Genomic DNA, 63,292 nt, shown 5'->3' on the forward strand with positions numbered 1-63,292 from the left:
CCACACATCGTCCTCCTTGCAGAGGAGCTGAGCTGGAGCCCTTGCCCTGAAGGCCCAGGGCCCAGAGTCCCATCCTGGGGCAGGCAGAGCCCGCAGTAATGAGAGGAGAGCAGGAGAGCGTGGAGCGCTGTGAGCTTTCCATGGGCAGAGCAGGCCCAGTGGTGCAAGGGAGCAGGCGGGGAGGCAGCCTGGCTTTGCTCAGAAAGATCTGGTTTCCCCTGGATGCTTTTTCCATCGTGTCCTGCCAGGAGAGATTAAGATCACAGAGAGTGACACGAAGCTGCTGGAGGAGATTAGTGGGTTCCAGGGTGTTGGTCTCCCAAGAAAGGCGGTTTGTTTGGGATCTGACTCCATGCAGTGGGATGAAGCCGCGCCAGGTCCCATTGGAGCTGCCGTGAGGAGAGAGAAGGCCCTTCAGGCAGGGAGAGGCAGGGAGGCCAAACCTACCAGGACTGGGGTTCCCAGAATCCTGCGAGGACCGTGGAGGGGGCTCTGGGGTCCCACATAGGCCCGGCTCCAGTGCCTCCTGCTGAGGCCAGGCTCTGTTACAGGCAGCCCCCTGGGTTCACCTTCGCCCTGCAGAGCTGGCCTGGGAGGAACCTGGTTTGTTTGCTCCAGAGCAGGAGGGCTGAGCTCCCAAGAGGAGAGGGGGAAGAAGAGCCAGTTAGCATGGAAGCTGGTAGAACTTTTCATAAGGTAAAATGTATAACATGAAATATTACTGAGGTTATCACTATAAGGAGGACAATGAGGCACCTTCTGGTGACCCAAGAACCTTCAGGAAGGTTTCTACTGCTTGTGTGACTTTGGAGTAGACGACCAAGGAGAAAGACCTAGGCCCTGTGTTTGAGTCAAGTCCAGGGAAGAGAGAAGGGAGCAGCTGAAAGGAAAATGAGCTCCCACAGAGGCAGGAGTCTGGAGCCAAAGTGGGTGGTGACAATTTGCAGGAAGTTGCATCTTAGAGGGCTGTGGGTTCCCAGGGGATGAAATAAGGCTTCAGGCAGTCTCCTTCAGGTTTTCAGGGGCTGGGCACTCTGGCTGCCTCGGAGTTACATGTGCTCACCCCAGACACAGTAGAGGGGTTGGGGAAGACAAGGAAATGGATGTGGCGTGTCTCCCGCCCTAAAGGAGCAAGCAATGTAATTCAGCAGAGAAGACAAGCCTGCGGCAAGGTTATGAGAGTAGGAAAGAGCATGTAGGGGGAGACAGAATGACGGAGGAGATGGAGGAAGAGGGAAGGAGAGAGACAGTGCTTTTTTTTTCTAACCTGGAGACAGTAACATAAGGAAGCCCTCTGAAGGAGATAGCATTTAGGCCAAACTGTTGAATCAATAGGAGATGGCCCTGGGGATATGTGGAGAGGGCACTCTAAGTGGGAGAACGCTAAGGCAAGCTGGGGCACAGAGGGACCTGGGTGTCTTCAGAGCTGAGAAGCTGGAGCAAAGGAAGCAGGAAGGGGGAGCCCTGGGTGATCAGTTTGGCCAAAGTGTTGCCCCTCGTCCATGCTGGCCATGCCAGGAGCTTGCTTGAGGCTTGCAGCCTAGAGAAGGAAACATATATTCAATAATCGCACAAATAAATACAATGTTATAAATGATGATAGTGTTACAAAGATACAGTTTAAGGAAGGCACTTTCAGAGCCAATAACAGAGAGCACTAACTTAGTCTGGGCAGTGACGTCTGGGTCCAGATCTAAATGAGCCACTTGTACTGACCCCTCCTGGCACCACTTCAGAGCCCCTCAGTCTCATTTCTTACCCACGCTGGCCCCACATCACTAGTTCCTCACAAGCTTTGCTCGGTTTTGTGAAGGTACAACCTGCCTGAGTCTCACTTGGGTCCTTATCACGCCCCCCTCCTCTCTCCTCCTGCCCCAGGGAGGCAAGAATGCCTGCAGCAACCCCTCGATGCTCATGTGATGAACTCCCCACAGGTAACCCTGGATCAAAGGGGGATGAATAAACGGTATCCCTTCTTCCCGGCAGGCCGTTCTGAAACTCGTTTCATGAGGCTTTACAGAAGGCCCCGAGAGACGGAGCCAAGGCAGCTCCATCTAGCATTCTGTACTGGTTACCCCTTCCCTGCCTCACTCCTGCAGCCTGCACCCTGCTTCCCTGGAGTCCCATTCTTGAAGAAACTCCTCCCATGTAGGCCTCCAACTTGGGCTCTGCTTTAGGGAACCCAGGCTAAGATGCCTCCCCACCAGGATCAACCTGCATTGCCGCCCAGGAAGCAGCTTCCCTGTGACCACAGGCTTGGCTTTCTCTAAAGTGGGGGCTGCCTCAAACTCTCCTCATCTCCAGCAAAATGTGCACAGACAGGGTTTTCAGACGACTGGGCCCCAAGCCCCCAGCCTCTCTGCTCAGCTGCCACAGCCCTGACTTGACCGTGTTCAGACGTCCAGTCTGGTCCCATGCTGAGTTCTGTAAATAGCCAGTCAGCATGTTTACCAAGAATGCACTGACCTTTACTTTCCAACACAGGGACAACATGATACATCACTTACTTGCTGTTTGGAGGTTGCTTGGTCAAAGGCAAAGTGACCGATCCACCAAACCTGTCTGGTGGCCTGTATTTCCACGGGCTGCTCCAATGCCAGCCTGAAGTCCTAGTGCAGAGCACAGGATGCCAGGAGCCTACGCTCCCAGCCAAATTCTGCCATGGGGACTATGTGACCTGAGACAAGTCCTCCGACCCTTTGTCTCTTGCCTGTGAACTGAAGGAGGACAGACATTTTCCAAGGTCCTTTGAGCTCCGACTAGGGGATCACATTCCCTCCAGTGCCCAGAGAAGATCAAGTTCAGGTCTGCCCTGCGGACCACATCCCCAGTTAACATTCTCCCTGTAGATCACTCCTTTATAGAACACACGTGTCTTCAGTACAGGATTTGGGCAGGCATTTATACGGGAGGAAAAAATGTATGTGTATGTCTCCACAATTCAATACAACATTTTTTTAGTGAAACAAAGTACAGGAAAACAATCGAGATACATTCCAAATACAATTAGCCAAAGATCCAAATCAAGTTGTGTTTTGAAAAATATGAAAATAGCGACGAAGTGGATCGTGCCTCTTGGCTGTCGTGGTGCTAAGAGAGGCCAGATTCCTGTGTACAGAGCAATGCTTGTTAATATCCATGTTAATTATGGGGTGACCAGGAAGCAAAGCTTTGAGTGTCTTACAACCTCATATGATCATTTGTTATATACAGAAGCATTTTAATGGATTTTAGTTATCTAGGAAATTGGTTAAGGGAATGGGCTTGGCAAGTAATGATATAATTTTTCTCCTTTAAAAATAATGGAAAGAAAATAAACAAGATGAAAGGAATGGGAAGAGAAGACGTTCCCAGAAGCATTTTCATAGAATAGCTCATTTTCGGGGATAGATTACTGACATTAAGCAGGAGACACTGTCTGATCTTCCCAATTTACACGGTAGTACTATTCCCGGGAAATTCAGCGTATGTTAAAACCTTGCAAATATATTTGATGTCTATTATGGAAAGCAGAGTTCAGTTTTTAGCTCAGATAATCATCTACATCATTGTCCTAAGAGACATTCTGAAATCATGTGGAAAGCAAGACAACTCTTCATTGTCAGATGGCCCCAGGCATGGCAAAATGTCCACCATCCGTCTCCGCACAGGCCCCCCAATGCCAGCAGCACCCCCTCAACATCGTGACCACCAGAAACACCCCACACATTTGAAGTGCCCCTTGGGGCTTTTCCATCTTCATGGAAAAATTACCCTAAAGAACCCAGTCACCACCTGCACTAGGGTGGTGGGGACAGGACATGGGGAGGGGGCATTTATTATCCATCAAAGGTTTCAAGGACCCCACCATTCTTTCCATGGGCTTTTTAAAAAATTGAGATACACTCACATATCATAAAATTCATCCTTTTAAAGTGTACATTTCAGTGGGTTTTAGTATCTTCACGAAGTTGTTCAACCATCACTGCTAATTCCAGAACATTTTCATCACCCCAAAGGGAAACCTTGTACCCATTAGCAGTCACCCCCAACCTCCTCCCCAGCCCCAGCAGCCACTAATCGACTTTTCGTCTTTATGGATCTACCCCTTCTTCACATTTCATATACACAGAACCCTACAACATGTGGCCCTTTGTGTCTGACTTCTTCACTTAAAATAACATTTTAAGGTTCATCTATGTTGTAGAGTGTATAGTACTTCATTCCATTTAATGACTGGATAATATTTCATTACATAGATATGCCACAATTTATGGACTCATCAGTGGATGGAGAGTTGATCAATGGCTATTTTTAGCTATTATGAATTATGCTGCTATAAGCATTTGTATATAAGTTTTTGTGTGGATATATGTTTCCGTTTTCTTGGGCATATACCTAGTTGTTCCCGGATCATATGGTACCTCTAGGCTTACCTTTCTGAGGAACTGCCAAACTGTTTTTCCAAAGTGACTACACTATTTTAACATCCCACCAGCAATGTGTGAGGGTTCCACTTTCTCCACATCCTCACCAGCCCTTGTTATTGTCTGTCTTTTTGATAACAGCATCCTAGTGGGGGTAAGGTGGTCTCTCGTCTGGGTTTTGATTTGCATTTCCCTGATGACTGATGGTGTGCGGCACCCTGTCATGTGCTTCTTGGCCATTTGCATATCTTGTCGGGAGACATCTGTATTCAAGTCTTTTGCTCACTTTTAATTGGGTCATTTGTCTTTTTGTTGTTGAGTTGTAGGAGTTCTTTATATAGTCTGGATACAAGCCCCTTATCACATATATGATGTGCAAATGTTTCTCTCCTTCTCTGCGTTGTCTCTGCATTTTCTTGATGATGACTTTTGAAGCAGAAACATTTTTAATTTTGATGAAATCCAATTTATGTATTTTTCTTTGATTGCTGCGTGCTGTGGACTTTTGAACCAGTTTTCCCAGCAGCCCCATCTCGCAGAGCCAGGCCAGGGGACGGAGGCCACTGCAATTTCAGTGGAGGCAACATCCTTCCACCTTCAGGGCCTCCTGCTGGGATTCCATAAATAGAGTTTAATTTCTCTGGATAAAAACTCTGTCGCTGCCCAAGTTGAAAGGCCCTCAGAACGGGTAGCACCAGCCCTACCAGTCATTCCCACCTTAGGGGAAACTAGCCCACCAGACTCTCCCTCAGAGCAGACCACGCTGGGGGTAGAGAGTACGGGACTCTGAACCCTGGGTGAGCGCCACATGGTACAGAGACACGGGAGGGGCGAGCTGGACAGTGAGGAAGGCCCAGCTCACCTCTTGGTCTTCCCTCTGAGGGAAGTCACCAGAAGCTCTCTCCTCCGTGGGCCTCAGCTGGGAGTCTGCCCATTCCCTCTGTCAGGCCACACTTTGCGGTTTCGCAGCAAAGGGCGTGCTAAAGCATAAATATGTTTGCAGGACGGGGACAGCTTCCTAGATTTCTGATGCTAGACTGAGAGGGACCCCAATACTTATCTCCGGCAGCCCCTCCAGCTGTACATGGAGAAATCGAGGTCCAGAGAGCACAAGAGACTTAGAGCGAGTCCAGAGCAGGGCAGAGACCACACCACCCGCCTCTGACCTGTGCAAGCTGTTGGCCCAAATGGGATTCATAGGCCTCCGTCCACAAGCAGGGACCTTGGGGGTGGGTAGTTTGCTTGGGCAGAAAGAGACACAGACAGGTCAGTGTCTAGAGGGTGAGCCCACTGAAGGGCCATCACAGGTGGGCCAGAGCAGCACAGCACCCTCGACCTTGGAGAGCAGGGGCCTCACCTCTTTGGGACACCACCCTGCAAATCATATATGTCTCATTAGCAATAATCACTGCCATTCACTGGGCGATCACGGGCGCCAGGCATCCTGCTAAGAAAGGGACCTGCATCATCGCGTTCATCCTCCCCACAGTCCTGGAGACAGGTATTAATTTTTTTCAGTGAGGCCACTGAGGCTCCAAGCAGTGAAGTGACTTGCCCAGGATCACTCACGAGAAAGAGCTGAGCAGGCTCTCAAATACAAGTCTGCTGACTCCAGAGTCAGTGCTCCTAACGCCCACACAGCCAGATTTCGGGAGACTCCTCTGGTTCCCAGTCCTCGGGTGAAAGAGCCCTGAGCAGAGAGGCAGGCTCCTGTCCTGCAGCCTGCCAAAGGTCCACTCAGGAGCCCGGGAGCCTGGCTCTGTTCCCGGGGAGGCCTCGGCTCTTGTCTGGTGTCACAGCGCCCCCTGCTGCTCACTCCCACTCTCTTCTGCAAATCTTTTAATGCCAAAGGGCAGCCTGTCAGCCCATCCTCTCACTAACACCCTGTTCTCTTGAAAATCCTCCTGTGGTTTGGGCAAAGCAGCAGAGAAAAATGTAAGAATGTTTATTCTGGGCTTTGAGCTCCTTGCCTACGGGCCCCCAAACCCCACATCTTCCTACCCTCCTGTCACCAAGCAGGCAGAGGAGCTCTGGACTTTGTATCGGACACTGGAGTCAGCAACCCAACTCCAATTTTTCATAGTCCTGCAGACGTGTGGGAACTGAGCCTCGGTTCCCTCATCTGCCAAACAGAGACAAGAGTGGCTCCCTCTCTGCCGGGGCATGTCTAGACTCCCATACGTGGCAAGCACCCTACAGTTGAGCTCCTCTCCTTCCTGAGCCTCAGTTTCCTCATCTGCATGTTGTTTATTGGGCACCTGGCCTTCACCTGCATTACCTCACTCAATTATCACAGAAACACATGAGGTATAATAAGGAAATCCAGGCTCAGAGGAGTCAAGCAAGTTGTCCAAAGTCACACAGCCTGCAAGATGTGCAGCCAGGATTCCAACCTAAGCAGCCTGGCTCCAGGTGCCAGCCTCATAACCACCATACCACAGTGCCTTCCAGTGGCGAGATGCCTTATATACTACGAAATGAGCAGTCTGTGCAGGGCTTAAGACACGGAGGAGGAAGGAATTAGAAAAACTAGTCATTAGGAAAATGAGGCCACAATGGGGAGACTCTTGGAGCTTGCATCCATCTCGGTGGACTTCCTAGAGGAGGTGGGGACTGAGCCGATCTCACCACGTCACAGGATCCAGCGGTCAGAGTGATGGGGGGGCAGGAGCATGGCTGCCCTCATCTGCCCACCTGGAAAGGATGGTGTTTCCCAACCTCGCAGGAACTGAGAGGAAAAAAGGTATAATGGGACTGTTATGATATTGAACACATTTATTGGGTGACTAGACAGACCCGGCACAGTACTGAGTGCTTTACGGGGATTATCTCCTTTCATCCCCCAAGAGCCCTGGGGGATAGGTACCTTCAATATGACCTTTACACTTGAGGAACTGGGCTTTCCAAGAGATTAAGTGGCTTTCCCGAGGGCTCGCAGCCACGAAGAGGAGGAGCCAGGCAACCTGACTCACCCTGCACTACACGCCAAAGCCGCAGGGCTGCCCTTCCCGGGAAGAAAGCACCCAAAGCGATCCTCACTTTCCTGCCATCTCCACGTGGACGGCCCTCCTGGATGTTCTCCCTGATGACTTTGCTCTCAGCTGAGGCAAAACAGGAAGAAGAAGGAGAAAGCTTTCCTTTCTCCCTGGTCCCAGCATCCAGAAGGTGTCCAACAGAGGATGCTTAGAGGATGAAGCAGCCTTGCTTGGGAAGGACTGATTATCTATGTCTCTGTCGCCCCCTCCGGCCCCAAAGGCGAACTTCACAGGAGCGCAGCCGTCAGGAGCACCCCGGTGCAGGCAGGAAGAGGGGGCCAGCAGCAGGGCTTCCCAAGCCATTCAGGAAGAAGGACCAGGTTGCCGTTGTTTTTTCTACTTCCAATGTGTCACGGACCAATACTTTTTGTAAAGGGCAATAAAAATGAAATGCTGTGGCCATGTCAAATTGCTACGAAAGCTCCAAAGCGCTTATTCCCAAGTTCTCAGCAAGTGCCTCCTGTACCTGTCTTCAGGTAACAATAGTTTGTGAGCCAGCACGGGTCCAGGGACCACACTCTGAGCATCACTGGTGCAAACGGCTGGCTGGAGGCCACATGGCTAGTTATGAGGAATCCATCCCCGGGGACGCTGCCTCAGCAGACGGCAAGGACTCCTGTGCTGTTCTGAGACTCAGAGCGCAGCTGCTGGACCTACAGCTGGAGCAAAGGGGAAGCTTAGGCCTGAGAGAGCCCCAGGGACAGTGCCCCGAAGACAGTGCACAGCAGCCAGGCCCTGGGCTCTGCCCGCCCCGTCTATGAGACAGAGAGCAGGAAGGCTGAGCTGTCTGAGCCAAGGAGGCCTCTGGAAATGCAGCTCCTCCCCCTGACAAGCAGGGAGGTGGCGGGTGGAGGGTCCTAACCTGATGTGGGGCAAGGATGGTGGACATCCTGGGTTTGAGTCCAGAACTGGATGGCTACATCCCCTGGCCACCCTGACTTCCTCTTCCACAAACGTGCAAAAGGAGAGGGTCAGACGCTCTTTGCGGTCCCTTCTAAACCTAACACGCTGTGCTTGCCCGGGAACATCTACTGCCTGCCCTCAGGGAGGGGCAGCAAGGCTGATGCACTGCCAAGAAGAGAAACCAGACCGAGCAGAATGGAGATGGGCATCAAGTCGTGCACTGCAGGCTGCCCCCAGGGCTTCTTCAGGGACAAGGAAGATTCAGAGCTGGAGAGACCAGAGAAAGTCTCTGGGAGGGGTGGCACAGGGGGTGCCTCAGAGCGGAGAGGTGCTAGGGACCAGCTGGGCAAAGGCACCAGCTGGAACCAAAGGGGCACTTGAGGGAAGTAAAAACGCTCGCCGCCAGCCCACACAGTCACGCTCGCCTGGCCCCACCCCCACCTCTAAGTAAAGCAAACCCAACCGCTTGAAAGAAAGCAAACAGCTGCGGAGCAAGCAGCCAGCTTCCCACCCGTTCCCAGCCAAGGTGAACAGGCCGCGAGTTTGTTGACAGAGAAGAAAGTCATCAATTTTTCATTACCCAGTGAAGGTAACAGAATATCTCAGGATGTCAACAGTTTCCAGGCAACAAAGACAAACCAAATACAGAGTCCCCTCACCTGGAAAGATGTTTCCTTTACAAGCACCAGCTTGGATGGGGAGCAGAGGAGGCGAGAGGTGGAGCAGGTGAAACCACTTAGCAGCCGCAACGGCTGATTCAGACGTTGAGGGTTTGTGGTTGTCTGCAATGACCCCATTAGCAGATCCTGTCAGACTATGACTCAAGGCCAAGGCTGTCTCTTGGGAGGCTTCAGGCACAGGATGTCAGAGCAAGGCGGGAGAGATGGGCTGGCGTGGCTTATTCACCATTTATTCAACAAACATTGTTGAGTACTCTTAGGACCTGTGCTCGGGCCTAGGGCTCAGTCCAGCTGGGGAGATGAGCATGTGGACCACTTCCCCTCACCTTACAGATGAGAAAACCGAGAGCCAGAGAGGGGAAGTGACTGTCCCAAGATCCCACGGCCACCTAGAGGCGGGGCTGTACTTGAACCCCCAGCCCAAGGTTCTTTGTGGCTGTGCTGCGGTTCCCAGCATGCTGGAGGACTCTGCGCCTGGAAGGAGGTCTGCAAAGTGGCTGGCACAGCTGCCCTCTTGTCCAGAATGAACACAGCAAGCTTTCTAGAGACCTTTTGCAGAAGTGCTCAGATACTGATCCTAGAAACTAAAAGATCATTAGAATCTTTTATGGTGCGTATATGATTGGTATTTTTAACTCTCAAGATGGTTGTAACCAAAACAGAAAGGATGGCCCTTCCTGGAGCATTCTGCCAGGCCTGGAGCTCCCAGGATGTCTCCTCTGTTTGCGTTAATGTTTCCCAGTGAATGTCAATGGAGACTCAAGAATAAGTCAACAAAGGTCCTCACAATAAATGCCAAGGCTTGTTAGCAGAGCAAACCGTGTGCTTAGCCTGTCTTAAAAGAATCTTTGCTGAGTAAACAGACGAAGGCTTTACTGGAGAGTAAACAGAGGAGCCGAGGCGCCGGAGGGCTGAAAGGTGACTCCACCAGCCTAGGCTGCAGAGTCGTCTTCGCAGGGCCCTGGGAGGGAGCTGGACTGGCTACGCAGAAGGCAGAAGTGTCCTTGCAAGCCCTTCATGCTGGGAGGGGTGGGGGGGACCAGAGTGGTCCTGGGGCTTATCTAAGGTCATACAGACAGTTGAAGCTGAACCAGAGCTCTCTCACCCACCAGCCTCTGCTCTCCCAAGGAGCCATTTCTCTTGGTGGGAAGGCAAAAACCCAGACTCTGAAAGGATGTGCAGAAGGGAGAACCTGGGGCTCCACTTATTGGCTCCAAGGTATCAAGGAACTGATACCCTAACCCTCCCAGGACAATTTTTATACTTAAAGACGACTACAAGGAGGCGAGCCCTAACGCAGGCATTCCAGACAGCAGTGGAAAAATATTTTGGGACCAAATAGTCTCCCAACTTTCCATCTCTAAATGTGAATGCTGATGCAATATTATCCTTGGTGGCAGTGGATAAGGAAATGAACCTTAATAGCTTCTGATCTTTTGTCCACACCTCACAACTTCCTTGACGGCCTTATTTGCATGAGCTTCTCATTTTCCCAAGTAAAAGAAAATTATGATTTGAAATCTTTGACCCATAAACTTGTTAGTCTCAAAAATGCAAGTGCAACCACTGACTTAAAATCATCTCAAAAAACTTCTCACCAGAAAAAAAAAAACTTCAAATATTCCACTTTCCACTTCATGGATGGATCCTTTTCCTCTTTCTTGAAAGGATATGAGAGCATAGACCAAAGTACAAATGTGCGGTGAAGTCAACGAAGTCGGTGAAATTACAAGATCCACAAAAAAACATTTTTTTTAAGTCAGTACCAAGAAAAGGAGGCGGAAGCAAATACATGATCCATTTGGGCCTACTTAATTGCTAAGACTGGGCATCACACTCACGCTCTTTCTCAACAGCTGGAGAAGAGAAGCAAGCATCATAAGTCACAGAGCTCACCAGAGGATACAAACTTTCTCCTAGCCCTAAATTTGAAAAGAATTTTTCACACGAGACCTTATTTCGGGAACAGTAAGGACACTGCGGCCTCTCTAAGTTTTATGGCCAAAGCGGAAGTGGTTTTCATGTGCTGTTTCTTCCACCAACGTTGGAGGAAAGCCAAGGGCACACCAGACGGCAGAGCAGCTCAGTAACGTTGTTTTTAGACAAGATGAACTTGAGTGTCTTAAGAGGAAAAGTCAAATGTGCTAAGTAAATTACACAGGAGGCGAGACCACAGTCAAGCGCACTGGGTTTCCTCTTGCCTGGATCACTGGTGGGCACTCAAACATGCCTTTCCTTTCCAAGGTGTGGACTGACCCACTCACCCCTGGGCCCACATCTGGGCCCCCCTGCCTGCCTGCCTCACACACCCTAGCACACAGCGCTCTGGGAAGAAGAGGCCAATTTATCCAAGTAGCCATTCCTAGGATTGGCCACTATGCGGCAGCACTGAGCCAGCACCTGGAAAAAACCTCAATCATTCCCTCTGTAAGCAAAATCATCCAGTGTGTATGCAATTCCACCAATCCACTAATTCCATTAATCCTGAAAATCCAATATTTGGCTGTTTCCACAAATACTTAAAGTGTAAAATAAAACAGCCGTTCCAATAGTAGGAATTATTTCTCAGATTCTTTTTATTTTTTTATTTTTATTTTTTTGCTGAGGAAGATTCACCCTGAGCCAACCTCTGTTGCCAATCTTCCTCTTTTTTTGCTTGAGGAAGATGAGCCCTGAGCTAACATCTGCATCAATCTTCCTCTATTTTGTATGTGGGTCGCCACCACAGCATGGCTGATGAGTGGTATAGGTCCATGTCAGGGATCCAAACCCCCAAACCCAGGCTGCCAAAGCAAAGCGCATGGAACCCAACAACTATGCCACTGGCCCAGTTCCTCTTTTTAATTTTTTGTGTCAATCCATTGTATAAGATAGCAAAGAAATGCTAACATTTTTTGAACAGGAACTGTAGTAAATGTTTTACATGTACCATCTCATTTAATCCTACAAGAATGAGGTAGATGAGGTAGGTGTCATCATTATCCCCACCATGCATATGAAAAAACTGAGGCACAGAGAGGTTAGACAACTCACCTAAGGTCACACAGCCCTATTTAGTGGCAGTGGGATTTGAGTCAAACCAGGTAGTCTGACATCAGAGCACTTGACCCTGCACCCCCAAAGACCTATGGGATCTCACAGCTGGAAGAGCTATCTAGGCCACACTCCTTTCTGAAGCACACATTGTCTTCTCCATGCCAGTCTCAGCCTATGCCCAGCAAAGTTTTTCCTTATTTTTAGCTAAAACTGTCTCAAAATTGGTTAGAGTTCTTCCCTCCACAGCTTCTTGGAATAAGTTGATTTTCTCTTCCATAGAAAAGTCCCCCCCAATTTTTGAACAATTAACAATAGTGTTAATGTTGCTCCCCACCCCTCCAACAGCCCTTCGACAGGAACGGGGCCATTCTTCCTGATTTACAAATGTGCGCCACCCCTTTCCTGCTGGTTAATGAAAGTGCTGGAATCTCCTGACATAGAGGTTTCATGACAGATTAGTTGCCTTGATCCACTAACCAGCACTGGAGACCGCAATGCCATTACTAAACCAGACTTAAAGGCTATTAAAAGTAATGCATGGTCGTGGTTTTTAAAAATCCAAGCAATATGGCAAGGGACAAATTGAAACGTATTATCTCTCTCCCATGCAATCCGACCCCTCCCCTCAGAGGTAATTACTATCAGTTGTTACTTTCGAATCCTTCCAGAAGTTGTCTTTACACATAGAAACATGTGCGTGTGAATCTTTTAGGGTCATATTATGTATACTGGTCTGCAGCTCGCCTTCTTCATCTAGCAAGGTCTTCTGGCTGTCTCCAATAGCAGCCTTCCTGTTACTGGCTACAGGAAAGTCTGTCTCATGCTCTTTTTCTCCCCCTCTTACAAATAATGCTTCGGTGAAATTGTACATATATTTTTGGATGGATTCCTATAGATGAAATTCCCAGGTGGAAGGTAATGGCACTTTCAATTCTGAGAGAGAGAACACAATTTACACTCCTTAAAAAGTTGTAGTAATGTACACTCAAAGCGACAGCCCATTTCCCAAGAGTTGTCAACATGGCTTATCATCCGCTGTGAAACCTCCCTTCGACCTCTGAAGACAGTGACTAATTCAGTCGTTCTTCCCAACCGTGCTGACTGCGCGCCTTCCACTCGTGGGCGCCGCGGGAGGAGCCGGGCTGCCCTACCCCGGGAGGTCCAGCCCTAACCAGACACCGGCCTCTTCCGGAGCGCTTGCTCAAAGGCAGCCGCCCGCCACCTCCCCGCAGGTCCTGGTTCCGTGGCCAGGAAGCTGTGTAGTTGTTGTTTCATTCGGGGTTTTGTTTTTGTTTTGTTAGTTTAACAGCTTCCAAGTGACTCAGCTAGATGGCCGATGAGCAGCCGAAAGCAGAGCAAATCTTCTCACTCCTCTCTCTGGGCAAAAACGCTTTCTGGAAACGAAGGTGCTGGGAACAGTCAGGACCCCGCGCCCGGAGTAAAAGCACAGGGAACGGACGCGATCTGAACCAGTACCGCCCGAACGCCGAGACTACTGTCGCTCCCTCCCCTCAAAACCTGCCCTGCGGCAGGAACGGGTCATCATTCCCAGTTTGCACATAGGCCCCATCCCGTTCCTGCTGGTTAATGAAAATGCCGGAATCTCCCCCACAGAGAGGTTTCGCAACAGACCGTCCGCCTTAATCCACTAACCAGCGCCCGAGACCGCGAAATCGCCGCTAGCCTTAAAAGGCTAGCCACCAGCATTAAAAGCGGGACGGCTGCCAAGGGGCATGAGCAAAAGGCCCCGAGGACCCGCGCGCGCCCCTAGCGGTCGATGGCCTCAGTGCACTTGAGAAGTTCGGCTTCCCTCGGCCACACTCGGCTTCCAGCCCCGCCCCTTCCTCCCAGCGCGGACGTTGATTGGCGAGCGGCGGGCCGTAGGAACTCGAGCGCGGGCGCACGTCTTCCGTGCATCTGCGCCAGTTGAGGAGCTTGGTTCTTCCAGGGCGTGAGAGCGAACAGAGCTGAGAATGCTTCATCCGGTCTCCTAGCATTCCTGCATCTTCTCCCATCCTGGGCGATGTGGGCGTGATGGGAGAGGGGACAGGTCACTGTATCCAGAAGGAAGTTTGCTGGCTCCTGGGCGCCACGCCTTGGTTCTGTTGTCCTGCTAAACGGGACGCCTGCTGAGAATTCCCAGTTCAGTAAGGCCTGGCGCGGGCATCTCCCTAGGGAATCCCTGGACGCCCGTTCATTACCGAGCCAGGTCCTGCGGGTTTAGGATTAGGGAATGTGTAAGACCAGAACTTGGTACCAGCGTCTTGGTCGTCCGTCTTCATCTTAGTGGTTGGGTTCCCATCTCACACCACACTAGTAACTGGCAACCTGGAAAGTGCGTACTAAGTGTGAATGAAATGAATTAATGAGGCTTGTGGTGGGGAGCGGGACAGGTTTCCTGCCCCTGTTAGGACTACTACAGTGGAAAGAGCATTTGCTGGTCCAGAGACTTGGGTTCCAGTTCTGGCTCTGCTAATCATTGCTCCTGAGCAAGGTCCTCCTCCTGTCTGGGCCCTGATTCCCTCAAGTGTAAAAGGAGAGAGTTGGACTCTGATAAATACATATTGAACAACAACAGTGAGCTAGGCATTGTGATAAGCACTGGGGATACAGGTGAGTGAAACAGACAGCCTTGATCCCCAAACTTACCATGTGGAGAGGGAGGAAGATACTGAACAAACTTACATGTAATTACACATCTACTCTTAAAAAGCGGTAGTACAGGGAATTTAGAGCAGAGATTTAATATATCCTGGGGTGAGGGCTTCCTAGTGCCACAAGGAGAAGAATTAACCAGGGTAGGTAGCCAAAGGCCCAGGGAGAGGGAGGATAGCAAGTGCAAAGATCTGGAAGGTGAAAGATACACATTCCTTATTTTAATTGACCGTCATAACCCTCAAAAGTATACAAGTCAGAGGAGTGGAAGCTTCAGCCAGTTAAACTGAGTAGAACTTGGAGGCCTCTCTGGAAGGCCATGACTATTTGAGCAATCCTGCGAAAATAGGTGATGGCCCCTGACCCTGTGTCCTGATAGTAGTGTTCCAGAAGATTGTTGAATCTGACCTGAACAGCCCAGGAACCATGATGCACGCTGTGTGATGTCTGTGATCTGACTTTGGGGGACATCTGCTGGCTGTTTCAGAAGAACTAAAAATATCAATACTCTCTTGAAAGCAGCCCATGTCTCAAGCTGAATTATCAGGCTTGTTGGTGAAGATAAGATGAGGGAGAAGTGGTTTGCAAAGTGACAGAGAAAAAAAATCAAGGGCAGGTCACTGTACCTTACAAAAGCATGTGTGTGGAGGGGACACCATGTCATGATAGAAGAATGCTAGACTGGGACAACTGAGGCAGCAGGCCCAGCTTTGCCCTGCACTAGCTGGGCGAACTTGGGAGGCACTAGCTTTCTGAGCAAATTTCTTGATATGTAAACAGGGCTGAGTTCTCCTGACATGGTCAAATTCAGAATGGGAGAACATTTCTAAACCATAAAATGCTACCCAACCAACCCAATCAATAATCACCTGGCTCACATGGTTCCCTCAGAACTTTACACTCCTTCAAACTGTGGGGGAGAAAGGATTTGACATTTTATTTGAATCTGTGGCAATATACCAAGTTGTTGCATAAATATTTTGAATTCTTTAACTAGTGTTTCTCTTTTCCAAAAGGTGGTTTTAAAATTTCACATGTGGCCCTCTCCATGTCATTTTTAGTTGAGAAGAGAGAAGCAAAAAAAAAAAAAAAACACACACACTAGAGTAAAACATTTGACAGAAGATTCAGATTTTTTACTTATCCCATTGTGCAATACATTTGGTGACAATATGGATTTGCTTTTCAGTTGTTCTTAGATGGCTTGTCAGTTGAGCACGTCTGTTCCTAAAATTCTCCAGAACGAGAGCGATCCCAGCCCTAACACCCGATGCTGGCTTCCTGCTGGTGCAGGATTATTAAAGGGGTGAGCCAGCCAGCTGTGGACCCAAGTATACTTTCAGTGGCCACAGGAGAGATGTGAACAGAATTTTGAGAATAATGGAACTGTTTTAACAAAGTAACAAGTATGCTTGGTGAACAATCAGAAGCGTGAAACCAGTTATGAGAAACCAAAGCTGCTGCCTGATGGGGAATTGGTGGGGAGGTGGTTTGAGGTGCCCAAGGTTTAGGCCTGCTGAACCTGGGCATTCTGGGAACCAGGAATGCACCTGTGTTCCCTGTGCCTTATGCAGGTTAGTAAGCACTGATGGTGGGCATGTTCACTTGCTCTGTTCATTCCCTAATATGAAGTAGATACTATTCCCATTTTGCATTGAGGAAATCAAGGCTCACAACTAAAATGTGGGTGAAACTGGGCACTTTTTAATTCATATCAAACGAATAAAAGGTTAGGCATGTTAACACTTGTCTTTCTATAGTGATCATTTGCAACTGTATTGTTTGGTCCAGATACCTGAATTAGATATTTATAACATCCCAATTTACCACTTAATTTTCAGCCATTTTAGATCTCATACCTTTCGTCAGAGTCCTCTTTAACCCAAAGTATTGGTTCTCACTGTACGCCCCACCCCTTACTCACTCAAGCTCCTTAATCGTTTACAATCCATTCTTTTGATTCTATCAGCTTTATATACCAAATGCATTAATTTTTGAGTTTTATGAAAAGGATAATGTGCTGTATTTACTGGGACTTTATTAGTAAGAATTCCTCTCTATATGCAGTTTGTTTTCACTGCTGATAATTTAGGACCATTTACTTTCTGGTGGATGGACCTTTGAGATTTTTGCTATTTTAAAGTGCTGCTTTGAACATTCCCAGAGATCTTGATGTGCCTATGTAATTTCTCTTGGGTAATACCTAGAAGTGGAATTGCTGCTGGGTTATACGCTGCTCAGTGTTACAAGACACACCAGCCATTTGTCCAAATGGTTGTATTACTTGGGCCCGGCGCATAATAGGTGCTCTCAACATGAGAATCATGTGTTGTAAATCCTAGTCCCAAGTGCCCTGGCATTTTGAAGAGTGAACCAATTGCCAATTCACACCCTTGCTCAGTTATTCCCCGCCCCCACAAAGCTACTTCATCTCTTATGTTTTTGAAGTACACGTGTAAATTCTGGTTTTATCCACTGTGTACACTGTCTGCCTTGTGTAGTATTTCCCCCAAGATGGTGGCCGGGGAAAAACCCAGCACTGCACAGGTGAGGTCATCTTCACCCAGTACATCCCCAAACCATCAGCAAGACTGATGCAGCAAAGAGTTCAGCTTTTTATTCACCATGTTACAAGAGATTTAGTCAAAAAGACCGAAGCCCATGTCATCATCAGACTCCTCAGATTCTTCTTTCTTTGCTTCCACTTTCTTCTCCTCAGCTGAAAAGAAACAGAGTCAATTATATACCTCTCCATAATTTAAACTCCAGGCCCTTCAACTTGCATGGTCAAAAATACCCTAGACTGCCCTTATGAAACTATACCTCTGGCTTTAGGATTTCTACACATCATCTACTCTTAGCAAGTTAAGAGCAATCTTGCCTATAATACTTAGGAATCTCCACTCCTCCCTCCAACACCAAGTTTCGTACCTGGGGCAGCAGCAGTGGAGGGGGCAGGACCTCCAGCTGGGGCAGCACCAGCAGGTGGCGGAGGTCCACCAGCCCCCACATTGCAGATGAGGCTCCCGATGCTGACATTGGCCAGGGCCTGCAACACACATGCACATCCGTAAATGCTCAGCTCTGTCCTTTTGTTACAGCACTCACCCAGGAAAAAAACTACCTGCTTTTTGAACATACACTGATCAATTCCCTACGCTATATATTTCTCTTCCTTCTCCTTCACTGGAGTCTGCCAGTGACATTTTCTCTGCTAGATTCTGACACTCAGATAGGACAGCCCACAGGGCTACATTAAAGAGAGTCACAAAAAACTACTCAAGCTTTAAATCTCATTCTTGCACTGCTGTATTTAAGTAGTCAAATACAACTGACTTCCTTTTTACAGATGAGAAACCTGGCCCCAAAATGCTAGCTTTTAACTTGTTGGTAGAAAATTCAAGCTTCCCTGAACACTCAAACTAGGATTCTTTCCACAGTTCCATGTTTTCTCTTAAGAAATTCAATTTTTCAGACTGCAAAGTAATTCTAGATTTTTTCCAAAGGAATTTATTAAAGATGATATACGTACAATGTTCTCAAAGCTCTCTGAAGGACAAAATGAATAGTCAGAAGCCATCATGAGCTTCACTTGCCAGAGATTAAGTAACCTGTACACTGGGAGGTAGCCAGTGCCTTGTTCCTTGGGTAGGAATCCTGACTTCACTAGCCTCTCATATCCCAACGTAAAGTGGTCAATAAATGCCTACTACCCCCAAGTTCCATTAAACCAGACTGTCATGCTGGAAGCATCTGCTTGGAATAGCATGGATGGTAGTACCTCTGGGTAACCTTTAAGAAGGAATGACCTGGTAATTTGTTTTTACGATGGTTTCAGAACAGAAGGAAAGAGACAAAGACACAACCACCCAAGACCTTAAATTAGCTCCTAGAGACAGAAACGTGAGGAGATGTAGAGGAGGTCCAGCGGAACACGGGGCCTCTGGCACTTCCGGACGTGAAGCATGAACACCTGACTTAGACATCAGCAGGTCTTCCCAAATTTGCTTCTCCATCACTTCGCCACCCCGACCTTACCTTTGCAAACAAGCCTGGCCAGAAAGGTTCGACATTTACACCGGCTGCTTTAATGAGGGCATTGATCTTATCCTCCTAAAACAAGCAAAATGGCAATCCATCAGAAAGCAAAGTGAAGCTTTCGTCAATGTCTCCGAAATACTGCAAATTGGAAGAAAATCACTCAAAACGTGTGTACAAAGCCATGTTTATTCAGTTCAAATATTTTCTCAGTTATTTCATGCATACTTATTTGAAACGACCATTTCCTACGCTCTTTTCGACTATTACGAGCAAAAACAACGCATCAGCGCCAGGAACCTTGGCAGGCGGCGCGCTCATCGCTGCCATGTCGCAGGCTGGGACTCGCCCCAGTCCCGCAGCTATTTTAAGTGAGGGGTCAAGGCGCGGGGTGGAGCCGAGCTCACGTGCTCTCCTCCACTCCACGCAGCCCGGCGGCACAAGGCCTGGGACCAGAGGGGCCCAGGGCAACCTCGCCAACAGACGGCAGTCTCTCTGAACACAGGTTCCCCAAGCCGGAGCGCGCAGCCGCAAGCGCGACCCCGTCCCTCCGGGGCCCGCACGTGGCCCACCCGGGGGCGCCCGCCGGAAGCCGCCGCGCCGGGGTGCGGATGGCCGTGACTCCGGCCGGAAGGGGCTGGCCGGCCGCCGAAGAGGGGCAGGGAGCTGGCCGCCCGCAGGCTACCCCGCCGTCGGCCCAGGACACACTCACCGTGACCGTCACCTCATCGTCGTGCAGGATGAGGGCCGAGTAGATGCAGGCGAGCTCCGAGACCGAGGCCATGGTGCGGGCGAGGGCTGGGCAGCGCTGCCGGGCGCGGTGCTAGTCGCCGGATGAAGTGAGGGCCTCACCCCAACGCGGCCTTAGCTTCCTCGGAAGGACCGAGCACCTTAGCGGCAGCTGAGGAAAGGGGCGCTTGTGCCTGCGCGCAGCCTCTTATACGCCCACGCGGACCAATCGGCGCCCGCGCCCGGCGGAAGAGGCGGGGCGAGAGCCGCGCGCCGGACGCGGCTGCGCCGGAGACGCCTGCACGCGGCTGGTGGCGCTCGTTGCAGAGTTCGGGAGTTGCTGAACGCCCACAGGTGCTGTTTGCCTTGGTATGAGTAAGACTCAGCCTTGCGAACAGTAAAAGTAGTTTTAGGAAAAGCCCGCATCTACTGTAGCGGGGGTGACACTATTTAGACAATCAGTTAGTGACGTCACCCCTGCCCCAGAGCAGGCGGGACCACCTGGAGGGCAGGAGCTGCGTTTCGGGTAAAATGAATGAATATAGGGGGAAAAGAGAAACTTGCAGTGTAAGGATAGCAGTAGCGTTTGAGCGCGTACTGTCCCAGGCACTGAGCCACGCTCTGCAAGGATTCATTTAACCCTCACACAGCGTGAGAGGTAAGTACTGTTCATCTCCATTTTGCAGATGGCAAGACTAAGGTGTACACTGGGTAGCTAGCCCGGGATGCCACGGGTGCCAGTGCGGTGGAGCCTGGGTTTGAAATCCGGAAGGCTCACGTCAGGGCCTCCTGCTTGTGTACGCGGAGAGGGATGGGTTTGGGGATTATGAGTAAATTTTATCTTCTTTCTCTCTTTTTTCCAAAATATAAAAGATATTAGGAATGTAGGGGAACTATCCACTTAAGCTTCGTTTTTTTGTAGCTAAGGCACCAGTGAGTGGGTGGAAGTGCCTTGAAACTGCACTTGAGCTGTTTCAAGACCTCTTGATGTATCTGCTGTCTGGTTAGGTGCTGTATTGCCTCCTTGTGTCCTTTGAAGCTAATAAAACTCATATTGGGTTCATATTGAGAGTATTTCTTTTTCTTTTTTAATTTTTTTAGTTGACGTATAACTGACATATAACGTTATATTAGTTTCAGGTGTACAACATAACAATTTGATGTTTGTACATATTGCGAAATGATCACCACACTAAGTCTGGTTAACATCTGCCACCATACGTAGGTACAAATTTTTTTTTCTTGTGGTGACTTGTAAGGTCTGCTCTCCTGGCAACTTTCAAATGTGCAATACAGTATTATTAACTATAGTCACTACGCTGTACATTACATCCCCATGACTTGTTGGAAGTGTGTACCTTTTGATCTCCTTTACCATTCCCTCCTAGCCACCAATCTGTTCTCTGTATCCATGAGCTTTTGTTAGATTCCACATATAAGTGAGATCATACAGTATTTGTCTTTCTCTGTCTGACTTATTTCGTTAGCATAATGCTTTCAAGGTCCATTCATGTGCAAATGGCAAGATTTTATTCTTTTTATGGCTGAATACTATTCCGTTGTCTATCTCTACCATATTTTCCCTATCCATTCATTCATTGGAGGACAATTAGGTTGTTTCCAAGTCTTGGCTGTTGTAAATAATGCTGCAATGAACATGGGGCTGCATATATCTTTTTCAGTTAGTATTTTCATTTTTTTCAGATAAATACACTGAAGTGGAATTGCTGGATCTTATGGTAGTTCTATTTTTAATTTTTTGAGGAACCTCCATACTGTTCTCCATGGTGGCTGCACCAGTTTACGTTCCCACCAACAGTGCACGAGGGTTCCGTTTTCTCTACATCCTCACCAACAGTTTGTTGTCTTTTTAATAATAGCCATTCTGACAGAGGTGAGGTGATATCTCATGTTGGTTTTGATTTGTATTTCCCTGATAATTAGTGATGTAGAGCATTTTTTCATGTACTTGTTGGCCATCTTTATGTCTTCTTTGGAAAAATGTCTATTTAGATCTTCGGCTCATTTTTTTTTTTTTTTTTTTTCAGGAAGATTAGCCCTGAGCTAACATCTGCTGCCAATCCTCCTCTTTCTGCTGAGGAAGACTGGCCCTGTGCTAACATCCGTGCCCATCTTCCTCTACTTTCTTATGTGTGGGATGCCTACCACGGCATGGCTTGCCAAGTGATGCCCTGTCTGCACCTGGGATTTGAACTTGCGAACCCTGCGCTGCCAAGCAGAACGTGCAAACTTAACTGCTGCACCACCGGGCTGGCCTTCAGCTCATTTGTTAATTAGATTTTTTTTTCCTGTTGGGATGTATGAGTTCTTTATATATTTTGGATATTAACCCCTTATCAGATATATGCTTTGCAAATATTTTCTCCCATTCTGTAGGTTGCCTTTCATTTTGTTGATGGTTTCTTTTGCTATGCAGAAGCTTTTTAGTTTGATGTAGTCCCACTTGTTTACTTTTGCTTTTGTTGCCTTTGCTTTTGGAGTCAGAGCCAAAAAATCATCGCCAAGATGTACACCCAGTTGCTTACCGCCTGTGTTTTCTTCTGGGAGTTTTACGGTTTCAGGTCTTAGATTCACATCTTTAATTCATTTTAAGTTAATTTTTGTGTATGGTGTAAGATAGGGGTCCAGTTTCGTTGTTTTGCATGTGGCTGTCCAGTTTTCCCAACACCATTTTTGAAGAGACTATCCTTTACCCATTGTATATTCTTGGCTGCTTTGTCATAAATTAACTGACCAAAATGTGTGGGTTTATTTCTGGGCTCCCTATTTGTTCCATTGATCTGTTTGTCTATTTTTATGCCACCATATTGTTTTGATTACCATAGCTTTGTAATGTAGTTTGAAATCAGGGAACGTGATTTCTCCAGCTCTGATCTTTCCTTCTCAAGATTGCTTTGGCTATTTGGGGTCTTTTGTTGTTCTGTACACATTTTAGGATTGTTTGTTCTATTTCTGTGAAAAATGCTATTGGAATTTTGATAGGGGTTGCATTGAATCTGTAGATTGCTTTGGGTAGTAGGGACATTTTAACAATATTCTTCCAACCCATAAGCATGGACTATCTTTCCATTTATTTGTGTCTTCTTCACTTTCTTTCATCAATGTCTTCTTTATTTTTGATATTTCAAGTTATCTACAACTTGTATGTATCATTTATTACATCATCTGAAACCTAAATTTAATTCCTATCATCAAAAATGGTAATCTTTACATTTCCTAATCTATTTCCCTCTTGGAATTTGCCTAGTTTCCTGGTAAGGTGGTTCAGTTTTCTTTTTTCAGGAACCTGCTTTATTCACTCAGTGCTGTTATCTCATAATCATCCCTGACCAAACGTTTCCATGGGAAACCCCAACTCAGGGTCCTACTTGGGTCAATCTTAGCCATGAATGTAAACATATCTGAATAGCCTGAACTTTCTAAAAAGATGTTTAAAAACTATCAAGCTTTCTAAAAATAGAACTATTGTTTTCAGTTTTCATCCAAATCTAGGAAGCAATTTTAGTAGAAATTTGTTGGAAAAAGGTAAACCTATTGAAAAATTCAAATATTTCCAAAGCCAGAATAAGTCCGTCCAAAACACAGTTTTCCCGCCAGTATAAGTACTTAAGAAAAAACTGATCTTTGGCAAATTTAATGTAACAACATGCAGTAAAACAAAGTTTTGCCTATTTTAAACTGTGCTAATAAGAAACGTTTTTAAATCAAATATTTTGTTCCCTAAATTGTTCTTGTAACTAGAGTAACAAAACCTGAACCTAATAGTACAAGAAAGGTAAATTGTAGGTTCTTCTCACTTATGAAAGTGAGAAATCACAAAAATCCAAAATAAAATATTAATGTCAATTGTATCTCAATAAAGCTGGGAAAAAAACAAAATAAAAGATTAAAGAATTGAATCCAGTACTGTAGATAAAAATAAGGTATATCATGACTAAACAGGATAGTTCAACATAATAAAATCTATTAAAAATAATTCACTAACAAAGAGGAAAATCTATATGAAATTCTTACAGACTCAGAGAAATCAGTTGATAAAATTAAGTAACTATTCACATAGACTCTTAGAAAACTGCAATAGAGAGTGACTTCCTGATAAGTTACCTACCAAAAATCTACAGCAGACATCATACTTAATGGTGAAACCTTAGAAATGTACTCTTTAACCAGGCACAAACAAGATGCCTCCTTTCTCTGCTTCTCTTTCAATTACTGTTTTAGAGTTTAGCCATCTCTATAAGACAAGAAAAAGAAAAGATATTAAAATTGAAAAAATATGAGCTCTCATTATTCGTAGACAATATGATTGTTTACCCAGAAGTTCCAAGAGAATTCATAGACAAATAATTCAGACTAATAAGTAGTTCAGCAAAGTTGCTAGATTCAAAATTAATATATAAAAACTGGCAGCATTCTTGTACTCAGCAAAAGTCAATTTGAAAACGCAATATTAAAATATACACCTCATACCCTAGCAACAAAAGTCATGTGGTGTCTAGGAATAAATCTAACAAGATGTGCATGACCATTATTTTAAAAATTATAAAACTTTATGGAATAACATCAGAAGCAACCTAAAAAGAGTGATATGCCATGTTTCACAGATGGAAAGATCTTAATGTGGGTAATTCTCTCCAAATGATGTAGTTTCAATCAAAATTCCATTAGCGTTTTCAATAGAATTTAACACAGTGACCTTAAATTTTAATGGAATGACCAAATAATAACCAAAGCAATTTTTTAAAATAATAAAGGAGAGTTTACTTAAGTGTAAATTTTGGATTTTAACTCCTTATCTTATGGTTTGCAAAAATTTTCTGCCAATATGTAGGTTGCCTTTTAATTTTGTTAGTTGTTTCTTTTGCTGCGCAAAAAAAACTTCTAGTTTGATGTAGTCCCATTTGTTGATTTTTGCTCTTGTTGTTTGTGCTTTTGGTGTCATGTCCAAAAAATCCTTGCCAAGACCAACGTTGAGGAGCTTCTTCCCTACATTTTCTTCTAGGAGCTTTATAGTATCAGATCTGGTGTTTAAGTCCTTAATCCATTTGGAGCTAATTTTTGTGAGTGATATAAGACAAAGGTACAAGAGCAGTTTCATTGCTCTGCGTGTGTTTATCCAGTCTTCCCAGCACCATTTGTTGAAGAGATCATCCTTTCCCCATCAGGTGCTCTTGGCTCCCTTGTCAAATATTAGTTGACCATACAGTCAACTACCTTGCCTAAGCAGAGGTTAGTTCTGGGCTATTCTGTTCCATTGGTCTGTGTGTCTGTTTTTGTGCCAGTACCATACTGTTTTTATTACTGTAGCTTTGTAGCATAGTTTGAAATCAGGAAGTGTTTACATCCAGTTTTGTTCTTTTTCCGCAGGATTGCTTTGGCTCTTCAGGGTCTTTTGTGGTTCTATATAAATTTTAGGACTTTTTTTTTTTTCTATTTCTGTGAAGAATGCCATTGGTATTTCAGTGGGGATTGTATTGAATCTATAGATAACTTTGGGTAGTCTGGATGTTTTAGCAATATTAATTCATCTGATCCATGATCCAGAACAGGATGTCTTTCCATTTATTTGTGTCTTCCTCAATTTCTTTCAGCAAAGTCTTGTAGTTTTTATTGCATAGATCTTTTACTTACTTGGTGAAATTTATTTCTGAGTATCTTATTGTTCTGATGCTATTGTAAATGGGATAGTTCTCTTTATTTCTTTATCACATTTTTCATTCTTTGTATATAGAAATGCAACTGATTTCTGTATGTTGTTTTTGTATCCTGCAACTTTACTGAAATCATTGATTAGTGCCAACAGATTTTTGGTTGAGTTTTTGGGATTTTTCTATATATAGAATCATATTATCTGCAAATAGCAACAGTTTTACTTCTTCTTTCCAGATTTGGATGCCGTTTGTCTCTTTCTCTCGCCTAATGGCTCTAGCTAGGGCTTCCAGTACTGTATTGAATAAGAGTGGTCAGAGTGGGCATCCTTTCTTGTTCCTCATCTTAGAGGAAAAGTGTTCAATTTTTCTCCTTTGGGTATAATGTTAGCTGTTGGTTTTTTTGTATATGGCCTTTATTATGTTGAGTTATGTTCCTTCTATACCCTATCTGCCAAGGGTTTTTGTCATGAAAGGATGTTGTATTTTGTCAGATGCTTTTTCTGCATCTATTGAGATGATCATGTAATTTTTATTTTCCATTTTATTGTTGTGATGTATTACATTTATTGATTTGCATATGTTGAACCATTCTTGCATCCCAGGAATAAATCCCACTTGGTCATGGTGTATGTCTTTTTATGTGTTATTGAGTTCAATTTGCGAATATTTTGTTGAGAATTTTTGCATCTATATTCATCAGGCATATTGGTCTATAGTTTTCTTGTGGTGTCCTTATCTGGCCTTGGTATCAGGGTAATGCTGGCCTTGTAGAATGAATTTGGGAGTATTCCTTCCACTTCAGTTTTTTGGAAGAGCCTGAGAAGGATTGGTGTTATTCTTCTTTGAAAGTTTGGTAGAATTGATCAGTGATGCTGTCTCGTCTTGAGCTTTTCTGTGTTGGAAGGTTTTTGATTACTGATTCAATCTCTTTGCTAGTTACTGCTGTATTCAGATTTTCTGTTTCTTCCTGATTCAGTCTTGGTAGGTTGTATATTTCTAGAAATTTATCCATTTCTTCTAGGTTACCTAATTTGTTGGCAAATAATCGTTCGTAAGTCTGTTATGGTCATATGTATTTCTGTAGTATCAGTTGTAATGTCTCCTTTTTCATTTCTAATGTTATTTATTTGAATCTTTTTTTCTTACTCTGGCTAACGGTTTGTCAATTTTGTTTATCTTTTGGAAGAACCAGCTTTTAGTTTTGTTGATCCTTTCTATTGTTTTTCTGGTCTCCATTTCATTTATTTCCACTCTGATCTTTATTATTTCCTTCCTCCTTCTAACTTTGGGCTTAATTTGTTCTTCTTTTCCTAGTTCCTTGAGGTATAAAGTTAGGTTGTTTAAGATCTTTCTAATTTCTTAATATGTGCATTTATCACTACAAACTTTCTTCTCAGAACTGCTTTTGCTGCATCTCATAAGATTTGATATGTTGTATTTCCATTTTCATTTGTTTCAAGATAATTTTTTATTTCCCTTTTGATTTCTTCTTTGAACCATTGGTTGTTCAGAAGTATGTTGTTTAGTTTCCACATATTTGTAGATTTTTCCGGCTTTCCTCTTATTGTTGATATCTAGTTTCATACCATTGTGATCAGATAAGATAGTGTGATTTCCATTGTCTTAAATTTGCTGAGATTTGTTTTGTGCCCTATCAAATGATCAGTTCTGGAAAATGTTCCATGTGCACTCAAGAAGAATGTGTATTCTGCTGCTGTTGGATGGAATGTTCTATATCTGTCTGCTAAATGCATTTGTTCTAGAGTATGGTTCCATTCCATTTCTGTGTTTTCTGTCTGGATGATGTATCTGTTGCTGACAGTGGGATATTGAAATTCTCTACTGTTATTGTATTGTCCATTTCTCCATTTAGATGTTAGTATTTGCTTAATAATATTTTGGTGATCTGAGCCTATGTGTGTCTTTAGAGCGGAAATGAATTTCCTGTATGCAGCATATAATTGGATCTTGTCTTTTCATCCATCCTGCCACTCTGTGCCTTTTGATTGGTGAATTCAACCCATTTATATTTAGAGTGATTATTGATATGTAAGGACTTAGTACTGCCTTCTTATTGTTTACCTCCTGGTTGTTTTGTATCTCCTTTGTTTCTTCTTCCCTCTTTTTCTCTCTGCCTTTGTAAAGTGGTAGTTTTCCAGGGTGACTGTTGGTTCACACCCTCTGAAGCTTCCCAGGTGAAATCTGAAACTGGCCCCCATACACATAGGGCAGGGAGAGACAGAAGAAAGAGGCAGACCACTCCAGATTGGTAGGTGGCAGGTTTAAAAAGCAAAGGAACTTAAGTACAAGACTTTTTGGATGGCCATAGATGAGATCTCTGCACTCACCTGCAGAATCTTAAAAGTTTATATAGAGGCCTTAACTGTGCTCAGGCACATATACCATCCAGATGGTCCCAAAAACACATTACTGTCTCAAGGCTGTGTTCTTGGGGCAGCTTGTAGCTCAGGGAAGGCAAGTAGAACCCACATTCTAAGGACAGGGAAGGGGTGAGGAGCCCAACTGGGGGTCACATCCTCTCCAAGACCTCCTCCAACACTGACTTATTTGATCCCCCCTTTTGTTATGTTTCATGACTCTAGATTTTTAATCTTGTGGTTACCATGTGACTTACATAAAACATTTCATAGATAAAATAGTCCTTTTTATGCTGATTGCAACTTATCATCATTCAGCTAGAAAGCTTCCACCCTTTTACTCCTCCCCTTTTATATTTTTGATGTTGCAGTTTACCTCTTTTTATGCTGTGAATTCATTGAGAAATTATAGTAGTTATAGTTATTTTTAATGCTCTCTTCCTTAAGAGAAGGAAGGGGTTATATTATAATTAAGGGGTTAACTTACCTTTCTAATAAGAGTTAGTTTTCTAATTCTATTTCTCATCTTTGCTAGAGTGTACTTTGTATTGTGTACTTTCCTTTGCTTTTTGTTAATTAGTATCTTTTCATTTCAACTTGAATAATTCATTTCAGCATTTCTTGCAAGGCAGGTCTAGTTGTGTTGAACTCCCTCAGTTTTTGTCTACCTGGGAAAGCCTTTATTTCTCCTTCATATCTGAAGGATAACATTGCCAGATAAAGTATTCTTGGCTGGCAGTTTTTATCTTCAGCACTTTGAAAATGTCAGTCCACTCTCTCCTGGCCTGTGGAATATCTGCTGTGAAATTGTTGACGGTCTAATGGGGGTTCCTTTGTAGGTTACTTTCTTTTTCCCCATGGTGCCTCTAAGATTCTTTATCATTGATTTTTGACAGTTTCATTATAACATGTCTTGAAGAAGCTCTTTTTGCATTGAGATAACATGATGGTCTATTAGCTTCTTGAACTTGTGTGTCCAATCCTTCCCAAATTTGGGAAGTTCTCAGCTATTATTTCTCTAAATACACTCTTTGCTCCTTACTCTGTCTGTTCTTCTGGTCAGCCAATTATTCTTATATTTGTTTTTCTCATCATATCTGACAGCCCTTGTAGGGTTAATTCATTTTTTTAAAATCTGTTTTCTCTCCTCTTATGAGTCTTTCCTAAATTGCTGTCCTCCAAGTTGCTAATTCTTTCTTCAATCTGATCTGCCCTATTTCCTAAGGTCTCTGATACATTCTTCAACACATTCATTGAGGTCGTCAGCTCTAGAATTTGTTTGGTTCTTTTTTAAAATTTCAATCTCTTTGGTAAAGAAGTCTTTCTGTTAATTAACTTATTCCTAAGTTAAATTGCCTAAGTTTCTTATAGCTTGTTGAATCTCTTCATAACAGCTGTGTTGAGTTCTTTATCAGATCGCATATTCTGTGCCTTTGGGTTTGGTTGCTGGAGAATTATCATTTTATTTTTGTGATACCATATTACCATGATTTTTCACAGTATTTGATGAAATGTGCCTCTGTCATCACATTTGAAGCGGCACACACCTTTCTTAGTTGTTGATGTTGTTACAGTTCCAGACTGGAAATTAGAAGCTTTTCTTTTGCTTTCCAGAAGGTGGTGCTATAGCTCAAGTTTTTGGTTTCTCTTTTCCTGAGCCAGCTCTGGGGCTGCTCTTAGGAGCGTGGGTAGAAAAAGCTGGCAGTGGAGTGTGGGGAGGTGTGGGCTTAGCCCCTGGAGCTTTGTGGGCACCCATAGCCTGGTAGGGGCATCCTCAAGTGAGAACATTCCCAGTGGTCTGTGGGTGGACCTCCAGCAGAATTCGGGAAGCAGACAGCCGGGACCATGTTACTTCAGTGCCCTTTGTTATTCTTGTCTGCCTCTTTCCCTTTCCTCTCCCTCCCTGTGGTCACCAAGCTCCTTCCTCAGAAATTCATGCTGCTTGGTCAGTCACTCACTGCTTTCACTTTCCACCTCTTGAGGGAGGTCACTGTTGTCACCAGTGAAAGCCCAGGGTGTTGCAGTGTTGCCCCAGGGAGGGGGACTGACTCCTCCAATCCTTACTCCTCCTCTGCCTCCAAACTCAGCTGTCTCACTCTGACCACTTGCCTGGTCCTCCCATCAGGCTGGCTGGACCTCCACAAAGTATCTCCTGGCGTGTCCACCCTGTTTTGCACTCTCCTGGTTCACTTTTTCCCCAATTGTGCAAGTGGGAGTGGGGCAGGCTCACCAACTCCCTTGGATCCAGTCTCCTCTGGGGACGTACCTCCCTGCCTCCTGCATCACAGGTGGGTAGAAATCTCCTGGAGATTCCAGTGTCATATGCAGAGGCATTTTTGTTCCATTATGAATGACCAATTGGTTATAAAATAAGGGGAGAGAAAAAAGGAACAACTCATGCTGCCATGATGCTGATGCCATGCTCTCCTCCACATTTTACATGTTTTTAAGTTAGGTGTAATATCAAGAACTCAAATTTATGAATGTTGCCCTTGTAACCTTGCTAAATCAACTGAATGAAGCAATAACAGGGAAGATTCCCAAGTCAAACACAGTCTGTTATGTGAAGGATTGCGGGCTGGGAGAAGATTCCTCATTCTTGGCAGGGGAAGTATTCCCTTTCAGAGCCGTTCCTTTGTGCCCTAAAACAGAGAGAAACTTCTTTCTAGTGCTTTCTTTTAAGGCATCCTACAAATGAGTGTCACCTAAATGCAAAGCATGATGCTAGGTGCTGGAGTGTGCATTAAATGACTATCACACAACTTCGTATTTCATAGTGCTTTTTATTTAAATTCTTTTGGCATATCTAAATGTCAGAAAGGGAATATATACATAGAAAATTCAAAACACCTTCCTAAAATGGTTTCTTATTGGCCAGTCACTGACGCCTTTATTTTGAAAGTTTGAATTGTCATATGTCTAAAGTGCATTCTTGCAGCTGATCAATAGCAGCATTTGTGTTGTTTATAAACCTTAAGAAATATTTAGACAAGAGCTGGAAAAGTCACAATAAAAAATAAAGTGTGATCTAGATATATTGATCCTTAATCACCCAAGAACACTCGCATGAATTAGTTTAAGTATACAAGAAATATACAGGAAAAAATAGCATTATAAAAAAGTTCATACGGCAATGAGAAAAGGGAATCTTCTGCTATTAATATTAAATATGGCAAGGAATATAATATAGTTTGTTGAATCCTAGAGGTCTTTGGAACCATAGAGAAATCTCTGATCTAGGCCAGTGTGGTGTGTATTTGAGGTCTGTGATATTCAACAAAGCTGGAGATCTGTAAGATGACTCAGAAGACTCCTGGCATAGCTTTGGAGAAATCACCAAGGCAAATGAAAATGTTCTTTTGTCACTGAGACTGTCAGTTCATGGCTTCTTGCGCCTAAAACATGAAAACCAGCACTTAGTGTTGAATTTTGCAATCAATGACACATTCGTAGCAATTGAATGTCTGGGAGGGCTTTAAGAGAACTCCTGTTTTATCATGGAAAAAGTTCAAGCTCTTCTAAGAAAGCAAGTAACTTATAAAATATACTTATCTGGTATTAAATTTAAAAAACAGGACGTCCCATCTTTTATCCTGTTGCAGTGATTTCCCAAATTGGCTAAGGAATACATGTGTTAAAAATGGACAAATGGGCTTGTGTAGCTAAATATTTGGAAAGAAAGGGGTTTTAAGAATAAGGAAAAAGAATGGGCCAGACTCTTGGGTATGTGTTTCATGGAAGAGGTCACAGTGTGAGTCCTACCATGATGTCCACCATTCCATTCTATTCTCGTGGCCACTTACTGCTGTAACAAGACCAAGGAGTAAGTCAGGAGAGAATGAATTACAGGGAGAGCTGTCGTCCCCGACCAAAGCCTTTAGCCTCCTCTCCTCACAAGTGCCTCAGCTCAGCCTCTGGAAGCTTCATGTGAACAGAAGTGATCCGTCTCCCTGCATTGCTGCTGCCTGGTGCAGTCTGCCAGGAGGGCCCAGAGAGTCCAGGGGTACCCACAACCACACATTTGCTCTCAAAGTGGATGGCAGGGCGAAGAGGTGGTGCACATACTCGGAGGGAGAACACAGAGGCCCCCACGAGTCAGGACTCACTTGGGTTGTGCATGATGCTGATAGCCAGGTCCCAGCTGAGAGCCCGCTCTCATCTCCACAGCCACAGCACACTAAGAGGGAAAGGACAGAAAGGAAGGATCAGCCCCTCTCAGCAATCTCTGAAACAGTCCTGCTTAGAGAGGTGCGCCAGGTGAAGTCCAGCACTGCTTTAGTTCAGTGAAGATACCCAGGTTAGAGCACCAGTCAGATACGTGTAGTTTCCTTGACATAGGCCACAAAAATTGTGTGCTGGGACGGTCTTTAGAGATCATCCAGGTTAATTTCCTCATTTTAGATAAGGAAGAGGAGTTCTTGAGAAAGTTGGTGGCCAGAGCTTGGCCTCCTGACCCCCACCTTCCCGTGCCCTTTCCACAGGAGCCCCTCAGCAGGAATAACACTTCCACAGCGCATTTCTGCTTCTGAGAAGATCCTCATCAATTTGATGTGAATTCTTGTTACCCTCGGGTGACAGCCTCTGACTTCCTTCTTGGGCCCTATCCCTCTACACTGCAAACAGGGGCTTTGAACTGAAGAGCTCCAGTAAGACCAGTCCTAAAGAGATACAGACACCTTTGTGGGTTTGCCAGGAACAGGCCTATGCTGCACTGGCAACGTGAGATCAGACCTCAGCTGCCTCGGAGAGCATGAAAAGCTACAGCCATGGGGCTTAAAACATGAAACCCCTGATTTTACTAAGCAGACAAATAATTTTTACCCCTACCCTTGTTTCTATGTCGGTCCATTCAGACTCTGTGCCATCCGGTTGGGCAGGTGCTGCTGTGGAAGATCTTCGTTTTCGACTATGGTAAAGGGGAAACGATGCAACAATTATTTTTGCATCTAAGAACAGGAAAGATATTAGAACCAAGGAACTACTGTTTACACTGCTTTAGAGAATTAATAATACATTTTAGGATAGTCTGTTCCTCAGGAATGAGCAGTTAAGAAAACAACAGCCCTCTGAAAAGATACACTTGATGATCACTCACCCTGTTGGTGATTCTTGTTTTAAAGTCTCAATTTCAGTAAATTGAACAGATTGTCCACCACCCCTTGTTTTATACACATCACCCTAAAGCCAAGAGAAAAGGTCACTGTTACTTTGGTACATCCAAATGATAAACATACATATATATTTTAAATTGAATTTAACACTCCACTGTTTTATGCAGACTCCCATCCACAAAACCAGATGGTGCTTAGGACTGCTGGGTCTGTGATATTAAAATATTCTAGAAATTGGAGTATGTATCTCTCTCTCACTAAACAAAGAAGCTCAATGCAATATAATCAGTAACGTTCTTAATTGCAGAAAAAAATTATTCCTGTTTGTTCAACCTATAATTTAAAATGTAGGCTAAGGATCAAGAAATCTCCCAGAAATGTCTCAAGTTCTAAGGCATTATCTTTTCTTCTCTGGGTGCACCATCCCCCTCATATTCAAATGACAGTGCAGTCTTACTTGTAACTATAATAAGAACTATCCTCTAAATTGAATTTGAAATGAAAAACTTTTTTTTTGCAGTCTTGTCTTTTACTTCCCTGATTATTAAGTGACTCTTTGATCAAAGGAAATTCTTCTCAGGCAAGGGAAAGGGCTTTGAGTAGCTCAATACTAAGTAATTTTGATTGGCCAAATTTTAACGTGAGCTTTTTATCTTGAACTGACAGAAGACAGAGGTAGGAGGTTTTTTGTTTAGGTTTACTTTTTAAGTAGCAGTTAAAACTAAATATACATAAGAATATATAATAATAATAAATAATAATAAAAATAATAAACATAATAGATCTGGGGTTCCTCTAACAAACCTGAGAATCTAAGTCGCATTCACTAGAAAGCAGATTGAGTCCTAGTTTAGCGGGTTCACAAGCTAAGCAGTTACTTGAGTTTTCTAACAAACAAAAAGATTTACGTTCCAGTTGACACTGCCTGTGTGTCATCAAAAGAATAAAAGAGTAGAGAATTTTTTGTTAAGTTGCCTTTTTTATATATATTTTTTCTCCTGTGTACATTTGTTTTTACCTTGATTAGTTTAGTCTCAATCTCCCCATCGGAGGCTAGTTCCTGGTGGGTCAGCATGTACTTCTCACACTTAGCTAGTGCCTTTTCATTTGCAACAGATACTGTGATGGCATGAGGGACATGTGGCTGCATGACTGTTTCAGTTTGCACGTTAGAGGCAGGCTTATGGTCTACCCATCTGTCTCCTGCAGAGCGTGATCGTCTGTGTCGGAGACGAATTGGTGGTACGTTCTGATCAGGTTGAAAGAGGAATCAAGAAACAAGCATAACCCAGAATTAACTTAAGCATATTATTAGAAGTGCAGCAGGTTTGGCTACATTAGTTTGTGGCAGTATCAAAACAAATGCATGAACCTTTTCCAAAGCTAAATGTCATTCAAGCAATTTAAATGTTCTCCTTGGTTTTAAACACAAAAACCAACAAACATCTTTTAACACCAGCTTATATATTATATATAGTCATGTGCTACATAACATTCCAGTCAGTGACATCCCGCATATACAGTGGTGGTTCCATAGATTAGTACTGTATAGCTTAGGTGTGTAATAGGCTACACCATCTAGGTTTGTGTAAGTGCCCCCTGTGATGTTCACACGACAAAGTCGCCTAATGATGCATTTCTCAGAACATAGCCCCATCATTAAGCAGAGCGTGACTATATCCTACCAGGGAGCTTCCCTTTCAACAAAGAATGGAAGGAAAAATCCTGGTACTGCTGCTAGTCTTTCCTGTGTAGGTGGTATTTCATACAAATAATTCATTTTGCATTCTCAATCAAAAACCAGTATTTGTGCCTGGGATTGTAAGGTAATCTGTTAGGTCCACAACCATGTTTAAAGCTTCAATGAGATCAATAAAAGCCCTAGACGTGTCATAGCCCTCTCAACAAAAAAGAGAACACTCCTCATACAAAGACCGAAAAAAAAAAGCTGATGGAGCTGTGTATACAAAATGCTCAAGAGCGTAAGGTATAAGAACATTATGTATAAGATGATTAAAAGAATGTAAAGTACTTCTGAGTTCTTTCAGCTAAGATTTTAAAATCTCAAAACAGAACTTCATGAAAAGGTCACAGAATAATGGCTAAAACATACCAACTATTTTTTCCCCCCAAACATTTCATCAGTTTCAAGAACCAAATAAAGAATGTAGTGTTCAAATCAGTCTCAATCAGACAATAAAAAACTAGTTGCTTCCAGTCAAATGTCATATAAATTTGGGTAAGTTAAATTTAGCATATTCAGCCTCAGAAAAAATATTTCACATTCAGGACATAGGTAATAGTTTGAAAGAATGAGTATCTTTGGGATTTTACAAACATCTTCTGTTTGTAAAACTGAAAGCAAATGAAAGAGCCTGTCATAGGCCAAGTCCTTCCAAGCTGGTCAAGTATGAAGGAAGATCCCAATTCAAGATGCCTATCTGGAGAACTGAAGCATCTCCCCTACATAGTTATAAGAAGCAAATGAGGCCCTCGGGACAAATCACAATCCTATCAACATGGGCAACACAGTTTGCCACTAAGCATGCCCGAGCCACACAGCAAGCAGGAGACTGTCCATTCTTAAAATGGCTTAATTAACCGACAGACCATCTGGCTCTCACAATCTACCATTTCACAAAGGTGACGGTTTTCTTGAAACACATTTAGCCATAAATACATTCTGAAACAAGCTTCAGAAAGGTGATAGTCCTTAAAATCTACTATCATTTATGAAATAAATGATATTTAAAGTTTCTTCCTCACTGAAGTATAATTCAGTCCACCTGACATAATTTTTGACTAACAAACTTAGATGCATAGATAACTAGCCTAAACTTTTCTGCTGCACTTCTAAAGAAATTTTGATTTCAAGTGAGAAGTTAAAGGATCTCTAGTACATCCTCTTAAATATCTCATAGCCAAATTAGATATTAATGTTGATTAGGCATAAGCAGGTCTTGAATCGTTTCCAGTCTATAAACTTCCATGAAATAAAGGGGATTTATTAGAGTTGATCAGAAAGACCAGTCACCATAATTTGCTCCATAAAAAGGTTTAAAGCAAAATCTGCAAAGTAAAGAACTTAAGAGACTTTCAAATCATCTGTTGCCTTGGTAAATACCTTGCAATTCATCACCATCCCTTAATAATCAGGAATGAAGCCATCTAAATGAAATTTGTCTGCACCTTCAATTATACCAGAAAATCTAAAGCAAATATTTACTATAAGATTAATTTGTTTAGAAGAAAACTTCTAAAAGAACTATATTAAGATTTTACTGAATGTAAATTCACAATATTAACTTGGTCCATTTATTCAGATTAAAAGGAAAACTTTACCTTAATCCTTAAGAAGAAAACAAACGTGAAATTGTTTAAACACCCTTGAATGAGGCAGAGGCCTTGTAAATGAGATAAAGGTCTTGAGATTAAAAGCAATTTATTGGACATGTAAGCCTTCAGTAGTTACAACTGGTTTGGACTCTTCAAAAATAGTCAATGTCATGAAAATCAAAAAGGGGCTTTTATATTAAAACAGATTGAAGAGACCTAATATCCACATGTAATGCGTTCACCTTGATAGGGTCATAGACTGAAAAAACAAAAGCCATTTCACAACTGGGGAAACGCAAACATGGGCTGTATATTAGAGGCTATCTATTCTGTTAACGTCACCATTCTTAGGTGTTGTAAAGACCGGTTATGCAGGACAGTGTCCTTACTCCTAGGGATGAAGTGTCACAAAGTCTATGACTTACTTTCAAGGGTTCAAGAAAAAATGTTTACAAATCCATTTAAAATGGTAAATCTAGGTTGGGGGAAAAATGATACTGTGCCATTCTTTCAATTTCTCTTTGGGCTTGAAATTTTTCAAAATAAAAGTTTCCCCACAACTAGAAGGACCTGCAACTAAGATATACAACTGTGTACAGGGAGGGGTTTGGGAAGATAAAGCAGGAAAAAAAACAAAAAAAAGATTGGCAGCAGTTGTTAGCCCAGGTGCCAATCTTAAAAAAAAATAAAAAAAGTTTGGGAAAACAATTTTAAAAATAAAAAGTTCAAAAGCAGCAAAAAATCTAATTTGGGGAAGGGAAACCAAAAGCAAAAAATGGAGAATGTGCTCTGAGACACTCATATTCACTGATTTTGCGGATGTTTATTAGCTTATACAACTGAAAAGCACAGGTTCCTCTGGAGGTACTTGGCGAACCCGCGTTCACTCAACACGAGGTATTACTTCTATTGCCAGATAGGCTTTTTCAGATGACAAGCTAGGCCTCAATTTCAGGGTGATTCTGATGTTTCATTAGACCTTTATTATTTTGGAGCTCAGCCATCTTTCCGGTGAGCTTTCTGAACCAAGTTACACAAGAACAAGATTAAGGTCTATTGCTACAATGCTTTAAAAGAATCTGGCACTGACCCTGCAGCAAGGATCCTCTTCTATTTCTATCTCATTTCTGAAGGTAGGAACCACCTCCCTGCCTTCAGTCCAGTACATCCCTCGCCTTCTGTCTGACACGATACAAGTTTTACTTTGTCCTGGCTCCTGCTGCCTACGCCTTGCGATAGATGTGACAGTGAGAGGTGTGTTGTACGGAGGTATTTTCTGCTCCCATTCCGAAACACAGGAAGCTACAGAAATGCTGCTGCAAGAGTTAGAGCGCCTATGTAGCTGTGGCTGGCTCATGAGTTGCTGGCCGTTGGAAATCTGAGCAATATAGTTACTAGAAAGCTAAAAAAATTGAAGAAAAATTAATGAGCAAGACTGAAAAACAGAGAAATAATTCAATACTTTTCTATAATTTTAGCACATGAAAACATTATAATTGTACTGTTACTAAATTTTTTATATTAAATTTGTACTTTGTTCATACTAAATTTAAAAATATTTATAAATAGAATAAAAATATTTACAAACAGAAGTTTGAGAAATATAGTAAATATAAAACAAAACTTTGATCACATAGAAATAGTCACCTAATCTGAATAAATTTTCTCTAGTACTACATTACAACACAACTACAAATAACTTACAGGCACTGGCGATGGAGAAACAGATCTTGGAGTCACTTTTTCTCGATCCCGCTCCCGAGAGGGTCTCTCCGGCTTTTCAGGTTTGGGCTCAGTAACAATAGCCTTCAGTTGTTTCAGTTTTTCATCTTTGACCCAGAGTTTATTTTGCATCTCCAGCTGTTTGGCTGCCACTCGACGCTCCTGCGGATGATCAATGTATGTTCCACTTCAGTTATACCACACGAGTGTACCAGATTACCTGAACACTATTTCCTATAAATGACAGTTCTCCAATTCTTCCTGAGTTAACTATGCTTCATAAGTTTAATTCATTTGTCATGAATTTTAAGGGCAGAGAAAGGAAATAGAATGAACCGAATAGTGGCTGCTTTTGCCGCCACCACGTAAACCCTACGCCCCAAGCACAGATGCTCAGAACGCTACACTGTGAAACACGTCGTCCCTCTCAGAGGTCTCGCTACAGGAATGGCACTCACGCATTCTTTCTCCCACTTCATCGTTGTTTCTGTCACCATGCCTTGCAACCTGGCTTCTAATCTGCGTTTGTCAGAAAACTGTCTCTGAAGTTTCTGGTTCTGGGTTTCCAGTTCCTGTTGCAGATTCCTCTTATCTTCTTCATAGATAGTAGTGGTTTTCTCTAAAATCTCAATCTGGGAAGGGAGACCATTATGTTGAGTTTTTGGTGTGTAAATATTTCATGAAGCTATAAAATAATCTTTTTAATTATTTGCTTATGCAAGCATAGTTGTGGAAAGAAAAACCACAGAGACAGCGTTTTCCTCTAAAATTTCATCTGAATTCCTACCTCCGTTCCTAAAAATGAGAACTTTTAAACAAGTTCCTCACTGAAAGTTGAAGTTATGATTGACTTCATGTGGAAATTACTTTCCCCTAAAATTAAGGCTACAATTTTATTTTCTAGACTATTTTCAGAATAGAGAACACTGTATTGGCTGAGATGAGCTTCTCTCTAGAATGAATATGTACCCCTCTGTAAAGGATGTAAATGAGAGAACAAGCAGGTATTACACAGTAATAAACCAAAAAGCAACTGTAATCAAAGCTAATCTCTAGAGAGCCCCCTAGGAAGCTCACCTATTTGAGCCAGAGAACATTCTCTTCAGTTGCTAACGTCTAACTCATAAAATTAAAGGGTACATTATGCCTTTTATGCTTTTCACTCCCATTTCCTCTTCTTTGGGGGGGATGAAGATTAGTAGCTAACCAAGTGATAACTCTCAGCAAGCAGTGGTTACAGGCCCATAAGCAGAATGGCTACGTCAAGACCAGAGCCAAGCGGCCAGCCCGTACATCCCCTATAATAACGCCAAAGCAAACCTTATATTCCAAAGTTTTATTTTTCTTCTCCAGTCGTTCTATTTCCAATTTCTGTCCCGAGATCACCTTTTCTTTTTCATTTAGTTTTCCTTGAATGTAGTTTTCTTTATTTAAAACAGTATTGTCAAATTCTTGCAACAAAGCTTTAAAAGTAATAGCTGAAACAAAAGCACGCATGCCAAGTTTACTCCAGTTCCAAAATAACCAATGAAATCAAGTTTTATTAGCCAATAATAAATAAAATGTAGCTATTCAGCAAATCTCTCTTTGAGAGTTAATCTATCATCATAAATCACGTTTGGAAGGAAATCTAGAATTTGATTCTCAAATCTACAAAACAGACATGCAGAGAAGCTTTCTGTTTATGACTGAAAAACACTGCGTCTTTCTACGCTACATAGAAACACGACTTAGTGAACAACACTACGCCATGGCATCCCCTTCCCAGCCCTCATAGGGACAACAGACACTAACAGAAGTAACACTAGATTTAGGATTGGTTAGATCTGAGTTGAAATCCCTAGTACACTGCTTACTAGTTATGTGACTTGGGCAACTTACTTAATTTTCCCAAGCACATTTCCGCATTTCAAAATGGGGATTTAAATACCACTTATCTCACACCTTTCTTATGAAGATTGAAATGAGTTGATGATGATGTAAAAACAGTAGATTCACTCCTCCTGAGCGCTTACTGTGTACCAGACTGTTCAGTGTTCTACGTGACTTTCATACATTATCTCATTTATCCTCACAACACCCTCTGAGGTAGGAACAATTACAATCCCCATTTTGCAGACCGGGAAACTAAGAAATAGAGGATTAAGTAATCTGCACAAAGACACAGTTATTATGATGTGATATATGTCAAGTGTCTTGCAAAGAAGTAACTAGTAGGAACTGAAAACAAAGTAGCTACTATTCCTTTGTGTCCACCGCTGTTAATTTTAAAAAAGGAGAGAATACACACTCACTTTTTTCTTTTCTCTTACTTTCTTGGAATATCAAAAAGCTGTGGGGAAAGTTTGTCAGTCCAACTGAACAAAGCCTTGAGCACTGCAAAGCGCAGAGACCAAGTACCGTTCCCCAAAGATCCAGCCCGCCACAGGACCAGACTCACTGCGAAGGTCGGGAGTTAAACGACTGCACACCGTTTTTGCCCTTACATTGTTTGTTAAACTCGTCAATCATCATTTGTCGTAGGTGATGTCGCTTCTCTAAGGCTTCAATCAGCCTGGGAAGAGTCTGCTCATCGTTGACATCCAGAATTTCACAGGATGGCAAAGGTGGAAAACTCTGTAAAACCACTTCCGTAACCAGCGGTTCTGTATTGAATAATAAAAAGTTAGACAGGAGAGAAGCAGCTGATTTAAACAAGTTGAACACTGTGATGGGAGCCCCCGTCCAGTTACTGGTGTACTTCAAGTTGTCATAACCATGCTTCCTTACCCATGAGAGTTATAAAAAAGGAAAGTGAATTAAAACTGAGAGTTAGAGTATGTAGAAAGAAAATCTCATTTATACTTTGGTTCAGACTTTTTTGCACTTGGTTCTTGAGGGGAAGGTAAGTAAACAGTTCTCTTATATGAAATAGATTTAAAAAGAGACAGACAGACAGACAGACTACTGAGTGGGCAAATGACATAACTGCAAATCCTACCGTCTCCAACTGGACCTCCCCGGACCTGGTTCCTGTACCGCCTTCCAGGCGTTAAACCACATATTGCCTTGTCTACTGGTCTTGCTACTTCAACTTCTTGGGTCACTTCTGCGAATCTCATGACTTGCTAAGATACAAAACAAATGGAGTTTTTTTTTACAAATAAGCATATCCAAGTCCTTCAGAAACTACTAAATGAAACAATAAGAGATCGGTCATTAGGTCACTTCTCTAACTAATGGTGCTGCATCAATTTAAAACACATTCAAAATGTCATCCTTCACATCCAAATACTAGTTTTCTCTACAGAAACTCTGAGACTTTATAAGATAAATACATTAAAATTACCAAGCTTTCCTCGTAATCTTCGGCCTTTGGATTCACACATACGATCATGCGTACTTTTCCTTCCCCGTCAAAGTAGTTCTTGAACAGATGGGTTAACTTTGAATCTCGATATGGAACCATCTATAAATACATTCAAATCCAAAAACATGAGGCCAAAAATGCACACAAATGAATCTATACAAACAGTTAGAGGCTGGTGCTCACCTTGTTCGTCCCACACATTTGGTTCTCTCGTAGGACTTCCATACATGTTCTTAGCGTCATGAGTGACTGGTTAATGTTACCTGACAGACAAATACACACAGAAGACATTTGAAAACAACAAGAGAATAGGCAGTGTGGTCTGTTTGCCTATAAAATCCCTACTTCATAGAACGATTAGATGGAAATTACAAAAACAGATCTTAGCGGCTCAATTTAAAGAGCTGTCCATGCATGGTCGGGCATATTTCACAGATATTTTAATGGCAGTGTTTCAGGAGCAGTTAATACCGTCCTTCAGGGAGTCCGTCAAAAGGACTCTCCGCTCGATGCTACATGACACTTCATGACCCATAAAATTTCTTCCAAATCCAAAATTCTGTGAAAGAGTATATTAGATGCAGATGTTTAATTTCCTCATATTAAAATATTTTCTCTAAAGCGTGAGCATTTCAGGCAGCAGTTGGCTCCCTCAAGACACTGAAGTCTCCCCTGCACGCAGAGGGGCCCCTGTTCCTGACGGTCAAGTGTCTTAGGCCCCAGCTGACTCTGTCTGCTCTACATCTACCCGAGCATTTCTTAGGTGGCATGCTTGTTACTTCTTTTTTTTTTTTAAGATTTTATTTTTTTCCTTTTTCTCCCGAAAGCCCCCCGGTACATAGTTGTATATTCTTCGTTGTGGGTCCTTCTAGTTGTGGCATGTGGGATACTGCCTCAGTGTGGTTTGATGAGCAGTGCCATGTCCACACCCAGGATTCGAACCAACAAAACACTGGGCCGCCTGCAGCGGAGCGCGCGAACTCAACCACTCGGCCATGGGGCCAGCCCCTGCTTGTTACTTCTGACCCTCTTGTATGGATTTCTAAGCCAAGGCAAGTCTGAGAGATTAATCAGGCCTCCAGTAATGTATGAGATTTCACCTCAGAGACCCCAACAGTACATAAGAATTTGCTCATTTTGGAACCTTGATTAAGGTCAGCCAACTCCACCACACTTTCATCCTTGGCCACCTCTCAAAATTCAGAGCTCATCGGTACCCCTGTAATATTCCCTGACGCACGATTTCTCTTCCTTGACCCCAGCTCCCAATGCCCTTTCTTCTTCCATTGTGCTCTCCGGAACCATATTCCTGTTAACAGACTTCATTCATCCTCGGACCTCTCACAGAATGATCCAGTTGTCTCCCTAATGGCCAGGGGTTCTTAACCTGGGGTCCATGTTGTCCATGGGTACATTTCAGGGAGTCCACATACTTAGATAGGAAATAAACTACATCTTTATCTTTACTGACCTCTGAAATTTAGCAATTCCTCCAATTATGAATGTAGACCAAAAAAACACAGCAGTATTAGTACCTGTGATTTTTATCAATAGACATCAGAGATTTTTATAGCATATTACAGTTTATTGCAGATCTCAAGATATTTATGTTCATTGCTTTGAAATTATATAGTTATTAGACCTGCTGGTGGGTCTTTATTTAAGGCATCAATAAAGAAGCACATAAGTTACCGTATGACAAATGTTTTAAGAATACTTTTAAAAACACGTTTTGGTCTAATGGGTTTCCTTTGTAATCCTGTGTACTTTACGTTATACATTCAGAAATACTATCTGAGAAGTGTCCACACGCTTCACCCTGCACAGTGATGCAGAGGCCTGCAACCTCACCCTCATTCCCCGAAGGGCAGTGCTTCCCCTGCAGCCTTTTTGAGTAAAAGATGCTTGTGTTCTAATGCCTGACGTTTTATAAGGATGGGAGCAGAGGGAGGCCAGCAACGTGCTCCTGGGCCTCACTGCTGCCTTCAAATGTTCCTCCTGCATGCCAGCACCTGAGTCATTAGGTATCTATGAGGAGGGTCACCCTCACGTGCTGTCAGAGGGCCTGACCTCCTCAACGCAGTAAATCTTTATCTCTTTACCAGTGCAGCTGCACAGCCGTGCCCAAACCCCAGACATTTCACTCAGAACTGTGCCACCTCTGGAAACCTGACACTGTCATATGCCCTGTGAGATAATAGAAAATATATATATTGGTCTCTGCCCCCAGTTCCTGGCACAGAGCTCCTAAAACCCTTGTCATTTCCTAAGGGATAAGAACACCAGGAGCATCTCTTGTTCTAATATTTGGTCTTTGACCCTGTCCCTGACAGAGAGCTCCTCAAACCCTTGTCAATTCCTAAGCGATAAAAGCACTAGGAGCATCTTTTGTTCTAATGAGGCGATTCTGGGTGGTTCCTGGATGGGGGCTTGTCACCAGAAAGACCAAGCCATGATGAGAAGCTTGGAATTTTCAGCCAGAGAGGTGAGAGAGGCTGGAAATGGAGTTAATGATCGATCTTGGGTACATGAGGATGCCTCCATAAAAATCCCAATAGCATGGGGTTCAGGGAGCTTCCAGACTGAATGCATCCATACTGGGAGGGGGGACACACCTCAGCTCCATGGAGACAGAAGTTCCTGTGCTCAGCATCCTCCCAGATCTCGCCCTACATATTGCTTCATTTGGCTGCTCATCTGTATCCTTTATCATATCCTTCTATAAACTGGTAAACATAAGTAAGTGCTTCCCTGAGTTCTGTGAGCCACTCTAGCAAATTAATTAAACCTGAGGAAGAGGTTGTGGGAACTTCCAATTTGTAGCCAAATCAGGATCTGTGGGCCACCTGGGGACCTGCTACTTGAGACTGGCATCTGAAGTAGGGGGGCAGTCTTGTGGGACTGAGCCCTTAATCTATGAGATCTGATGCTATCCCCAGGTAGGTAGTTTCAAAATTTCAATTATAGGACACCTCGCTGGTGTCGTGGAATTGCTTGGTGACCAGAAGTGAAGTGTTCTGCGTAAAAGTAAAGAAGACACACAGGAGAGAAACAGTAGGGAAGAACTGGATTTTTCCCAAAATAAGAAAGAGGAAAACTGAGTTTTTCCTTTATATGCCCTAACCACAATCTCCTTTTCTTCCAGTTCTCACATCCTATCTTTTGACACACCTGCTCCTCATCCATATTAACACTGATAGTCCTTTCTGTTTCTTTCCCCCAAAGCATCAGAACCCCCAGGTTTCTACTTTCTTTGCAATCTAGCTAAACCTCTCGTCCCCTCAAGGTTAGTCCTTCCTCTTGTGATCTGGATTCCAGATTCTCTATCTTATTTACACACATATGTGTGTGTGTTTTTTTTTAGTCATTTCATAATCCCTCAAGTCACCAACCTTCTCGCTCCTTCCCAGGTGCTTTAAACTCATCGTCTCAAGGATTGTTGATCTCAAGGCTCTGCCCTCAGCTGGTCACTATCTGTTCTCCATGAATAACCTTATCTCCCCCATTGCTTCAATCATTTCTCTATTGGCAAAACCTAAACCTACAAACCTCAAGTCAAATCTCTCTCCTTCCAAATCCATGTGCCTCTGCATCCAATTACCAGGCACTTCCACTGGAATAAATTGAACATATCCAACACAAAGCTCTTTAGCTGCCCACGCCTGCACCGTAAACTGCTTCTCCTCATTTAAAGTCTTCCTTGTCCTCTTCCTCACCCTCCACATCCAGGTGGACCTACTTCCCAGCTAGCTCTCAGTTTTGTCTGACCTTTGCCTCCAGGTCCCACGACTGCTCATCTGAATTACTGCAAGGCTCCTGCTCTTCATATCTCTAGACTTGCTCCAGGTAAATTAATTAATTGATTCTCTACACTGGGGAAATGATCTTTCTAAAAGAACTAATCCTTCACTGACTTTAAGGGGAGACTATATAACAATAGAAAGACACAAGTTTTGAGATTCCAACCAACCTGCATTTGAACCCAGTCTCCAACCTTGGAAAATTACTTAAACTCTCCTAACCCATTTGCTCATCTGAAAAGTAGGTGAGATAAAATGCTGAAAAGTCAGAATCAAGAAATCAAGCCCATGCATAGTAGATACTATGATACACACTAGTCTCTTAATAACTGGTAGCCACCATTATTCCTTCGAGGTAAAATTCAGACCTTTTAATATGATGGACAGAGTCTTCACGACCTTGCCTTGCTCTTGTCTCTCAGTTGTCTTGGTTCACCAACCCATACCCTCCACTTCAGCTACCTTGACCCTGCCATGTTCTCTCAGGAACCTGGTCTGTTTACAAGTGGCTGCCTCCTGTGTCAGGGATGATGCCTTAATCCTATCCTTCATATAGCCGCACTCCTCAATTTAAGTGTCAACTCTGTGAATTCACCCCAGACCCCCCTCACACACACCTCCCTGGATGAGACAGCCCTGCCCAGTACTCCCACAGTACCTTGTGCTCCCTTCCCTCATACTCTACTGGAACAGTCTGGTTATCTGCCTCCCTCTTGTACTAGCTGAACTCTCTGGGGCAGGGCTCCATCCTTTATATCTGTGTTCTATTCCTGGCACACAGTAGGTACTCCAGAAATGTTAACATAAAACATAACATGAATGGCTATACTAAATGAAACATTAAAAAAAAAACCCACAGATTTCCTTTCAATTGGCTTCTGTGTTCAAAGATTTTTCCCATCTCCAAAAGTTGACTTTTACCACTAGGAATGTTGGAATTACAGTGAATCACTTAATTTTAAGACCTAGTACTGACAATACTAGCAATAGATATTCAATATGAATATAACTTTATTTTTATTTTAGTCATTTTTCCTCATTCTTAAATCAGTATATTGTAACAGGTCGATGATAAACCAGCATAAGAAACAGCACTGACCACTAAACAGCCTCTAAATTATCAAATTGAAGACAATTATGGTTAAACCACCTATCAATAAACAGATGACAAAAACTGGCACTGCAAGTCTTTGAAAGCTGTAGCAATAAATAAGTGCTGTGCTTTGCTCACCAGCTTCACGTAATCTGTTCCCTTCTGCTTTTGTCCGGTTAGTTCTTTCACTTCCAGCAAGATCTACCAAGGACAACTGGCTTATAGTGATTTGTTCTTTTTCCTGAAGGGAAGATCATAATGTCAATAACAGAACATGAGTTATAAGTGGTTTACAATGTTCTTTAAATATATTCAAATCAGCACATTATTAAGTCTTATGAATATGGTATTTGCACAATACATAACGTACAGCAGGGGCAAAGGATACATGTTTTGGAGGAAGAGTTTGCTAACAGCACATGATAAATACACTCACGCATTAATGCTTGTCGCCCACCGTCTCGTCTTCTACGCTACACTGTAAGCTCCATGAGCCCAGGGAGTCTCCATCTGCAGCACCTGGCACAGTGCCTGGCACTGAGCACGAGCTCAGTAAATGTCTACTAAAGAGTGAGCCTAGCACAGGGCTATCCTAAATTTTTCTGTAGTCATATATTTAATAATTTTATAATCTAATAACTTCATAATACTCTAATCTTTATCATAAGAATTGAAAGTCAAGAGGACATAACTGATATTGTAATGTGAGATGTGATTCAAAGGAAATGTGGTGTATATGGAGGCTTGACTTGCAGGCACTTTCTAGCTACCAGGTAGTGAGTGCTGACTGTACGCCAGGCACGGACAAAGAACTTCACACGCGTTACCTCCTTCAATCCTCACAACATTATGAAGTCTCCTACAGTTAGGTCAGACAGCTGGTAAATGAAGAAGAATCAGAGTTCAGATCCCAGTGGTCTTCAGTACCATCTCCTGCCATCTACAAACCTTTATGTATGTTTTGAATGGAATTACACTTTAATAGCTTAAAGTTACTAAATATTTACATTCGGGCCCAAATGCTGTTACTAATTGGTGTAAACCTTGTAGCGTGACAGGCCCAGCAGTAAACAGCGATCAGCAGATGGGCGGCCCTACTGGCCTATCAACCAAGAGAAGAACGGTTCAGAATTGGCCATCTCCTGAACTGAACCTACCCTTCAGAGTTGACTGCTGACATTTAAAAACCATTAACTGAATTTCTGCATACAAAATGAGTCTTCAGAGATAAAACAATGAATCACGCTTTCTTACTTTATCTCCTCTATTAAAGAGATTTATAAAGATTTGTAAACCCTTTGCAAAGCAAAATTCCATGTTCTAAGATTTAATAGCCAGTCTCCCAAAACTATGTACACTATCTAATGGAGCAATTAGAAAAAAGTCATCACCTACACATAGATTAATTCAAAGAGCAGTCTTCATTGCAATGAAACCTCCCTGGTTTAACTCTAATTCCAAAAATTAAGGATTTGGTTAGAACAAGAAAAACTCCACACACTACAAAACTTTACCTGTAAGACATTGTCTCCATCTGCATCCAAAGGGGCCTGGACTAATTTAATGTTGAACACGCTATGGGAACGGCTGGACTCACGATTCAGATGTGTGTTAGCGATACGTCTCTTTTTCTGGCCTGTGATGATAGAGGAATCACTGATCAAACCTGAACTCAGTCGTGTCCATATATACACTTTCTACTAAAAGAGTACTGCTGTTAAATTATAGTGGCAACTCTCAGCATTACATTTATCATTTTATATTTTTCTAATTTTAGCCATTTCTAACCTCGCCAGAAAACTTCAAAAGCTTCCTCAGTAGATTTCACTTCTACTTCTGTACATCCTGCAACATACATGTTATGGTTCTTATCTTCGCGAAGCAATTTAGATTGTGGAGGTCTATGAGAAAGAAAAAAACATTAGTTTCCTAAATTATAAGATACCAATATCTCAATTTAAGACTAGGACTAAAATGCCAGGCAACATGACACCCATTCTTATAATGGGAATAAGCCTAAGCAAGACTGCAGAAAAAACATTAACCTTGGATAAGAATAAGGACACGTAGTCAAGATTAGTTACATAACAGGAGAACAGGAACCTATTTTGTTTTAAAAGCTTTGTGCTTATTTATTCTAAGAAAGCACATGAAACAACACTTACTAAACAATTAGAGATCAAAATGGTAGGACAGCAACATCACATGCACAGGTTAAGCATCAAGATCTAGCATTTTCCTAATATTAAAAGATCGACAGATGGAACTGGTTCTGACCTCAGTGTCAGCAAAAAACAAATTCAGAAAGAGTTTGGTCTATACCAGGAGTGGCAATCTTTTCAGAGTGGCTGGTCAAGCTCTAGTCTAAATGTCGGGATAAGGACGGGAAAGGGCGCTGCCTATGGGCCTCAGTCTTGGGGATGGTGGGGGTAGAAACGTTTACCAGCCGCCATCACGCAGTAAATGGCAGATTTTTCCAGAAGTAAGACGGGGCTTTAGAGGTAGCAGCCAGACCAGTGCCAATGAAAAACCACCTACATGCAAACATGCCACAGATGCCAACCACTAGTATAACTGCACCCTTCTTAAGAAAAGAGACAACACCATCACATACACAAAATCTGTGCTCCTCATCGGGGTGCTGCAGCTGTTCCACCTACCGAAGGAATAAGGTGTAAGTTACTGTTCCTACAGCAGCCGTCTCACAGTAACACATTCTGTCCAGAGTATGTGACAGTCACGATGAGTCATATCTTAAAAATCCTCCACTTGTAATATTTCTTCATTGTAATAAAACACTAAATGTTAACCAGCTCAAAAAAGCAGGTTAAACACCTCTCTAACAAATTAAATCTGAATTCAGTGCCAAGTAAGCGCCATGCGAGTTCATTCAACAGGTTACCAGACAGGTCACAAGGCATACAAGTCACATTTGTCAGTCTTCCTTTTGTATGACTAAATAAAACCAAGATAGGCTCCTTTGAAAATAATCTCAGTGAGAACAAACCAAACAGCAACTTGGCACATGTGCAGACATGGAACTGATGGGTAGCAATGAATGACATCACAACAGCGTACGAACATGGGTACGCACAAATGATACTTTGAAACAAACTGGAAAGTAATTAGCCTATAAATTGTTTAAAGTAAAAGTTGATATAGCAACACCTGTTCTCAGTCTAATGGTTTTCTAAATCCAGCTGTTTCTCCACTAATGTTCAGTTAGACATACACACAAAAGTTAAATATGACACAGATCTTCCTACTATTTATGTCCTGAGAGGCCTATTTAACAAAGATGGCATTGCAGATAAGTATTTAGCTTAAGAACAAAACCGTCAAGTCAGGAACAAGATACTAATGGTAGACATGAGATTCCAGAGTCAACGAGGGCACAAATGCAGGTTTATTGTTTGTGACACCAGGGTGTAACTGTCTTCATTCTCAGCAGGGCAAGACCCAAGGGAATCTAAAGAGTAGTCTTTTAACTCTGGCAGAATGACAACACAGATGTCACGTCATACTAATCAGTGATGGAAGATCTGTGAGCATTAGCTGTACAGACAAGCCTTAGGCTCCACTCTGTAGGGACTAAGACAGCTGGTTAAAGAGGCTACAGTCTCCTAATACAAAGTGTCGGGTTCTCAAAAGGCAGTCCCAGGGCACATCCGTAGGGACACTTTGTGCCGTCAAGGTCCCTCTCGAAAGAGCTTAGCCCAGGGCCAAGAGTCTTCAAAAGTAATGTCTAAGATGAATATTCAGGCCTCTCTTCTCCTTAGATGCCTTAACCACTGGTTCCCTAACACAGCTACATGTCTAATTAATAATAAAACTGCTCATTGAGCGCCAACTGCATGATATACAAGTTATATCTCATTCTGAAGACGAAAGCAAGGACTATCCACACATACAGCTGAGGAAACGAAGGCTCGCTCAGGTGAAGGGACTTCCCCGAGGTTAAGCAGCTAAGAAGGGGCTCTCTTCACTACTTACTTAGGCCTTATGGGATCAAAGGGCACCTCTTCCAATAGATCATATATGTAATTATTATATATTTCAATGTACGAGACAAATACACCATAGACACTATCTTCATCAACCTCTTCTGCTTTGCAAAAGTCTTGTACATTTATCATATCTGCAAACTCTGGATCTACTTGTCGTCTGAAAAAAGAAAAAAAAGCCAAAAAGTCTGATCTTATATAATTTGAGTCAATATCAAAAGTAAAGGATCCCAAGGGGAAACTAGCAGATATAACATAAATGACCTGCCATTACAAGCAGAAATGCAGAGCAACTGCGTTCATACTCAGGACCCCCATGTCCTCCCAGATACACAGCACCCACTTTTACATCCTCTCCCACCCAGAGTGGCACCTTCTCTAAACAGATTCAAATAGCGTGCTCCAAACTGAAGAGAAGATGTCAGCACGTAAACTCACTTAAGAACATTCCTCAGCTTTGATCTCACTGAAGCCAACTGTCATGCTCGCCTTCCCTACACCTGAGGAAACCACCAGCCAAGTTCCCCTTGGGCCAGTGCTGTGCACAGATGTAGTCACTTACTTGCTTGAGGGGGTCTTTGGGTTGGGCATGGCTTCTCGTTTCTGCCGTTCTAACAAGGCGTCAACTTCACACTGTATGTCCATGCTGTTCCGATCGTTAGATTTAAAAACCTGAAGTGGGGCGAGTATCAGACTAGGATTTTTAGAATTTGACTTAGTGTTAAACCAAGACAACAGGCCCCAAATGGAGTCACTTGTGCTAAGCCCCATGTCACCAAACCCTGTAAAACTTAATTACAGTGTCAGCCTTCTCCCAGGAATGGAATCTTAAACCAGTGGATCTGGAATTAGCTGGTCAGCACTGGTGAGGTCATCTGCCCGACAGACCCCTGCCACCCACTAAAGGAAAGTGACCTTGCCACAACCAGTCCGCTTTTTGCTAGTATAACTTCCTCGTCCCACCCTCCTGCCTAGAAAAGTCTTCCATGTTGTCCAGCTCCTTTCTATCTGCTAGATGGGATGCTGCCCATTCATGGATCACTGAATAAGCCAATAAGATCTTGAAAATTTACTCAGTTGAATTTTGTTTTTTAACAATAAGAAGAAACACATGTGAGAAATATTTAATATTTAAACATATTTAAGGTTTCAAAATATATCCAATGTTTTAGTTCTCCCTTAATCCTACTGTGTCCACAGGTATATTGGTCTCTATGTCAAGCGAAATAGTCGCAACAGAAAAGAAATACACTTACATATCGTTTAGCTTGAAATGACCCTATGCTGTTAAAGATCATGTCCAAACAACGAGGAAGCAGCCCTCCTTCCCCCGGAGAACCAGTCATCGTGTACGTTTTTCCACTTCCAGTCACACCGTATGTAAAAAGGAGACCTACGATGTAGCAAGTCACACTGCGTTAGATCTTAAAAGTCCTCCGCCTGTAATATTTCTTTATTATATTAAAAAACACTTAAAATTAGCCAACTCAAAAAAGCAGGTTTAATGCTACCCTAACAAATTGAATCTGAATTCAAGGCCAAACATAAACCAAATACATAAGTATCAAAAAAGTTTTATCAGAGGGGGAGAAAAAGGAAAATCCAATAAAACTCCAAGAATCATACCATTCTTGCCATGAATGAGGTCATCTACCAAGGGATTAGCCACAACATCAAAGAGCTCCTTCTGGGTGGTGTGAGTGCCAAACACTTGTTTAAATGAATACTGAGTCTGTGGAGAAGGAAAAGATAAAAAGCACATAAATGGAATTCCACTATGTCTAGGCTAGAAATACATCTGTTTAAATTTATTCAGGTTTTTTTTTTTTTTAAAGATTTTATTTTTTTTCCTTTTTCTCCCCAAAGCCCGCCGGTACATAGTTGTGTATTACTAGTTGCGGGTCCTTCTAGTTGTGGCATGTGGCTTAGCCTCAGCGTGGCTGCCTCAGCATGGCTTAATGAGCGGTGCCATGTCCGCACCCAGGATCCGAACCAGCAAAACCCTCAACCGTCGAAACTGAGCGCACAAACTTAACCACTCGGCCATGGGACCGGCCCCTATTCAGATCTTTCTTTATGAACATTTAAGAACTAGACAAAGAAAAAATATGAATAGTCTTTAAACTTGGAAGGCTTAAAAAAGTCCTGACATACCGAAATTATACTAATTATAAATTGGTAAACACTTACAGTTATAACCACTGAAGAGAACATAGAAAAGTCTAAGTCCACGAATGCTTCATAGACTTAGGCTGATTTTGTTTTAATTAACTGACAAAGAAGATCAAAAGGTATGACAACGATTCAGTCATAGACTTGTGAAAATCTTCAAGCATTACTTTATATACTATTTTACTGCTTTCTAATTTTTTATAAAGGTGTCATTTAAAATGGCATAGCAGCATAAAATCAAGAGTTTGGATGTACTGTTTTCTTTAAAACCAGAAATGAATTGTAAATATAATATCATCTGAGTTCTTATATGAAATCAATTTTAAATAAATTGTAACCTTTAAAAAAGCAATAATACTGGAGCCAGCCCGGCGGCGTAGCGGTTAAGTTCACATGCTCCACTTCAGCAGCCTGAGGTTCACCAGTTTGGATCCTGGGCGCAGACCTACACTCCGCTTGGCAAGCCATGCTATGGCAGGCACCCAAAATATAAAATAGAGGAAGATGGGCACAGATGTTAGCTCAAGGCCAATCTTCCTCAGCAAAAAAGTAAGATTGGCAGCAGATGTTAGCTCAGGGCTAATCTTCCTCCAAAAAAAGTAATAATACTTCAATTATCAAATCTCTTTCAAAATATGATTACAAAGTATAACAGTGTCACCAAAAATATTATCAAACTCCTACTTAGAAAATTAGATTGGGGTATACAAACATATTTTTTCAATTTATTTTTTATTTATTTTTTTGAGGAAAATCAGCCCTGAGCTAACATCCACTACTAATCCTCCTCTTTTTGCTTAAGGAGATTGGCCCTGAGCTAACATCTGTGCCTGTCTTCCTCCATTTTATATGTGGGACACCTGCCACAGCATGGTTTGGTTATCAGTGCGTAGGTCCATGCCCAGGAACCGAACTGGCAAACCCCAGGCTGCCAAAGTGGAGCACGCGAACTTAACCACTGCAGCACCAGGCCAGCCCCTACAAATGTATTTTAATCTAAGTTCTATTATTATTTGTTATTATTATTCCATTATTATTTCTATTATTCTATTATTTCTACTTTTGTTATTTTCTAGTTCTATTGGATTGCAGACAATTGTTTCTGCAAGTTCTTGAATTCCTTGCAGTTTTTATTTCATGAATGTCTACGCTATTTGGTGCATGAGTATGCATGAGATTTTATTATGAATCACAGCCTTTGCCAAGTGGGCCCCTTTTTCCTGTTTTACAGCCTTTACCTTAAATTCAACCTGCTCAGATATCAATATCATGCTCATTATGTTTTTAAAATTAGTAGTTTCCTAAAAGGAGACAGGTACAGATTAGTACCCAAATGTGTAATAATAGTGACAGCAGCAGCCGTGGCCATCAGCGCCAGCCGTGCCCCAGCACCGCCTGAGCACAGCAGTGAACCATTCCGTTCTCACAGCCTCTGGGGGAGGTTCTTCATGCTCATTTTATAGCTCGCTAAAGATCACACACCAGCTTCAGCTGGCTCACTCTCGCCTCTGCGGAAGTTTTTACTCCAGTCCTGTAAACAGCTGTAGAGTTCACGAAAAGAACGAAGAATCACAGAACTGAAAGGATGCACGCAGGCTAGCGCTGAGAGGTCAGGCAGGTGAGTTCCAAGTGCTCATGAACAAACCCCTCCTGTCGGGTGACAAAAACTGAGGCCAAAGGAAGAACTTTGCCCAGAGTCATGAAGCTGATTAGCATCAGAGCCATTTCCAGTCCAGTGCTCTTTCCATCATCCAATTTGCCTTCTGTCACAAGGCAGTGAGGAATTTTAATCCCCATCAAATGTTTTGTACTGTTTATACATGCTTGAAATTAACAAAAGTGAAATTCACTAAATCAGTTTTCACCTGTTTTACATCCTCAGAGGCTTACTCCTCCGTGAAGTCTTCCCAGACTACTCATCCATGCTTAATCCATATTTACTGAGTGTTCGGAGAACAGGACAGAGAAGGTGCATAGCCCCATTATACCCAGGGAAAGAGACAATAAACAAGTAAATACATCTCTAGACTGTGCTAAGTGCTATCAAGGAAGCAGACTGCAGACCAGGAGAGAAGCAGGGAGGGGTGCTACCTCTGATGGAGTGGTCTGGACACCCTCTGAGGTGATATTTAACCTGACACCTATGGATGAGGAGCCATCATGCTAAGAGCTGAGGGAAAGAGAAGCCCAGGCGGAGGAACAGCCCTGAAGCAGGATTCTGGCTTCTCCCAGGAGCTCAAAGGACGGGAGGAGTACTCCGAGATGAGGGTGGAGACAGACAGGAGGCAGAGTAGCAGGATTTTGCCCATTTAAAGACTTTATTCCTTGAAAGGTTTTAAACAGGAAGATGGTAAGATCTGATCTATGCTTTAAGAGAACACTCTGGCAGCTCTATGGGAAACGGACTAGAGAAGAAGATTCAGAGAGGAAGCAGGCAGTCCACTTAGACTTCAGTGCCACTCAGTAGTATGGTCAGCAAGCCAGTGCCCCTCTGAGAACTGTTTGTTTCAGGCTAGGAGGAGATAATTACACAAATTGAGAGTAATGTTCAGAAACTTTTGTAGCCATTTGACATGGCTGCAGCATCCCAGCATGTGATCAATGGGCTCACCTCATTGAACAGATTATCTGTGTTATCTAACTCAGACGGTTAGTTCCAAGTGCCACAGAACTCTCAGTCACCACCATTGAAAAAAAAAAAGCTGTTCCCTCACCACACATCGTTTGAGAAGTGCTGATTCTCGTGATTAATAACAAGGTTCAGACAAGGGTGGTGGCAGTGGTGAAAAAAATGAAAGGACAGTTCCAAGATGTGCACTGGAGCAGAAGTGATCAGACCTAGAGGAACGGGCTGTGAGGGGGATAAGAGAAAGGTAGGAACAGGGTGTCTGGCTTGAGCAAATAGACAGACGGTGGTGCCATTTACTGAGAAGAGAAGACAAGGGAGGAAGAGACTTAGAGGGGAGAAGATCAAGAGCTCCTTTGGACATGTAAAATTTGAGATGTCTATGTGACATCCCAGCAGTGGAATTAGAGCTAGAGAAGAGGTTTAGGCTGGAGATAAGAATTCCAGCATTATTACCATATAGTTAACATAAAGCCATGGAAAAGGGCAGATAGAGAAGAGAGCCCTGGGTGTAGCTCAGCCTGGTATTTAGAGTTTGGAGAAGGAGGAGGAGCCAGTGAGGGATGAGACCCTGGAGCAGGGGAGACGGGAGAGGGCTTCAGGAAGGAGGGTGCTGCTGAGAAACAGATGAGGAGGAGGACAAAGAGGTGCCCACCACATCTGGCAGCAAAGAGGCTGCTGGTGGGCTTTTGACGAGCAATTTCACTGGAGTGTGCACAAACAAGTGAAGGGCAGCTCGAAAGTAGAGACAGCCTGAATTAATCCTTTCTCCTGCACTCCCACAGCCCGCCTCTTTCCACACACCTGTCTCTCTGTCTTATCTGTATGAGGGTTACTTGTTACCACCTGTGCCCCCAACTAAGCTATAGCTCCATAAAGGCAAGGACTGCGTCTTAACTCACTTTCAAAAAATCTCCTTCCACCCTCCAGCTTAGTGCAACATGTTCGTTGAACTGAACTGAACTCACTTTGTTCAACATTTTGTTAAAAATCTAAACATTCATGAGAAGTTGACACAAAGTACACAATGCCTATTAAATGTTATTTTAATCTCCACACGAGAGATATATATACCTCTGCCTAGCACAATCACATATCATTCCACATTAAACTATCCCTAATATGTTCTAAAAAACAATAAATATCCAATACAAAAAATTATCTTCTAAAAGCAATCCTCTAACTCAAGTTTACCAAAGGTGCGTCTGTCCGTCGCAGAAATTACACGCGTTGGATATGGTAGTTATAGGGAAGTAATTCAGTCTTCCCAAAAAGTGGAAACATACATTCTGTTAAATTAAAAAAATAGAAAAGCCATTCAGAGAAGAACATATCAAGTAGAAACAGCTTGGTTCCAATAGGAATTACCTCCTTATAGTCTCCATTTCGGTTGAGTCTGTAACCCTCGGGAGTATGAAGCTGCACGGTTGTATTATTGATCACTTCTATGCAACACTCTTGATCAGGAAAGCTCAGTGGGCGCACCCTACAGTATACCTGAAAACGCAAGAAGGTTAGAAAACAGAGGTTGACTTTTTACCTGGCTTTTCATTTAAGCTTCCCATTTCATTCACTCAACAAATATTTGGTCGCTCAATTGAAGAGATCTATATGAACCTACAGCTATGAACACCAAAACCTGCTACTGAAACTGTCAAATGCAAACAGATATATTAGATATGAGAGATTTTAAATGCACATAAAATTAAAATAATTTTGGATAACAAAAGTATCACACAGCTTCTCTTCACTATAATATTGGCACAATTTAATAAAGTTATACCACTACTAATATAAAAATCTCTAAAAATAACATATCACACAGTGAGAATTATTTGAATAGCTGTTCGAATTCTTCGGAATTGGATGTTAATTAAAACTTGCCAGCTTAACACTTAGCATAGAAATAAGTAAGTGCTGGATCTGAAATGCAGTCTTCTTAATCAGAGACAGGGCTGAGGAAAAGCTGCTCAGCTGTACGTGCAAAACATCTGGTTCCCTCAACTCAGAACAAGAGACACACTCTAGTGCCAGTGAAGGGGTTGCCCAGAGCAAACCCACCTTCTTTTATTGCCATTTGTTTTTAAAGGAAGCTCCCTAGCCTGAAATCAGTGAAGTACATGCAATTAGAAGCAGTCATTAGACTGAATTAAGCTGTCCTATACCAGAGTCTTTATGACACTTTTTCCAAAAAGCACAGATTTTGGGGCTTTTTTTCAGGAAGTGTGCCCTCAGTTACTGTATAACATTTCAAAAGATGGGAGAAGATGCTCATCCAAGCAGAAAGTTCCCCCAGATGCCAGAGAGGATGAAGAATTCTCTGCAATAGTTGAAGAATATTTTTCATTATCTACCTTTCAAATTATACTTAGTTATAGGAGGTATGCAGTGGACAATCAAAGACTTCATTTTACTGGACTAATGAATCCTACATAGAAACAAAATTTCAAAGGTGGAACCTGCCTTACCCATTTAACTAAATGTTCCTTGACTCCACTTCCACAGCTCCGTCCCTTCCAAGCATACACACAGAACAGAACGGACCGAGGAAATACACACACATCAATTCACAGGGAGACCTTACCCCAACTGGGTCTTTAAGACTCGTTTGGGATCCTTTCTTCACTAGAGGTTTCCTGGGTGTCTTAGTCCTCCTGGTCATAGATAAAAAAAAATTTCAGTTCAACACTAACATACAAAACCTTCACCTACAATTCATAGAGACAACCTTCTTAGGGTTTATAAAATTATTCCTTAGCAGTTCTAAAACACTACATCCCCAATAACATGAATAAGAATAACTTGCATCTGTAGCATACGTAATCCAAAAATAATTAAAATTTGGTTTAGGAAACATTTTGTACTGTGTTCCTGCTTACTCTTTGAACAGTTCTGTATTTAAAATAGCGTGTATATTTTCTTGAGCAACAATTTTACAGAGGCACTACAAATTTGAAAAATCTACCACTAATTGACCACACTCATCTTGAAAGGCATTGATATATGTGCACAAGCACACACACTGCGCCAACAGCCATTGCCAAAGCAGCCTGACAAGCCATTAACTTCAATAAATTATGAAAATGCAGATGGAGGAATCCATTCTTTCATTAAGATTTATGTCTCTACTTTCAAGGAACAACTGGTTATTGAATTCACAAAACTGTCATCCTTTGTCCCCAAACAAAATGTGCTCCCAAACTGCAATTTCTTGCTCGCTTAAATAGAGACAAAAGAAAAAGATATTTTGACTTATCTCACCATTTCTCTAGCATGCCACTTTCCCCCTCCACATTTATCTATAGGCTAGATGAACATTTAACACTAAAATTAAGTGAAATTATCAGCTTGGACTATAGATTATTAAAATATTTTCTCACTATCCTCCCAGATGAAACAGAAGTAAATTAGTGTTTTAAGTGCAAAATATTATGGTAGGTTTACTTAAACTCAAGTTTTTTTTTAAGATGACGACTTTGACTTTAGCCTCTTAAGAAAGTAAGCTGCCTTTTGCAAAGGACTAGCTACATGATGATGATAAAGTCAACCCTCTTCTTTGCACAAGTGTTTCTTCACCCAGCCAGCGGCTCAAGGAATTTTGCAGCGCCGACAGTGTCACCGACTCGGTGAGGAATGTGGGCGTTTGCGCAGGGGGCGGGGGCCGTCTGTGGCCAAAGAACCGAGCAAAACGTAAGGGTTGGCCTCCGCCTCAAGGCTGCCAGGCGTCCCCGGGGACTGAGACCCCCCCACACCCAACCCCCAACACGGAGCACATCACTAGCTCTCCACGCCAGATGACCCCGCCCGTGTGGCCTCCCGACCCGCACTAACTCGGCAAAGCACCACCCGGAGTGCGGGCGGCCGGCGAGGGAAGGAGAACAGAGAGCGGCGGGGCGGCGGTCCCGGAGCGAGGAGGACGGCAGCCCGGCTCGCCAGCGCCAGGGTCGCGGTGCCAACCTCCTCCCTCCCCCTGACTTGGGGCCACCATACCCGGCCGCGGGAGGCCAGGGAGGGGCGGCGAGAGCCGGGGGCGAACGGACGGGTCTCCGAGCCTGGGCTCCCACTTCAGGGGGCCGCGGCCCGGGCAGCGCGGGGCTCGGGGCGGAGCGCGGCCGGGACGGCGTGGGGAGGGCCGGCCCAGCCCAGCCCCGCGGCGCCCCTGCTCCGCGGCCCGGTACTCACGCTGGCTTCATGGCAGCAGGCTCCGCGCCGCCCCGACGCGCGCGCGGGACGCCGGGCTCGATCGGGCGGGCGGGCTGACGAGGACAGCGGGCCGCAGGGACACGCTTCGGGCGGCGGGGCTCGGAGGCTCCGGCGCGGCGCTGGGGGAAGCCGGGCGACGCCGCTGCGAGCCCAGGTGAGCTCGCGCCAGGCGCATTTCAAACGGACCAATCAGCGCCCGCCAGCGGGGGAGGGGCGGGGCCTCAGAGGAAGTGCCTGTTTTGCCGGAAGTGGCGCTGGTCTCCTAGGCTACCGACGCGGAAAGGGCGTGAGGAGTCTGGATGTCAGGGGGCAGGGCTTGCGGGCTGACCTCAGCTGTGAAATCCACCCCCTTCCATTCTCCGATGAGGAGACTGAGGATTTGTCTTCCTACAGCACAAGAAGGACGATGGAAGGGCAAGTCCCGGGGTGATTCAGAGGGGTCAGCTACGTCGTTCCCGCCCAGGAGTGCTGTGCCCTGCGCAGAGTCTCAAACCCCCTTTCTGGCTTCCACATCACGACAGCATCTTGGCTTCCGTTCTGTCTCTTCTTTACCTTCCCTGGGTTCACCCTTTCTGGTTCCTCCAGCTCTTGTACCTAGATATACATTGTTTTATCAAACTCTTGTTAATATTTGATGCTGGGCATACAGAGATGAAAAAAATTTGGTCCTTGCCCTTGAGGAGCTACGTCCAGAACCACTATTTTCTTAGATGAACTGATTCTATCTCATTTCGACCTTTACCCCTAAACTGATGACTATCAAACATGCATCAACATCTGTGCTCTTGTGGAAGTCTAGTCCCATCTGCACAACTTCCTACAGACCGGACACCAGTGAGGATAGACATAATCCTTGGCCCATATTGTTCCACATAAACATGGTTCTGACCTTTACTATTACAAACATAGTTATAGCGAATAAACTTGGAAGTTCATCGTTTTTCACAATGCAAGTAAATCTGTAGGATAAACTCCTAGAAGTGCTGAGTCAAAGACTATATGTGTGCATAATATTTTACAGGTGCTGCTAAACTGGCCTGCATGAAGGCCATCCAAATGTACACTCCCACCAGCCATGTATGACAGTGCCTGTTTTGCAAAAATTCTCAGACAAAAAAGTGTTATCAAACTTTTCAATAGATGTTGATCTAATAGGTGAAAAAAAATCACAATGTAGTTTAAATTCTGTTTTATGATGAATGAGGTTGAGTGTCTGTTCACATATTCAAGAGCCATTTGTGCTTCCTTCTCTATCAACTGTGTCCATATACTTTACCTCCTTGTTCTATCGAGTTGTCAGCTTTTCTTATTGCTTTGTAAAAGCTCTTCATATACTAAAGAAATTGGTCCTCATCCAAAATATGAATTCAAATATTTTATAGTTCATAATATTATTTTTATTTTAATTTGTTTATGTTGTTTTGTGACAGCTTAGAAAAAAATATAGGTAGCCAAATTTATCAGTCTTTTATGGCTTCTGTTTTGTGTCATACTAGAAGTCTTCCCCACTCTGAGATAATTTTTTTTAATTTTATATTTTTTCCCAGTGCTTTATTGCTGTTTTTTATGTTTAAGTCTGAACCATTAGAACTTTCTGTGTTGTCAAGTGAGAGGTCGGGATCTGTGTCATTTAGGAATTGGACTTGGCTGCTAGCTACTTACCTCTTAGTTGCTCTTCAGTCTGGCTTTCGCCTCATCTCTCCATTGGAATTCTTCTCACCGAGATCACCACCTCCTTGATGCGAAATCGAATTGACCCTTCCCCACTCTTATCTTACTTGACCTCTCAACAGCACTAGAAAGTATTTCCCATTCCTCTCTTCCTATGCCTTTGTTTATTCTCATAACTCTCCAGCCCATTTCTCAACTTCATTTTGAGTTCTTTTTGCTCCCTTAGATGTTATGCCTTGGAATTTTGACCTGGTTACTAGCTGGCCCGCTCCCTAGACATTCCCAACCACTCCCATGGCTTCACATACGACTCACCTTTGTACTTCTCAGCTCCAGACCCATATATCCAGCTGCCTTCCGGATTCTCCACTTGGGGGTCCCCCAGGCATCTCACACCTCACACATCCCAATCGCTCCCCTGAACCTGCTCCCCATTGGTGGGTGGCATCACTATCAACCACCCACCCGAGCCAGACGCCGAGGTACTTTCTTTGACTTTTCCCTCTCCTTTTCCAGCATTTAATCACCAAATCTTGACAGTTCTACCTACGAGACAGCCTTCAAGCCTCTCTACTTCTCTCCATCCCTGTGGCCATTACCGTCTCTCATCCGGATGACTGCAGCAGTACTCTAACAGGCCTCCCTGCTGCCACCCTCCAATCTGGGCTCCTTTTGCAGCCAGCTCACCTCTCCATCACAGACCCGATCACAGCACTCCCCTGCTTGATGCTCTGCAGTAGCTTCCCGTTGCTGGTTGCTGGAGACCCTCAACAGGGCCCTGGGGCTCTCCGAGCTCATCGCCTAACGCTACCCCGGCACTGCTCCGGCCATGTTGAACTTCAGTGCCCTCAACACACTGGGCTCACACAACATTCCTTCTGCTGTCAAGCTGCCCTCCGTCCCTTCCTCTGACAATGCCTCCTCATCCTCGGTCTTCTGCCAGCTACTCTGCTCTAGATCCCAGACCCCTGCTCTGTATCCACAGCCCCCTGCACTCCCCCAGTCACCGCACCAGTTGATTTGCTTCAGCCATCACATCCCAATTTGCAATAACTGTTTACTGCTGTCTCCTCTCCAGCTTATCCCCACAACCTCACTAGATGGCACTGTTGCACCCCTGGCGCCTAGCCATGGAGGCCCTCCACAAATGTTTTGAAGGAATGAATGAACAGTCGAGGACCCAGTGACATTGCACCACCTGTAGCTTTTCTTCAGGCCAGTTTCCTCTTCCTCACTTCTATCTGTATTAAAGCTCTCTGGCTTATTAATTTTCTTTAAAATGCCATTCCGTTATATCATTTCTCTGGGTGTCCCACAGGCACCTTACACCTAACACATCCTACTCTCTTCCCTGGAAGGGCTCCCCATAGCCAGTAAAAGATTTGTATTTTCTCCTAGAACTAGAATTACAATTAGAGATCCAGGTGAGAGAAGGAGACAGGGAGGGAGCAGAACCGGGAGGCTTCTTTTAAAAGTCAAGGTTATTGAGGTATAGTTCACATACAGTAAAATTCACCCCTTGTAGTTGCGCCATCTATGTATTTGACAAACACACACCATCCTGTAACCCCTGCCACAATCAAATCTATAATATCCCCATCACACCAAAAATTCCCTTGTGCTGTCCCTTTGTCGTCAATCACCTTCCCCTCCCCCACCAGCCCTTGGCAACTACTTTTCTGACTTCCTTCCTTAAGAGTTTTGTCTTCTCCGGAAGGTCTCCTCTTCCACTCAGCATGATGCTTTTGAGATTCATCCACGCGTTGCCTGTGTCAGTGATTTGGTCGTTTTTTATTGCTGAGTGGTATTCCATTGTATGATGCATGACCATTTATCCATTCGCTAGCTGATGGACTCAGGTTGTTTCCACTTTTTGGTGATTATGAATGAAACTAGAATTATCTGCGTAAAGGTCTTTATGTAGACATGTGTTTTCATTTCCCTTGGGTAGGATTGCTGCTCTTGTGGTAAGTGTAAGTTTAACTTTATGAGAAACTGCCAAACTGGACTGAGAGTCTTTTGGGGTGTTCTGAGACCCAGCTTCCAACATGGGGTGGGGGTTCCCCACACCAGCAAACAATTTTCAGACACCAGCAGGATGTCCAAGAATTCAACTCAGTTCTGACACTGTCTACCAGGAGATGGCATCAGATCCCACAGGTTAAGGATTGTCCCACAAGACTGCCCCTCCCCCACTTCAGACACCAGTCACAAGCCCAGGTTGTCGTCACCTGTGCTTCTGACCAACCAGCTACAGATTGGAAGTTCCAACGACCCCCTCCTTGGACTTCAGACTCCAGTTGCAAGTCCAGGTTGTTACTTGTTCTTCTGACCGACAGGCTGTAAATCAGAGGTTCCCATGACCCCCTCCTCAGGTTCAATTAATTTGCTAGAGTGGCTCACAGAACTCGGAGAAACATCTTACTTACTAGATCACCAGATAAGAATAAAACTCAGGGACAGCCAGATGGAAGGGATGCACAGGGCTGGTGTGTGGGGAGGGGCGCAGAGCTTCCGTGTCCTCTCCAAGCTTGCCACTCTCCCAGCACCTCCATGTGTTCACCAACCCCAGGGCTCTCTGAACTCTGTCCTTTTGGGTTTTTATGGAGGTTCCATTCCGTGGGCATGACTGGTTAAACCAGTGGCCATTGGTGATTGAGCTCCCTCTCCAGC

General features: G+C 43.5%; 2 protein-coding genes and 1 long non-coding RNA gene across 7 annotated transcripts; 1 reads left to right on the top strand and 2 right to left on the bottom strand.

The window, feature by feature from the left end:
- Window positions 1-17,310: 17,310 nt before the first annotated feature.
- Window positions 17,311-19,713, bottom strand: RPLP1 (ribosomal protein lateral stalk subunit P1). Its single transcript, XM_014848204.3, has 4 exons — window positions 19,466-19,713; window positions 18,754-18,828; window positions 17,647-17,764; window positions 17,311-17,434 (listed from the first exon to the last, which is right to left on the bottom strand). The coding sequence occupies exons 1-4, from the start codon at window positions 19,535-19,537 to the stop codon at window positions 17,355-17,357; spliced, it is 345 nt and encodes a 114-aa protein (XP_014703690.1). The 5' UTR covers window positions 19,538-19,713; the 3' UTR covers window positions 17,311-17,354.
- LOC139042184 (uncharacterized) lies at window positions 19,703-23,581 on the top strand. Its single transcript, XR_011498586.1, has 2 exons — window positions 19,703-20,140; window positions 21,531-23,581. It is a non-coding gene; the product is annotated as an uncharacterized lncRNA (long non-coding RNA).
- A 6,716-nt stretch (window positions 23,582-30,297) lies between these two features.
- On the bottom strand, window positions 30,298-59,117 carry KIF23 (kinesin family member 23). Of its 5 annotated transcripts, XM_044764633.2 has the most exons (24): window positions 58,928-59,117; window positions 57,330-57,399; window positions 56,114-56,242; window positions 51,574-51,679; window positions 51,204-51,340; window positions 50,510-50,619; window positions 49,937-50,107; window positions 48,558-48,599; window positions 47,732-47,844; window positions 47,458-47,579; window positions 46,082-46,184; window positions 41,234-41,313; window positions 41,030-41,149; window positions 40,682-40,808; window positions 40,188-40,346; window positions 39,022-39,179; window positions 38,160-38,333; window positions 37,684-37,863; window positions 37,070-37,381; window positions 33,662-33,892; window positions 32,628-32,710; window positions 32,360-32,438; window positions 31,639-31,709; window positions 30,298-30,927 (listed from the first exon to the last, which is right to left on the bottom strand). In XM_044764633.2, the coding sequence occupies exons 1-24, from the start codon at window positions 58,936-58,938 to the stop codon at window positions 30,912-30,914; spliced, it is 2,904 nt and encodes a 967-aa protein (XP_044620568.1). In that variant the 5' UTR covers window positions 58,939-59,117; the 3' UTR covers window positions 30,298-30,911. The 5 variants fall into 5 exon arrangements, with proteins under 5 accessions (XP_044620568.1, XP_044620566.1, XP_044620565.1 ...); XM_044764631.2 differs by lacking the exon at window positions 33,662-33,892 and having other exon boundaries at window positions 58,928-59,115; XM_044764630.2 differs by lacking the exon at window positions 48,558-48,599 and having other exon boundaries at window positions 58,928-59,104.
- Window positions 59,118-63,292: the final 4,175 nt, after the last annotated feature.

This window comes from Equus asinus, chromosome 2 (assembly GCF_041296235.1).
Source record: "Equus asinus isolate D_3611 breed Donkey chromosome 2, EquAss-T2T_v2, whole genome shotgun sequence".
Classification (NCBI taxonomy): Eukaryota; Metazoa; Chordata; class Mammalia; order Perissodactyla; family Equidae; genus Equus; species Equus asinus.

What these genes read in the sequence shown, in the direction of transcription:
- RPLP1 (XM_014848204.3), bottom strand. Translation starts at nt 19,537, where the DNA reads ATGGCCTCGGTCTCGGAGCTCGCCTGCATCTACTCGGCCCTCATCCTG. An exon ending in ACGATGAGGTGACGGTCACG is followed by an intron (nt 18,829 to 19,465) that starts GTGAGTGTGTCC and finishes TGCTTGTTTTAG; the next exon opens with GAGGATAAGATCAATGCCCT. An exon ending in GGCCAGGCTTGTTTGCAAAG is followed by an intron (nt 17,765 to 18,753) that starts GTAAGGTCGGGG and finishes TGTGTGTTGCAG; the next exon opens with GCCCTGGCCAATGTCAGCAT.
- KIF23 (XM_044764633.2), bottom strand. An exon ending in GTCTTAAAGACCCAGTTGGG is followed by an intron (nt 56,243 to 57,329) that starts GTAAGGTCTCCC and finishes TTGCGTTTTCAG; the next exon opens with GTATACTGTAGGGTGCGCCC. An exon ending in TGAAGTGGGAGAAAGAATGC is followed by an intron (nt 37,864 to 38,159) that starts GTGAGTGCCATT and finishes GATCATCCGCAG; the next exon opens with GAGCGTCGAGTGGCAGCCAA.